General features: G+C 45.1%; 1 pseudogene; it reads right to left on the reverse strand.

Annotated features, from left to right (window-relative positions):
• Positions 1-469: 469 nt before the first annotated feature.
• LOC123486480 lies at positions 470-26,979 on the reverse strand (annotated as a pseudogene).
• Positions 26,980-72,089: the final 45,110 nt, after the last annotated feature.

A 72,089-nucleotide genomic window follows, 5' to 3' on the forward strand; every position in this document is an offset into this window, starting at 1 on the left:
AAGAGAGAGAGAGAAAGAGAGAGAGAGAGAGAGAGAGAGAGAGAGAGAGAGAGAGAGAGAGAGAGAGAGAGAGAGAGAGAGAGATGAGGAGAGGCGGAGTCAGTTAAGCGACAAAGGAAAAAAGTGAATAGAAACTACAAGAGCGTGTACTATGGTGCTTTGGAGAGCCAGATATACATCAAGGTGTTGATGCTGATATTTCTCTGTCAGAACTGAGTGGTCCCAGTCAGAAGACTATGATTATTGTATGGTTGAATCAGGTGTGCTTTGACTGAAGTGAATGACTACAACACAGGACATTCCATTAAGACTGGACACCCCCTGACTTAGATAGGTTCAGTGTTCCAGTGTCTCAGTACATTTATATCTGAAATACATGAGGCCAGAGACATCAGATTGTCAGTGCGAATGCCTGAAGCATATCTCTCATATGCCTTGGTTTTAGACAAGAAGGCCAGTGTTGTCACCGTTAGGTCAAAGGGTCGGAGCGCTGGGTGTGTGCGCTGGCGTTGGAAGCGGGCTCTGGGCTGGGTGGACGGAGCTTCCAAGACAACCCATGTCTCAGGATGGTCACCTTGCAGGAGGCATCTCCTACGAACGCCTGGGCTTCATCAGCTGTCATGCCCTTTTTGACATGACCCTGGGGAGGAGAGAGAGGTGGCTGGCTGTTAGCCTCTGGACAGCAGGGACATGCAATCATTTGTAATACCAGATATGATTACATCAATATTGATATAGATTATATCAATATCAATGCACTATAATTGTCTTTTCTCTTGCGGGGGACATCGTCACAAAGCAGAATAACATTTAAGCCACAATGGTTCACAGAAAGCGATAAGCGAGTATTTGCAAAAATAACCAGCTAACAACTAAACAGTCACCATGACAAACAATCCCATAAGAGTAGCGTTACTGGCTGACCCACTACGTGGCGATGATGATGGAGGTTTCATTTGATGATGTTCTTGGTCAGTTCTAAGTGCCAGAACAGCGAATTGGGGTGGTAGTCAAGGTCTTCAGTTCCTCTACTTCGTTGTCTAGCTGGAGCAAGGTCTTAAAGGACTGGAGTCTCATAGGACCTGTTGCGCTGGACTGTCAAACAGCAACACTGTCGCCGTTCTTATGTAGGGCATACTGGATGAACTGGAAGTGGGATGGAGGGCAGGAAGGAGGGAGGAGGGAGGGAGGTGGTGGAGTGGAAAGAGAGAGAAAAAAAAACAAGGACACAGAAAGAGAGATTCAAAAAGATAGTTTGAAATCCAAGTCAATTTCATTCCTGGCAGGACACTGTTTGTGTTTAATCTCACAGAGAAGTCTGTAGTCACAGACAAAGAACATTAAGGTCTCTGAGTCACTGTTGACATGCTAGCCACCTGCCATGGATAATACCACAGCAAAAGTACTGTACACTAGAGGGATTAGAATACACTACTGGCAGAGAGCAGAGAACTTGTTGAGATGGTATACTAACCTCAATGGGAATGGACTCTAGAATGGATACCATGTAGTGTATTGTATAATAAGAGTGGACTCTAGAATGGATACCATGTAGTGTATTGTATAATAGGAGTGGACTATAAAATGGATACCATATAGTGTGCTGCCTGTAAGTGGACTCTAGAATGGATACCATGTGGTGTGTTGTATAATAGGAGTGGACTCTAGAATGGATAACATGTAGTGTATTGTATAATAGGAGTGGACTATAAAATGGATACCATATAGTGTACTGTATAATAAAGTGGACTCTAGAATGGATACCATATATGATGTATTGTATAATAAAGTGGACTCTGGGAGGAATGGATACCATGTGATGTATTGTATAATATGAGTGGACTATAGAATGGATACCAGTGTATTGTATAATAGGAGTGGAATATGGAATGGATACTGTAGTGTATTATATAATAGGGTGGACTATAGAATGGATACCATGTAGTGTATTGTATAATAGGAGTGGACTCTAGAATGGATACCATGTAATTGTATTGTATAATAGGAGTGGACTCTAGAATGGATACCATGTAGTGTATTGTATAATAGGAGTGGACTCTAGAATGGTTACCATGTAGTGTATTGTATAATAGGAGTATGGACTATAGAATGGATACCATGTAGTGTATTGTATAATAGGAGTGGACTCTAGAATGGATACCGTAACAGTATATTGTATAATAGGAGTGGACTATAGAATGGATACCATGTAGTGTATTGTATAATAGGAGTGGACTCTAGAATGGATACCGTAGTGTACTGTATAATAGAAGTAGTGTGTACTAACCTCAATGGAGGGGCCTCTGAAAGAAGTCGTCAGCCCAGAAGGCAGCACCTTCATGGTAGCTCTCTGGATGAGGTCAAAACCACTGCCCCCACACACGATCATATCACTAGCACCAGATAATATATTCTTCAACACACAATCCCTACCACAACACTTTGTTGGCTGAGCTTCCCCACTATTGCCATCAAACCTCTGCCGCTTAGCAGGGCCTGCTTATCGCTGATGTTCAAATGTCCTAACTTTTCCCATGTCACCCGCTCCTCCACCTCCACTGACTTCCGTCCCAGCTCCACATCCCTACAAGACAGAAACACACAGACAGCAAGAGAACTGACCTTCCCTACCTTCAGGCTATGCTCCAAACCCTACACCCCAAACCTTAGAGTACTCCATTCTGCCACCTCTGGTCTCTTGTCCCTTCCACCCCCAACGGGAGAGCGGCTCCTGCCCAGTCCAAGCTCTTCTGTCCTGGCACCCCAATGGTGGAACCCAGGCCACCTGAGGCTGACAACGTCTACCAATATTCAAGCATGTGAACTAACACTTTCGCACTTGACTCCTTATTACTGGCTTTTTTTGCAGATATAGAGACTTTGAGGGGAAAATGTACTTACTCGACTGTGATATGTGGTTGTACCACCGCTATCTTAAGATGGCTGCACTAACTATGTGGCTCTGGATAAGAGCATCTGCTAAATGACTAAAATGTAATGCTCTGCCTCCACTGAAACACCCAGACGACACTATACTCAGGGTCATATTTAGTAAGCACAAAACAGGAAAACTTTTGAAATAATGTTTTGAAAGAGGAGACACTACCTGAATTTTTCCAATAAGAAACATTAATTTCATTATTACTTCAGAGCTGTTTTGCATTCAACCCAAGCCCAGTTTAAAAATAGGTGCTTTGATTTCAGCCCTCTCTGGAACATTGTGGCTGGACTTGCCATCACCATTGAAGCTGGTCTTGGGTTGTAGTCAGTGAGGTTGGCGTTCTCAGAGCACTGGAAGGGGACTGAGGGACGTCCTTGAGGTGTCTCCCCCTCACTAAGACTATCAGGGGCTCGATGGAACCTTCTGGCCCTTGTATACACCATGTCTCCGGGTGATGGCGGCAACTAAGGGGAGAAACAGGGACAGACGCATTATGGGGAAGGTCAAACAGGGAATTACCGTAGTGTTGAGGAGAGAAGTGCGTTCCAAAGGGAACAACAAGTCAAACTCAATATACGTATAGCTAATATATTTCAGAGGTTGGCCTTGAGAGAACAACCAGGTCCCAACACTTGGCTTAAAGCCTGTACAGACATGGCAACTGGGGGTTGGAAGACTGAAGTGTAAGCATCCCTTACACTTTACAGGTAATGAATCCCCCCACGGTGACAATAGCATCATCCTTGTTTGCCGTATTCAGGTGTTTCCCAGAGATAGTGTTTCCTCGGCCAGGGCCCTTCAGGGAACGGTCTCGGATGGGTCCTGGAAGAGAGTGAGAGATGGGCTGGGGACATCAGTGATAAGGTAACATACTTAGGTCCTGGGGGTTTTTTCTGACTGCATGACCTGACAAGGAAAAACTGCCTGTCCTGACCTTTTAACATACTGCTTTAGTGGTTATTTGTGATGCTTTCATCCAAAGTGTTTTCGGTTAACACATTGTATGTATACAGTGGGGGAAAAAAAGTATTTAGTCAGCCACCAATTGTGCAAGAGATTCCCACTTAAAAAAGATGAAGAGGGAGAGCCTGTAATTTTCATCATAGGTACAAAATCCCAACTATGACAGACAAAAATGAGAGAAAAAAATTTCTCCCAGAAAATCACACATTGTAGGATTCCCAATGAATTTATTTACAAATTGTGGTGGAAAATAAGTATTTGGTCAATAACAAAGGTTTCTCAATATCTTTGTTTATACCCTTTGTTGGCAATGACACAGGTCAAATCACGTTTTCTGTAAGTCTTCACAAGGTTTTCACACACTGTTGCTGGTATTTTGGCCCATTCCTCCATGCAGATCTCCCTCTAGAGCAGTGATGTTTCCAGGGCTGTGCTGGGCAAACACGGATTTACAACTCCTTCCAAAGATTTTCTATAGGGGTTGAGATCTGGAGACTGGCTAGAGCCACTCCAGGACAGCAATGCTTCTTTTACGAAGCCACTCGCTTGAGCCGCTTCGGTGTGTTTGGGATCATTGTCATGTGAAAGAAGCAGCCCACGTTTCATCTTCAACTGCGCTTGCTGATGGAAGGGAGGTTTCTCACTCAAAATCTCCGATACATGGCCCCATTCGACTTCTTTCCTTTACGACGGATCCAGTGCGTCCTGGTCCCTTTGCAGAAAAAAACAACCCCAAAAAAGCATGATGTTTCCACCCCCATTCACAGTAAGGTATAGGTGTTCTTTGGATGCAACACATTGCTGTCCCCTCCAAACACCCGTCAGTTGGAGTTTTTCAAAAAGTTCTATTTTGGTTTCATCTACCCATATGACATTCTCCCAATCCCTCTTCTGGATCATCCAAATGCACTCACCAGCAAACTTCAGACGAGGCCTGGACATGTGCTGGCTTAAGCAGGGGACCAGTCTGGCACTGCAGGATTTGAGTCCCCTTGGCGGCGGCTGGTGTGTTACTGATGTTAGGCTTTTTGTTACTTTTTTGAGGTCCCGGCCTCTGCAGGTCATTCACTAGGTCCCCGTGTGGTTCTGGGATTTTTGCTCACCGTTCTTGTGATCATTTTGTTTATTTGTGAGATCTTGCGTGGAGCCCCAGATCGAGGAGATTATCCAGTGGTCTTGTATGTCTTCCATTTCTATTAATTGCTCCCACAGTTGATTTCTTCAAGCCAAGCTGCTTACCCTATTGCAGATTCAGTCTTCCCAGCCCTGAGTGCAGGTCTACAATTTTGTTTCTCGAGGTGTCCTTTGACAGCTCTTTGGTCTTGGCCATAGTGGAGTTTGGAGTGTGACTGTTTTAGGTTGTGGACAGGTGTCTTTGCTCTTTTGTCAACAGTTCAAACCAGGTGTCATTAGCCATAAGTAAATTGGAGGACAGAGGAGCCTCTTAAAGAAGAAGTTACAGGTCTGTGAGAGCCAGAAATCTTGCTTGTTTGGTGGGTGACCAAATACGACATCCACAATAATTTGCAGCTAAATTCATAAAAAATCCTTCCAATGTGATTTTTCAGTTTTCTAAATTATCTGTCATAGTTGATGTGTACACCTATGATGAAAATTACAAGCCTATCTTTTTAAGTGGGAGAACATGCACAATTAGTGGCTGACTCATCACTTTTCCCCACTGTACATATACTGCACAATATACTGAATTGTCCCTTGACAAGCTCTGGTGTGCACAAACACCCATGCTCTAACAACCCACTGAGCCCATTGGGACCACCATTACACTCATGTCGCGCCCATTACGCCTCACTGCTTTATCATCACAACAGCAGCCGGCCAGATACTGAACACTTGGTACTTTATCATCACAACGCTAGCTACCCAGTGACCACAGTGCTCCTCATCACAACACACTACAAACTTAGTACTTTATGTCAAAACACTCTACTTTACGAACACTTAGTACTTTTTATCACCACAACACATACACAAACAGTTAGTACTGTTATCACTTTCTTACTAACTAACATGATACGTATCACCACATACATGCTACTGAACACGTAGTACTTTATCTCTTAACACAGCTACCCGACCACTTGTACTTTATCATCACAACACTCTACTGATTTTTTTCCAGTACTTTATCATCCCACAGCTACTAAACACCACTGATACTTTATCCACCATACAACACAGCTACTGAGCACTTGGTACTTGATCATCACAACACTGCTACACTGAACACTTAGTACTGTATCACCACAACTTATGCTGCTGAACACTTAGTATATCCACCACTAACAGCTCTACTGAACACTTGTACTGTATCATCACAACACAGCTACTGGACACTTAGTACTGTATCACCACACTAACATGCCACAGACACACTGAGTACTTTATCATCAAAATGCAGCACTGAACACTTAGTACTTTATCGTCAAACACACAGCTACTGAACATAGTGCTTTATCATCACAACACAGCTACTGAACACCACTTAGTAGCTTATCACCTAACCCAGCATCCTTATTGCTCTATCATCCCAACACACAGCTACTGAACAACATTGAGTACTTTACCATCACAACACAGCTACTGAACACTTGGTACTTTATCACCCACAACACAGCTACTGAACTACCATAGTGCTTTATCATCACCAACACAACTACTGAACACCACTTATTGCTATCATCCCAACACAGCTACTGAACACCATGTAGTACTATCCCATCCCAACACAGCTACCAGAACACCATTGATACTTTATCACATTACAACACTGTACTGAATTACCACTTGAAGTACTTTATCATCACAACACTGCTACTGAACGCAGTGGTCTCTGTAGCTCAGCTGATGAAAACCTGGCGCTTATGCGCCAAAGGTAGTGGGTTTGATCCCGGAACCACCCATACACAAAAATGTATGCATGCGCGTGTAAGTCGCTTTGGATAAAAAGCGTCTGCTAAATGGCAAATATTATTTATTATTATTACTTTATCATCCTGACAACACAGCTAATAAACACTTTGAGTACTTTATCATACCAACACAGCTATTGAACACTTAGTACTTTATCCTTCATAACACAGCATCAATAATTACTTTACCATCACAACACAGCTACTGAACAACACTTAAGTACTTTACCCCACAACACGGCTACTGAACACCGCTGTACTTTATCACCTTGCTTATCCTAAACACCCTTAGTACTTTATCATCCCAACACAGCTACTGAACACCATAAGTACTTTATCATCACAACACAATCACTGATACACCAAAAATACTTTATCACCCCGCAGCTACTGAACACTTGGTACTTTATCACCAAACAGCTACTGAACGCCAGTACTTTATCATCTACAACACAGCTACTGAAGTTACCGCTTAGTACTTTATCATCTCCTCCCGGCTACTGAACAACAGTACTGTTTGATGAGAAAGAAAATACTGGGAGCGACAGCCAGCCAGAGACAGCAGAGTGAGAGTGCGAGACGAGTGAGTGAACAGAGAAAAGCAAGAGAAAAAGCAGAGAACAGAGAGGCGGCGGTATGCGGCTATCGAAGGACAATATTAACAAAAAATGTTATGTACCCTAGAAAATCTGAAGCTGAGTCAAATCTATATTAAATCAAACTAGCTTTTCAAGCTATTACATTCTCCTTGGGGTCATTGTTTTGTGGCTGTAAACAAAGAAAATATCGAACCCCAAAATAAATAGGTACAAAAGAATATTTAACCTAAAGGAAAATGGACTCCCGGAATATGAATTTTTATTAAGTCCATACATACTATTTTCCCCATTAAATTCATATGTATCCTTTCAACAGATGCTATTCCCTGAATTTAAAGAGCATCTTCTAGAGAACTAAATACATTCATGAATGTGGAGATGCAAAAAACAGCAGAGTAAGACTAACATATTGGCCGTGATGGTACTGAGCAGGGAAGCTCCTAGCTCAGCCTTCAAGAGCAATGTACAATAGCAAACATTCAAATCACTCCTGCACAGTGCATAGGGCCTACTCTTGCAACAGTTGAATTAATGTTAGGTTTAGGGTTAAGAATGCCACACTGCAGCTGCCTATGAAACCTACCTAGGTGAAGGGACCTCTGAGCGTCCTCTCCCCCTGCCCCCTCCCACCTCTACCTCCACTTCCCCCTGGTTGATGGGAACCATTCGGAGGTCCACTTTGGAGTGCCCTGGATGCCGGCGATTTTACGCAATACTGAAAAAACAAAGAGCAGCTGGGGTAAGACAAAAAAGGTCCCGTTTCTCCACCACACACACAAGCAGACACCGAGCATTGAAATAGTTGTGTTCCAATTTCAATCTATTGGCCTCTTCTTCATTGGCTGGACAGAAAGAAGTACATTACAGGCAGAGGCCTTCTCAAACCTAGAATGAGTCCCAGTAAGCTAAATAATGTTTGAAAAAGGCGATCTAAAATAAGTATTTTCAAAACGACATTTGAGGTTGGGTTTAAATTGGGTTCTGAATGAAAGGGTGAAAATATGTACTTTCTGGACGTTTAAAATACATATTTTCCCAGACATTGAAAATATGTATTTTCAGATTGACGTGAAATCAGGTTCATTTTGGTTCTGAATTAAAGTTGAAAATCATCAGTTATAGCACATCTATGTTGCAGGGCCATCAAGGCTGGTAAGGCTGGACAAAATCTGAACAAAACATCGGATGTATCCTATGATTGTTTTAGATTTGGTCAGGCAGAACAAAGTGATGTCCGTGGTGTGAAATCAAGCGTCGGACTGCACAAAAAAAACGTCCTTACCGTATGCATGCGTCCGCTTGCAGAATGCCTACAGTGTTGCCGAAATTTTATTTTTATGAATGCCCATCTGACAGTGGGGAGAACAAGTATTTGATAAACTGCCTATTTTGCAAAGGTTTTCCTGCTTACTAAGCATGTAGAAGTCCGTAATTTTTATGTAGGTACATCTTCCAACTGTGGGAGACCGAATCTAAAACAAAAATCAGAAAATCACATTTGTATGATTTTTAAGTAATTAATGTACATTTTATTACATGACATAAATATTTGATACATCAAAAAGCAGAACTTAATATTTGGTACAGAAACCTTTGTTTGCAATTACACAGAGATCCTACTCTGTTTCCTGGTCTGTGGGACCAGGTTTGCACACACACTGCAGCAGATTTTGGCCCGTCCTCCGCCACAGACCTTCTCCAGATCCCTTCAGGTTGCGGAGCTGTCGCTGGGCTTATCTCACCCCCGGACTTTCCCAGCTCCCTCCAAGGTTTTTCTATTGGGTTCAGGTCACACGGAGACTGGCTAGGCCACTCCAGGACCTTGAGATGGTATCTTCACGGAGCCACTCCCTTGGTGCCCTGGCTGTGTGTTTAGTTCGTTGTCATGGGGGAAGACCACCACGACCTAATGCTCTTACTGAGGATGGAAGGAGGTTGTTGGCCAAAATCTCGCGATACATGGCCCCATCCATCCTCCCCCTCAATACGGATTGCAGTCTGTCCTGTCCCCCTTTTGCAGAAAAGCATCCCCAAAGAATTGATGTTTCCCTCCTCCATGCTTCACGAGTTGCAGGATGAGCGTTCTTAGAAGTTGTACTCAATCACTTTTCTTCCTCCCAAACACGGCGGGTGGAGTTTGGAGCAAAGCTCTATTTTTGTCTCATCAGACCCACATGACCTTCTCCATTCCTCCTCTGAGCATCATCCAGTTGGTCATTGGCAAACTTCAGGCGGGCCTGGACTGGCGCATGGCTTGAGCAGGGGACCTTCTGCGCTGCTCCAATTTTTTTAATCCATCCGGCGTAGTGTGTGTTGCTAATGGTTTTCCTTGGGACGTGGTCCCAGGGCTCTTCAGGTCATTGACCAGGTCCTGCGTGTAGTTCTGGGCTGATCCCTCACCTTCCTCTATGATCATTGATACCCCACGAGGTGAGATCTTGCATGGAGCCCCAGACCAAGGTGATTGGCCGTCATGTTAAACTTCTTCCATTTTCTGATAATTGCGCCAACTTAGTTGTTGCCTTCTCCCACCCCAAGCTGCTTGCCTACCTTAACCCATCCCAGCCTTGTGCAGGTCTAGAATTTTAGCCCTGATGTCCTTACACCAGCTCTCTGGTCTTGGCCATGCATTTGTGGAGAGGTTGGAGTCTGTTTGATTGATGTGTGGACAGGTGAATTTTATACAGGTAAAGTTCAAACAGGTACAGTTAATACAGGTAACTAGTGGAGAACAAGGGCTTCTTAAAGAAAAAACTAACACGTCTGTGAGAGACGAATTCTTACCTGGTTGGTAGGTGACCAAATACTTATGTCATGCAATAAAATGTCAAATTAATTACTTAAAAATCATACAATGTGATTTTTCTGGATTTTTGTTTTAGATTCCGTCTCTCACAGTTGAAATGTACCTATGATAAAAGTACAGACCTCTAGTGCTTTGCAAGTAGGAAAACCTGCGAAAATCGAAGCAGTGTATCAAATAACTTATTCTCCCCACTGTGTGTGGTAACTACCGTTTGTAAAACACCAAAACGACATCACAAACAGGACCAAAAAGAACATCTAAAAAGATGTGGCATTTTCGTGTTACTGGGGTGTAGCCCATCATGTCAATGCCACAATGGAATGTTATGAATGCCCATCCCATGGTAGCCCACCCGTGTGTAAAACAGGCCGTTACATTGTCTTTTTTGGTTCTGATTACTGTGACTAATCAATTTGGCTATTTAAGCCCTGAATATCAGCTACTCAACTTTATCAGGAGTTATCAGGATCCTATTTGCAAGGTGTTTACACAGCGGGAAATGAGAAGTATTTATTTTACACTATGATCAAATTGACAGATACAAACTTGAAACCACTGATCATGACAATGAGATGAAAAACTCCTGGACAACAGTTGTGATTGTCCACTCCATATTGTCCATTTGACTTTGACCTGTCCTGTTTTTAGGATATGTTGTTTGTTACCATGACAGCTCATTTTGTATTTGATTGGTTTCCATTTAGGTTCGGCTATTTGATCACTATTTGATCAGAGAAACCTGCATGATGTAAAAGTGTCCGTTTCATTACATTGTGCGCATACATTTTATCTCCAGCCTGTAGGCTACAGAAAAGGCCACATACTCTTTCTACCATATCCTATATCAGCTACATTATTTATGTTAGATTCATTTTTGACTGAACGTTAGTGGAGCGCTGCAGCAATGTCTCGTCTCTCAACAGCGCCCTGGAGAGGCGTGCTGGGAAAGGGCCAAGCAAAAATATTTTGTGACCCTGCCTTTGACAACGTGGACACTGTGTTTATTACAAAGGTGGCATCAGCGCTCACCTAAAAAGCCCATATACCACTGGTTGGAGAGAAATTGTCACTGATTTTGGGAAGAATTATGTTGAGGTTTTGTGTGTTGTTGTTGGTGTGTCTTGGTCAGTTTAGCTCAGAAAATGCTGCCCTTGTCAATCTGCCCGCCATAGGTGGACGCTTAATCCTGCCTAATGAGCAGGCCGGCCGTGATTACATGGATGTGACCCTGCCCCCCAACAATCACTGTACTATACCTATGTGGATACAGAGTATCTGTCCCCCTGGTGAACACAGTCCACTCCAGCCACCGTCACCTTAATGTCCTCCTTCTTTATGCCCAGGTTAGATTCCTAATGGTCACCGCTATCCCACCGTTCAGAGGCCCGAAACGGGGGATGATCTGGGGATTAGACGGAGGAGAGAGAGAGAGAAGGGATGATTTAGATGAGTGTGGTAGATTAGACTAGAATATAAATGGTCACTGCTATCAGTGTGTATATAGTAGCTAACAGTCATTACATTAGTAGTTCAGTGTGTATATAGTAGCTAACAGTCATTACAGTAGTAGTTCAGTGTGTATATAGTAGCTAACAGTCATTACAGTAGTAGTTCAGTGTGTATAGTAGTGAAACAGTCATTACAGTAGTAGTTCAGTGTGTGTATATAGTAGCTAACAGTCATTACAGTAGTAGTTCAGTGTGTATATAGTAGCTAACAGTCATTACAGTAGTAGTTCAGTGTGTATATAGTAGTGAACAATCATTACAGTAGTAGTTCAGTGTGTATATGGTAGTAGCTAACAAACATCACAGTAGTAGTTCAGTGTGTATATAGTAGCTAAACAGTCATTACAGTAGTAGTTCAGTTGTGTATATAGTAGCTAACAGTCACAGTAGTAGTTCAGTGTGTATATAGTAGTGAACAGTCATTACAGTAGAAGTTCAGTGTGTATATAGTAGCTAACAGTCATTACAGTAGTAGTTCAGTGTGTATATGGTACACAGTCATTACAGTAGTAGTACAGTGTGTATATAGTAGCTACAACAGTCATTACAGTAGTAGTACAAGTGTGTATATAGTAACAATCATATACAGAGTAGTTCAGTGTATTATAGCAACAGTCATTACAGTAGTAGTTCAGTGTATATAGTACATAAGAACAGTCATTACAGTAGTAGTTCAGTGTGTATATAGTAGCTAACAGTTAAGATACAGAGTAGTTCAGTGTGTATATAGTAGCTAACAGTAATTACAGTAGTAGTTCAGTGTGTATATAGTAGCGAACAGTCATTACAGTAGTAGTTCAGTGTGTATATAGTAGCTAACAAATAAGTAACAGTAGTAGTTCAGTGTGTATATAGTAGCTAACAGTCATTACAGTAGTAGTTCAGTGTGTATATAGTAGCTAACAGTCATTACAGTAGTAGTTCAGTGTGTATATAAAAGTGGTAGCGAACAGTCATCACAGTAGTAGTTCAGTGTGTACTATAGTAGTGAACAGTCATTACAGTAGTAGTTCAGTGTGTATATAGTAGCCAACAGTCATTACAGTAGTAGTTCAGTGTGTATATAGTAGCGAACTGTCATTACAGTAGTAGTTCAGAAGTGTGTATAGTAGCTAACAGTCATTACAGTAGTAGTTCAGTGTGTGTATATAGTAGCTAACAGTCATTACAGTAGTAGTTCAGTGTGTATATGTAGCTAACTGTCATTACAGTAGTAGTTCAGTGTGTATATAGTAGCTAACAGTCATTACAGTAGTAGTTCAGTGTGTATATAGTAGCTAACAGTCATTACAGTAGTAGTTCGTGTGTTATATAGTAGCGACAGTCATTACAGTAGTAGTTCAGTGTGTATATAGTAGTTAACAGTCATTACAGTAGTAGTTCAGTGTGTATATAGTAGCGAGAACAGTCATTATAGTAGTAGTTCAGTGAATGTATATAGTAGGGAGAAAGAGAGAGTGGGAGAGGAGAGGGAGAGAGGAGAGGAGAGGAGAGGAGGAGAGGAGAGGAGGAGAGGAATAGGAGTTGGGGGAGAGAAAGAGAGAGAGGGGAGGGAGCGAGGGGCAAGAAAGAGAAAGAGGGGACGAAAGAAGGGGAAAGAGAGAAAGAGATAGGGAGAGGGGGAAGCGAGAGAGGAGAGTGAGAGAGATGGGAGGAAAGAGGAAAGAGGAAAGAGAGCGGGAGGGAGAGCGAGAAAGAGAGAGCAAGTTGAGGGAGGACAGCAGTGTGAGAGAAGACAGTGACAGTTAGAGGAAAGAAGAAGACAAGAAGGAAAGAGTGCACCAGATCATAGAGAGAGACTGTTCTCACGTCAGTGATCTTGGGGTTGGGGCACGGCGCTGGTTCCTGGGACTGGCACAATTCCCTGTAGACACAGGACTTCATATTGGCACACCACACACAGTTGTATTTGGGGTCGGCGTTCTACACAGGCTGCAGTCCTCACGACCCAGAGAACAGTTATACAGCACCACTAAGAGATGGAGAGAGGAGGGGGAGGAGGAGGAGGAGGAGGTGGAGAGAGGAGAGGAGGAGGAGGTAGAATGGGAGAGAGGAGGTGAGAGAAGCAGAGGGGGGAGGAGGTTGAGGAGAGGAGGAGGTGAGAGAAGCAGAGGGGGGAGGAGGTTGAGGAGAAGTGGAGGGGGAGGTGAGAGAAGCAGAGGGGGGAGGAGGTTGGGGAGAGGAGGAGGGGGGAGGTGAGAGAAGCAGAGGGGGGAGGAGGTTGGGGGAGAGGAGGAGGGGGAGGTGAGAGAAGCAGAGGGGGGAGGAGGTTGGGGAGAGGAGGAGGGGGGAGGTGAGAGAAGCAGAGGGGGGGAGGAGGTTGGGAGAGAGGAGGGGGGGGAGGTGAGAGAAGCAGAGGGGGAGGAGGTTGAGGAGAAGTGGAGGGGAGGGTGGAGAGAAGCAGAGGGGGGAGGTGGGAGAGAAGCAGAGGGGGAAGAGGTTGAGGAGAGGAGGAGGGGGAGAGGGGAGGTGAGACAAGCAGAGGGGGGGAAGAGGTTGAGGAGAGGAGGAGGGGAGGTGAGAGAAGCAGAGGGGGGAGGAGGTTGAGGAGGGGAGAGGGGAGGTGAGAGAAGCAGAGGGGGGAGGAGGTTGAGGAGGGGGAGAGGGGAGGTGAGAGAAGCAGAGGGGGGAGGGGGTTGAGGAGGGGGAGAGGGGAGGTGAGAGAAGCAGAGGGGGGAGGGGGTTGAGGAGGGGGAGAGGGGAGGTGAGAGAAGCAGAGGGGGGAGGAGGTTGAGGAGGGGAAAGAGAACAAACATCAACTGAATACCAATAACCCACCAGTCTGTACAGGGTTCACATCCTATACAAATAAGCTTGACCTTTGTCCAAAAAATGTATAAATAATAATAATGAATGAATAATAAATATGTCTGATACTCCGGTTATCCAAAGCAGGTCCATTAAGGTGAAAGAGTTCAAATGGATTAACAGTTCCAGCGGAATAATCCTGGTTGTATTCAGACACTGACATAGTTGTTTGAAACACAGCATTGAACACGCAGTGCTGGAATCAACTCCAGTGTGTGTTAGAGGACCTGACTCACCCGTCAGAGTGCTGTCAATCTTCTTCTCTGTGTCTCTGTCTTTGATGTGGAAGGACACATTGACCTCCTGCTCCTTGTCGTAGGCAAACTAACACACAGGATATACACAACAGAGAAAACTGACATCTGAGGGCCAGAGACATGGCAAAACCCTCTCTTTCTCGCACTCACACACACACACCAGGGTTTCTGTTAGCTGGTTATCGCTGGCTTAAAAAATTAAATAAATAAAGGAAAAGCGATAAATAAAACTGGTGCCGGACAATTGTCTGGGAGAAGAACAGTGTTTTACTGCTAATTGCATTATTGAACTAATAACCGCACGTAGCCTACTGCCATGTGAGCATTGCTGTGCTTCTAACGGGGAAGCTAAACGTTCTGATCTGTTGCATCAGACTCATTTCTTAAAAATAAATAAATAAATAATAATGACGTAGCCTAGTGGTTGTATGAATTTGGGATCCATCGTCCCTCAACTGTCCCAGAGTCTGTTTGGAATAGGCTATTTCTTTCTTGCACAGAACCACAAGGACAACTTTTCTACTATGGGGATATTAGATTGACATAGGCTAGTGATTTTGCTGTTCGTTACTCGTCTTGTTGGCTGAAGAAAAGTAAATGTGGACAGTTATTCTAACATCTTTCCAAACTGCACATCGTTGCATCTTGAGTTGCATATTCTGTTAAGATGAATTACCATAATCAAAATGTGATTTCTGTCATTCTAAGCACCCTAATCAGGTTACGCATATGGGTCCGGTAAATTTCTCAAAAGGCTTAAATTCTAATGCTTCCCTGTCAAATGTCCTTCACCACATTTTCCCTAACGGAAAGCTGACATGCACGCATGCACACACAATCAACACACACAACAAGCTAGGGAATTTTCTGGGGAACTTTGGGTTTTTCTCTCCCCAAAATAGACTCCCCATCACGACTCCAAGACCATCATTAAGTTTGCGGTTAACGACTTACAACAGTGGTAGGCCTTGATCACCGATAACGATGAGAGACAGCCTATAGGGAGGAGGTCAGAGATCTGGCTCGTGTGGTGCGGCAGGGACAACAGCAACCTCTCCTCAACGTGACCAAGACAAAGGAGATGATTGTGGACTACAGGAAAAAAAGAGGGACTGAGCACGCCCCCATCTCTCATCGACAGGGCTGTAGTGGAACAGGTTGAGAGCTTCTAAGTTCCTTGGGTGTCCACATCACCAACGAACTATCATGGTCCCAAACACACCAAGACAGTCGTGAAGAGGGCAATGGCGACAAAGCCTATTCCCACACCTCAGACTGTAAAAAGATTTGGCATGGGTCCTCAGATCCTCAAAAATTCTACAGCTGCACCGATCCAGAGAGCATCCTGATTGGTTGCATCACCGCCTGGTAAGGGCAACTGCTTGGCCTTCTGACCGCAAGGCACTACAGAGGGATTAGTGCGTACGGCCCAGTACATCACTGGGGCAAAACCACTGCCATCCCAGGACCTCTATACCAGGCGGTGTCAGAGGAAGGTCCTCAAAATTGTCTAAAGACTCCAGCCACCCTAGTCATAGACTGTTCTCTCTCTGCTACCGCACGGCAGGTGGTACCGGAGTGCCAAGTCTAGGTCCAAAAGACCTCAACAGCTTCTACCCCAAAAAGCCAGAAGACTCCCTGAACAGCTAATCATGGCTACCCGGACTATTTGCACTGCCCCCCCACCCCATCCTTTACGCTGCTGCTACTCTGTTAAGAATTTGGCCCATGCATAGTCACTTTAACTCTACCCACATGTACATACACTAAACTACCTCAACTAGCCGGTGCCCCCCGTAGATATTGACTGCTCCCTCTGTATATAGCCTCCCTACTGTCACTTTATTTTACTTCTGCTCTTTTTTCTCAACACTTTTTGTTGTTGTTGTTTTTATTCTTACTTTTGTTTAAAATAAATGCACTGTTGGTTAGGAGGCGTAAGTAAAGCATTTCACTGTAATGTCTGACCCTGTTGTATTCCCGCGCATGTGACCAATAAAATTTGGATTTGATTTGATTTGTGTTTTTTATTAAACCCAATGACTTCCCCACAGTGGGTAGCAGTGCTGTGGTTCGCAGCTCAATATACTTTAACTCCCCTATTGGCAGCCTCAAACTCAGTATGAAAACAGATCAGTGGAGAGAGAGAGAGAGAGAGAGAGAGAGAGAGAGAGAGAGAGAGAGAGAGAGAGAGAGAGAGAGAGAGAGAGAGAGAGAGAGAGAGAGAGAGAGAGAGAGAGAGAGAGAGAGAGAGAGGGGGGGAAAGAAAGAGTTGGAACACTGGCTGGAGGCTTGAGGTGAATATCCTGCATTTCACAACACCAGCTTTGGGACTGAGGAAAAGACAGAACTTCTACTGCTCATGTGGCGCTGCTGTGATCTAAAACCTGTGTTTTCTCAACTAGAGAGGTGGATATTACTGACCTCATAACCCTTGAAGTTGAACTTTGACCCCTCATCAAAGGTGAACTCTTCCTCTGTGTGTTTCATGAGCTCCGTGCCTATCTTAAACGTGCGATCCTAAGACAGACAGGACAAGAGAGAGACAGACACACAGGACAAGAGAGAGACAGACACACAGGACAAGAGAGAGACAGACACACAGGACAAGAGAGAGACAGACACACAGGACAAGAGAGAGACAGACACACAGGACAAGAGAGAGACAGACACACAGGACAAGAGAGAGACAGACACACAGGACAAGAGAGAGACAGACACACAGGAAAAGAGAGAGACAGACACACAGGACAAGAGAGAGACAGACACACAGGACAAGAGAGAGACAGACACACAGGACAAGAGAGAGACAGACACACAGGACAAGAGAGAGACAGACACACAGGACAAGAGAGAGACAGACACACAGGAAAAGAGAGAGAGACAATGTTATCATCAATGATTGACATTGAGTAAATAGAGGTGTGTCTGAAATGTCACCCTATTCCCTACATAGTGCACTCAAATGGCACCCTATTCCCTACATAGTGCACTCAAATGGCACCCTATTCCCTACATAGTGCACTCAAATGGCACCCTATTCCCTACATAGTGCACTGTATAGGTAATAGGGTGTCACTTGGGACGAAGCCTAAGAGCTGTGTCTATCTCACCTTGTAAATGTCCAGGTTCTTCCCTTGGAAGCTGATGGGAGATGCGGTGGCCTACAGGATGAGCTGAGGATCTGGGTTCTCAAACTGAGGACAGCTATCAGCCTGGAGGGAGAACAGAAGGTGGTTATAGCTGGTTTAATCAGACAGGCAGACAGACAGGAAGAGCTTGCTAGTTGCCACCTATAAGGCAGAAAGTCTGTAACAGATACAAGATGGCTCAGAGCACAACAGCTCTTTATCAATTAATCTTCCCTCAATCCTCTCTTATCAAAGTATTGGACCTTCTTCTTGAGAAGGAGGCGGGGAGGAGGACGCGAGGAACTGTGGAAAGACTAAAGGAGAGATTGAGCCAAGATTTCAAGATCACTGAGACAGGCGCTTCCTCCTACTTGTTGGGCTTTGATGACGAGCTCTCTACAGCGTCATCGCTGTCACTGCAGGTGTGGTCTAGCCATTCCACTGGCACTGCCACTCACTGGTCACACACGCTATACACCTGGGGACAATCAGCCAATAGGAGGAAGAGTTAGGGAGTCAGAGTTTATATAGCCAATGAGCACAGAGATCCACAAAAGTGTTCAGTGTAAAATGACTGAACAGAGCACTGAGAATACCTGTCAGATTAACGGTTTGTTTCCATAAAGCAGTGGTCACCTACTGGTCGATCACCAAACATTTCTGAAAAGCCAACGACAAAGCCTTGCACTCCACTTATTTTATTAGTCTTGCACTTGATTCAGACGTGCTGGGCGCCCGGGTAGGCAAAGTGTTCCCATTTTGAACCATTTCATTTTGTCTTAAGGGACAAACTCCACCATCCTATGGCGGACCAGGAGAGCTTAAATCAAGTGTGCCTACTGTGCGGGTCAATCGGATAGCTGAATTTGTGAATGGAGGCAGAAATAATGTGGTGCGACTCGGGTTTCGCCATCAGGTGGAAGATGGTGTCCCTCTCTCTGGTCAGTCTTACCGGAGAAAAGGAGAGAGCAGGGACCATGAGAGTAGGGACCCTCTGCTGCGCTCTCCCTCCGCTGAGACTGACCATCATATGTAGGTACCATCAACTCAGTAAAATTAAATAATATAATTTAAATAGTATAATTTCAATTTATGCTCAGCTGTGCCTCGCAAACGATACAACTGATCTATTTTGTTATCAAAGCTCCAGTTTTGAAACATAATATGGTCTGAGAATAACAATATTGACAGGCCATGTTTTTAAAAAATCTGAGTGGTAGATCTCAGCTTGCTTTTTGACTCCAAAAGTGATCTTGCCTCAGAAAAGGTTGATGACCATAAAGGGTTCAACTGGCGCCACTTACGGTGTGTTCTCTGACTTCCTGACGGTGGCTGCACAGTTGTAGAACTTGTATTCACTGGACGTCACCTCGATGCTATCGTTGACCAGGATCCTCACTGGCACCGTCACAAAGTCTGAACAGAATATCACAGAATATCACAGTTCGCACAAAACAGTCCATTACCCTGAGAGGGAAAATGTTAGCCTGGTCACCTGACTGATTCTGTATTGAATAAAAACACTACATTGTTGCCTTGTTTTGGCAAGATAAAGACAAGTTGGTTAAAAAAGAAACAGACTGATATCCAGGCTTAAAAACAGTATTACAGTACCCATCTACTACCCCAGGGACCTAAGGACTGGGGTTAGGACTAGTATTCAGCTGGGATAGTATTCAGGAGGATTAGTATTCAGGAGGACTAGTATTCAGGAGGACTAGTATTCAGGAGGACTCACCCTGCTTGTCAGGTGTAGGGGGGATGTCCACAGGGTCAGGGAGAGTACAGGTGACCTTCTGATCAATCACCACAGCTCCACTACTGAACAAACCAAACCTGCACTCTATAACGTCAGAACGGCTGATCCTGGGGAGGGTGGGGATGTCGATTTCAACCTGGACAGGAGATAAACAGAGAGGTTTTTGAGAGTGGAAGAGAGGGAGGGAGGGAGAGAGAGAGAGAGAGAGTGACAGAGAAACAAGATAAACTCCCTCTTGAATACAATGAGGTCCATTGAGGAAATCATCTCAATGCCATTATTTTTGATTCACAGGAGTGGTTATGTGACAAAAACTCAAGTTGCTGGAGAGAACAGATGAAATGGGGTGAAACAAAGGGAAGTGACTGATATTCAGGTGTGCAGTTTAAATGTACACAGTTCATTAATCCAGAACTGCCCAAGAAAGCTAATTTTAGAGTGTGTGTGTGTGTGTGTGTGTGTGTGTGTGTGTGTGTGTGTGTGTGTGTGTGAAATGCACTGGAAGGGAGCAGAGCTTAGTGGAATTGACTAGAGTTAAACTCAGAACGAATGAATTCAGAATGAAGCAAACCCAGCACAACAGATGAGGGTACTTTCACACTGGAGAGGACAGCTGCCAATGACAGGGGAAACTCAAACCACTCAGACTCAGTACCTGCTGGGTCTTCATACAGCTGAGGTTGGGTGGGCAAGGCCTGGATCTGAACACACTGCTGGTTGGGCTCCACAGCCACCTGTTGTCATCAACCCCGGGACAGTCTCCCTTCCTGGTACACCTGGAGGAGAACAGACCAGTCACACCCTGGACCAGCTAACCCTGGACTACAGCTAACCCTGGACTACAGCTAACCCTGGACTACAGCTAACCCTGGACTACAGCTACCCCTAGACTACAGCTCTAACCCTAACCCGACTACAGCTATCTTACCTGGACTACAGCTAACCCTAACCCTGGACTACAGCTAACCCTGGACTACAGCTAACCTACTAGACTACAGCTAACCCTAATCCTAGACTACAGCTAACCTAGACTACAGCTAACCCTAACCTGAACTACACTAACACTAGACTACAGCTAACCCTAACACTAGACTACAGCTAACCCTAACACTAGACTACAGCTAACCCTAACACTAGACTACAGCTAACCCTAACACTAGACTACAGCTAACCCTAACACTAGACTACAGCTAACCCTAGACTACAGCTAACCCTAGACTACAGCTAACCCTAGACTACAGCTAACCCTAGACTACAGCTAACCCTAGACTACAGCTAACCCTACGCTAACCCTAGGACTACAGCTAACCCTACTACACTCCTGACTACAGCTAACCCTTACGGACTACAAAAGCAACCCTAACCCTGGACTACAGCTAACCCTACCCTGGACTACACTAATCCTAACCTAGACTACAGGCTAACCCTTACCCTGGACTACACCTAACCCTGGACTACAGCTAACCCTAACCCTGGACTACAGCTAACCCTAGACTACAGCTAACCCTGAACTACAGCTAACCCTTACCTGGACTACAGCTAACCCTAACCCTGGACTACAGCTAACCCTAGACTACAGCTGCTAACCTAACCTAGACTACAGCTAACCCTTACCTGGACTACACTAACCCCTGGACTACAGCTAACCCTAACCTGGACTACAGCTAACCCGTTGACTACAGTAACCCTGAACTACAGCTAACCTTACCCTGGACTACAGCTAACCCTAACCCTAGACTACAGCTAACCTAGACTACAGCTAACCCTATAACCCTGGACTACAGCTAACCCTACTACCCTTACCGACTACAGCTAACCCTAACCTGGACTACAGCTAACCCTAACCCTGGACTAACAGCTAACCCTAACCCTAGACTACAGCTAACCCTAACCCTAGACTACAGCTAACCCTAACCTAGACTACAGCTAACCCTAACCCTAGACTACAGCTAACCCTAACCTAGACTACAGCTAACCCTAACCCTAGACTACAGCTAACCCTAACCCTGGACTACAGCTAACCAGGGAGTCTGCTACCTGTATCCATGCCCGGTTCATAAATGATAGGAGCTAAAGAGAGAAAATAGTCCTGGACCATCTATAATAGGAGAAGGCAGTACTAAGCTCATAAGACATTTATAAGTTATATTTTATTATTCATTGAAAGATCAATGAACAGCAGGGAAATATTGCAGCTATAACCCAATGTTCCTTCAAATTTTGGGCACTGAGCAAATAGCTGTTCTATCATTCAGCCTACAGTAGCAGCCAATGTGGGGTGTTCAATGTAAGCCTACATTCCATGAGACTTTTGAAAACATGAGGGGAACCTGTTTATCCACTTTTCCTTCAGACAAGGAGGTGACTGAAAACGTTGTTGTGTTGTTTGATGCAAGAAACCACTTTACAAAATATAATGCATTATTATTCCAATACCATTATTACAGAGAATCAGACAAATTATGCTTTACCCTCTGCCTATTGTCAACTTAACTTATTCAAGCCTGTCACAAAATACAACACTGCCCCTTTAAGATAAAAATATCTTTACCTGACTTGCTTTTCAAAGATGTCTAGAAATGTATACGTTTTGTACTCTTGTAGGAAGCAATCACTCCCATATTGTTGACTACAAATGATCTATAACTGGGCTAATAACTCACTAACTAGCAAAGGATATGAACAAAATGTGCACACGTGGCTACATGCAGCTCTGATTGGTTATGGCGCACTGGTCTGTGTAGAGTAGGGGCTGAGTAGTGCCTGTCAACGCAATAGAATCCTACTCCGATGTGTTCTGCCTACAACAAAATCTCTTGCATAGTTCATTTTGTTTCTGTATGTTGCATTGAAAGCATTGATTCAATCACAATTCCCACAGTAAAGTGAAAAACTGATAGTGGTTAACTAAGGGGAAAACTCTAGAAAATTGAATGAAATTCAATCTCGTGCTTCTCTGCGCGGGCTGATATTTCTTCTGCGCGGCAGCTTAGAGGGAACATTGGCTATAACATAACTGGTACTGTACTCACTTGCCCTTCAGCACACACCACCCACAGTAGGGGTCTTTCTGTGACACGCAGGACTGGCAGTCTGACTTCAGGTGGCACGCCTGCACTGGCACCTTGGTGATCTATGAGAAAAACAATCATGGGTGATTCAAACATTGATATCGCACTAACCAAAATGCATGGAGTGCCTCACACCGATAAAAATCGACGCTATCGAATAAAGTTCTAGATATGTTCACGGCTCACCTTCTTCTCTGTGGTGATGTAGAGGTGTGTGAGGCTGGTGTCAAACAGCAGGTTCTTGTTGACCTTGTCACCGGTGTTCTCCCGGGCGCGGCCGTACACCTCTGGACTGGCCGACAGGTGCAGCTTCAGCACCTACGTTTCATTAGCAGAAAGAAGACAGAAAAGGTGGCCAGGTCGACGCAGAAGACATTAGTCAACTACTAAGGACAACCATATAAGTCAGAGCAGCCTATTGAATAACATTTCAGCAGGACGCGTTTCTGTTAAGCAGACGCTCTTATAGGGTAAGACCAACCACATATCACAGTCATTGCTTTCCTCAAGTAAAACTTTCTTCAAAAAAAGCAGCTATTAGCTAAATCAGTTAGAGTGCTAGTAAGAAAGACAAGTGCGAGTGTTAGTGTAAGAATGACCGTATTGCAATAGTAAGGTGTTAACTAGTAGTGACGGGTCGTCCGCCAACCAACGGCTCTTTTTGGTGAACGTCGAGAACTGAACTCAGAAAGAGCTGTTCATTTGGCTCCCCTGCTACTGCTGCAGTTTGAGCTCCAGACCACCATCATCTGGAGTTCAGTTAGAAAAACATTCTCTGAAGATTGCACCTCCTCAACCATCATCTGGAGTTCAGTTAGAAAAACATTCTCTGAAGATTGCACCTCCTCAACCATCATCTGGAGTTCAGTTAGAAAAACATTCTCTGAAGAAAACCTCATTGTGGTCCACACAAAAATTACATACATTTCAAGGGATTTAATTTGGCCAGGTAAACAATTTAATTGAACTCGCGTCACAATCTGACATAATGGTAGGCAACCCTTCAGCCTTTACATGAGACCTTTTTATATTTGTCATGGTTTTTCATCCATTTGTAAGGACTACTGAACAAAAGATCCACTGGGAGCCAAAAGATCCGGCTCACCGAAAAGACTGGGAATGCCCATCACTATTAGCTAGTACCTCTCCTAAAGCAGTCCCCAGGAAGGCAACGGTGTGCTCCGTTTCAGCGACGGCCTACAGCGGTCATCAGGCCCTTCTTGGTGAAGATGGGTTTGGCTGCCAGGGCGAACTCTGCCCTACTGGCAAGTGGGGAGGGCAGGAACTCAGCACCACACTTTTGGGAGATCACCAAGTCATTCTGTAGAGGGGAGGAATCAACGTCAGATACATTATTTCATTAGTAGGTAGATGTGATAATGTAACAGTTATTAGATCATATCTACATCCTCTTGTATAGTTAATTGTAGAAGAGCAACGACCATAACTTCAATGTAAACTAGAAAACCATCAATTGCTTCAAAACTGACCTGCTAGCTAACACCAGATACAATCTCCATCCTCTTACCAGAGGACATACAGTACAACTGCCCTTGACTGGATGTGCTGGTAAGGCTACAAACCTCCTTTTCAGTTTTACACAGCTCATCTGACTTGGAGGAGTACGGTGAGTAGACGGCAGACGTCCCGTTAATGTGTCCCTTGTTGCTGTAGCAGGCTCCTATGATCTCCACCAGTCTCTTGTTGATGGCCCTCAGTGGGTACATACACACTGCCGAGCTGGAGCTGTCATCGTCCGAGCTGAACACCACAAACAGAACCTGACAGCAATACAGAAGTCACTGTTCTTAACAGACTGTTCTGATGGTTCGGACTTGCCTGGTTAAATAATGGTGAAATGGAAAACTATAAAAAGTCATTTTCCTAAAGAAAATACCTGCTTCATCTGTCCAAACACATTTTTGTGGGATTCAATCTAATTCAAACAACTCTACTTGTCCCCTTCGAACAATTCTATTAGGGTTATTCAATTGAATTGGGCTATAGAATTGAACTGGATAGCGGATTAAGTTGAAATACATGCCTTATCCAGGGCTCCGACCGGTTCGTACTGGCCAGAGGAGCTCATATTTTTGGCCAGGGCTTCTCCTGGAGGGACACGTAGGCTGCCTGGACCTTGTTGTACCTGTTCCCCGCGCTGCAGTTCAGCCGGAGCTCTGTGTACGAGTAGTAGTTGTGGTCGTTCTCACACATCCTGGAGATAAAGGTGAAGTTCTTGGTTCCTGAATCCTGGGCGCCCAGGGTTCTGGAGAACAGGAAGTAGACAAAGCCTTCATCCTGGAAGAAGAAAGACATAAAAAGAGAGAGAGAGAAAGTGAAAAAAAAGGAGCGGAAAAGAGTAGAGATTAATTCATTCTATTCCCTTTCCAGTCTCTTGGTAACGCTGTAATCACAGACCGGCCCAAGGGGCGTTTCACACTGCTGTGTGTGCAAAGGCTTTTCTCCGACTTTCTTACCTTGAAGACGTGTTTGAAGTCGTGGAGGTAACGAGTGTGAAGGGGTTGGACTGGACGGCCGAGGCCTCGATGATACTGTCGAACAACACCCAGTCACCATGGTCCTGGAGGATACGGGTGCTGATCAGCTTGGTGCTGTCATGGCTGCCGTAGCCCTTAGCCACCTGAAGAGAACAGAGAGGGGCAAATACCAGATACCATGGTGACCAGGAAGTAAATACAACTATGTTTCAGCTTGGTGCAGTCATGGCTGCCATAACCTTTACACACCTAGGACAAGACGGAGGAACAGAACATGTGAAATTCACTTATCTAGTACCTTTACCATTTAAATCCCCATATAACATCAAAACATCACAACAAGGTTGCAGGACATTCATTGGAGTGGAGTTCCATTTGAGTCCCAGTGAATAGTGATAAATATGATACCATCTATGTCCCCATAGCTGATTAGAAGAACCCTGTGGTCCTCGAACTCAGTTGGTAGAGACCATCTATAGATCTCTACGTCACAATAGCAGATTAAAAACCAGAACAACCCTGTGGTCCCTCTGTAGCTCAGTTGGTAGAGCATGGCAATTGCTACGCCAGGATAGTGGGTTCAATTCCTGGGACCACCCATACGTAGAACATTTATACACGTCGCTTTGTATAAAAGTGTCTGCTAAATGACATATTATTATTACTGTGACATATCACGGTGTGGTTAGTCCACTTACCAGGAAGACGGTGAAGTTCTTACTGTTCTTGCTGTCTTGCTGACGTAGTAAGACATGACCCCTACTACAGACACACTCTCCTCAGCACTGGCCACGCACGTCCTCTCTCTCCTTTAGTATCGTTGAAGTACAGCAGCTGCTCTACATTAGACAGGCTCCTCAGAGAACAGATTCCTCTGTACAGACTCCCACACACTATCAAGGTGTCTTTGGATGGATGGATGAGGAGCAGTTTGTTATGGTTGTCGGTCTCCACCGCTTCCTGGCAGGAGCCCGTCACGGGCGGGGTACACTGGCGGTTGTCCAATCTGGGTCCTGTTTTGGTGTGGGCCTCGGTGTTCAGGGATTGGTTCAGTTGGTAGATGGCGTTGACCGTGCCCACGTACAGCCGACCGGTGGTTGGGTCCTGGACTACGTTGTTGATGAGGGTGTCGGAGGTGAACTCGTTGTGGGCGGAGCGAGGAGGGAGGAGAGACTGCGTAGCCAAGATGGCAGCCAGGACCCACTGCCACACCATCTCTGGAGGAGAGGGAGGAGGATGGGGAGAGAAAACTATTATTATGTTACTCTTTATGTCTCTTTGTAACTTGGTAGAGAGCGAAAGAGAGAGAGAGAGGAGGGAGAAGAAGAGGGAGGAGGAGGGTATGAGAGAGAGAGAGAGACTGAAGGAGATCGAGGAGAAAGGGGGAGAGAGAGAGAGATGAGGGAGTGAGGGAGGAGGGTAGGAGAGAGAGAGAGGAGGAAAAATACAGAGAAGGAGAAAATATAATTAGTTCCTAATCTTAATCATTCTATTCTATTAGTCTCTGTCTCTTTGTATTCACAGACAGGCCTGAGGGGACGTTTCAACAGCTGATAAAAAAGACATGAAATAAACATGAAGACATTAAGATTTACAACGTTTAATAACATCTCCTTCTAAAAAATGTTGTTTTTTTTAGCACAAAGTTATTCAGTTCTACTAAAGCGTTCCTACCTTCCACTTCTTCATTATTATTCATCCTCATCCTTCCCACTAAATATAAAGGAGGGAAAATCAATTCACTCGCTCCCCTAACTCCCCTCAGATGTTGAGATGTGGATCACTGAATTTGACACAGACTAAAATAACACTTTTTTTGTTCAAAAGAAAGAAGCGTATGCGCATTCACTTCGCGGGCAAGTTCCTCCTCTCCTCTCCTCTCCTCCCCTCATCCTTTCATCCCTGCCTGCAGTTTTGGGTAGTTGATGGCGGAAGTCAAATAGGCTTCAAAAGGATTCGAGAGAGGTTGAGAGGAGAGGAGGAGAGGTGGTGTGTGCCAAGGTAACAAAGGTGTCCTGTTGCATATGGGTACGCCCTCGGCACGTGGAGCAGAGAAACTCTTCTTGGTAAAAACCCTCACACAGTGATTCACAAACTTTTCCCCAAACCTTTTGGCTGGGTTGTTGTGAGACCTAACCAAACACGTTTGGATGCAACCTAAAAGGAACCCTTTCCGACACAGTCCTCCTGACCCAGTGAACTGGCCAATAGGGTCCTGACCCAGTGAACTGGCCAATAAGGTCCTGACCCAGTGAACTGGCCAATAGGGTCCTGACCCAGTGAACTGGCCAATAAGGTCCTGACCCAGTGAACTGGCCAATAGGGTCCTGACCCAGTGAACTGGCCAATAGGGTCCTGACCCAGTGAACTGGCCAATATGGTCCTGACCCAGTGAACTGGCCAATAAGGTCCTGACCCAGTGAACTGGCCAATAGGGTCCTGACCCAGTGAACTGGCCAATAAGGTCTTGACCCAGTGAACTAGCCAATAGGGTCCTGACCCAGTGAACTGGCCAATAAGGTCCTGACCAGTGAACTGGCCAATAGGGTCCTGACCCAGTGAACTGGCCAATAAGGTCCTGACCCGTGAACTGGCCAATAAGGTCCTGACCCAGTGAACTGGCCAATAAGGTCTGACCCAGTGAACTGGCCAATAAGGTCCTGACCCAGTGTAACTGGCCAATAAGGTCCTGACCCAGTGAACTGGCCAATAAGGGTCCTGACCCAGTGAACTGGCCAATAGGGTCCTGACCCAGTGAACTGGCCAATAAGGTCCTGACCCAGTGAACTGGCCAATAAGGTCCTGACCCAGTGAACTGGCCAATAAGGTCCTGACCCAGTGAACTGGCCAATAGGGTCCTGACCCAGTGAACTGGCCAATAAGGTTTCTGACCCAGTGAACTGGCCAATAGGGTCCTGACCCAGTGAAATGGCCAATAAGATCCTGACCCAGTGAACTGGCCAATAGGGTCCTGACCCAGTGAACTGGCCAAACCAACATTCTCAGTAGACAACATGTTAAATGAAGCGGCAGGTAGCTTAGTGGTTAAGAGTGTTGTGCCAGTAACCCGAAAGGTTGCTGGTTCTAATCCCCGAGCCGACTAGGTGAAAAATCTGTCGATGTGCCATTGAGCAAGGCACTTAACCTAATTGCTCATGTAAGTCGCTCTGGATAAGAGCGTCTGCTAAATGACTAAAATGTAAATGTAAATTCAGACCACAACAGTACCATGATCTCTGTAGCTCCTCTATTAGCATTTTCACATTTCATAAACCTCTTCATCTCTTCTGTTAGAAGGGATGAAAACGAGAGTAACTGGGACCAGGCTAAGACATCTGGGGCCAGAGTAAGTCAGTAATTGATACTTTACTTCAAACCGTTCCTGAAATACCTCTGTGGGAACAAAGTGATAATAGCTCAGTGAGTTCTGGGGTTTTTCAGGACACTGTTTAGCCCATGAGTAGAATGAAGTCACACTTACACACTGATTTAAGGTCAGTTGGTATTTTTCTTCCTAATGGAAGTTAAGGAAGGTATGTAAGTAAGCTGATCTTAGACCTGTGCCTAAGGGCAACTTTTACGTAGAGCTATCTGACACTGAGTGACAGCTAACCGCGTGTGTGTGTGTGTGTGTGTGTGTGTGTGTGTGTGTTTGATTGACAGCTCAGAATCTCCCACTGATCTCAGTCTTCATTAACCTCTAGTAGAAAGAGGAGGGAAGGGAAGCGCTTCTAAGGTACACAATAGTAAATGTTGGTAGACAGAAGGTGCTCTTTGGTCAGAAGGGGTGGATTAGTCATCAAAAAGAAAAGGGAGGACAAGGCACTCTTCATATAATTATAAAGGCATTTTAATTAATTATATGAAGAGGTTTTGGTCCTCCTTTCTTTTGATAACTTCATTAACCTCTGTCTAGCCTGTTAGAAACACACACCGTACTAGCTCTGACTCAGTCTGGAAGAAAAAGTCCTTCTAAAAGCGCCATACATGGTGCTAGAGCTCAGATGACATTGATGATCTACAAAGTATGAATCAGTGCATAACAAAATATTTAATGAGGACAGAACAGAGGGGCAGAGTGAGAATCATTCTAACAGAAACTGTGACTCAGGCTCTGCCCTCCGGTCTCTCCCTCCTGACAAACGCCCGAAGTAAAGTAAGCTCTCTGAGAAACCATTATGGAGGAAATCATAGAGCTAGGACACCACAGTGGCAGCTCTCACTGGGACCTTGTTATGATGAAATAGTAGAGCTAGACACCAACAGTGGCAGCTCTCACTGGGACTTTGTTATGATGAAATAGTAGAGCTAGGACACCACAGTGGCAGCTCTCACTGGGACCTTGTTATGATGAAATAGTAGAGCTAGACACCACAGCGGCAGCTCTCACTGAGACCTTGTTATGATGAAATAGTAGAGCTAGGGACACCACAGCGGCAGCTCTCACTGGGACCTTGTTATGATGAAATAGTAGAGCTAGACACCACAGTGGCAGCTCTCACTGGGACCTTGTTATGATGAAATAGTAGAGCTAGACACCACAGCGGCAGCTCTCACTGGGACTTTGTTATGATGAAATAGTAGAGCTAGACACCACAGCGGCAGCTCTCACTGGGACTTTGTTATGATGAAATAGTAGAGCTAGACACCACAGTCGGCAGTCTCACTGGGACTTTGTTATGATGAAATAGTAGAGCTAGACACCACAGTGGCAGCTCTCACTGGGACTTTGTTATGATGAAATAGTAGAGCTAGACACCACAGCGGCAGCTCTCACTGGGACTTTGTTATGATGAAATAGTAAGAGCTAGACACCACAGTGGCAGCTCTCACTGAGACTTGTTATGATGAAATAAGTTGAGCTAGACACCACAGTGGCAGCTCTCCACTGGACTTTATTATGATGAAATATTAGGCTAGACACCACAGTGGCAGCTCTCACTGCAGAACTTTGTTATGAGTGAAATAGTGAGCTAGACACCACAGCGGCAGCTCTCACTGGGACCTTGTTATGATGAAATAGTAGAGGCTAGACACCACAGTGGCAGCTCTCACTGGGACTTTGTTATGATGAAATAGTAGGGCTAGACACCACAGTGGCAGCTCTCACTGGGTTTGTTATGATGAAATAGTAGAGGCTAGACACCACAGCGGCAGCTCTCACTGAGACTTGTTATGATGAAATAGTAGAGCTAGACACCACAGTGGCAGCTCTCACTGGGACTTTGTTATGATGAAATAGTAGAGCTAGACACCACAGCTTAGCAGCTCTCACTGGGACTTTGTTATGATGAAATAGTAGAGCTAGACACCACAGTGGCAGCTCTCACTGGGACTTTGTTATGATGAAATAGTAGAGCTAGACACCACAGCGGCAGCTCTCACTGGACTTTGTTATGATGAAATAGTAGAGCTAGACACCACAGCGGCAGCTCTCACTGGGACTTTGTTATGATGAAATAGTAGAGCTAGACACCACAGCGGCAGCTCTCACTGGGACTTTGTTATGATGAAATAGTAGAGCTAGACACCACAGCGGCAGCTCTCACTGGGACTTTGTTATGATGAAATAGTAGAGCTAGACACCCCACAGCGGCAGCTCTCACTGGGACTTTGTTATGATGAAATAGTAGGCTAGACACCACAGCGGCAGCTCTCACTGGGACTTTGTTATGATGAAATAGTAGAGCTAGACACCACAGCGGCAGCTCTCACTGGGACTTATGATTGTTGGAGTCCAGTTCCAGATTAGAGCTGGGTAACTGTCCCATGAAATCCACTCTGTAAGAAAGAACTCCCTGTTCCACACACACCATCCCTGCATCCCATCCCTGCCTCACGTCATCAGTGCTATGGGGAGATGTCTCCTAAGATGCCTGCACAGCATTGCGTGTGTCACATGATGGGGCTGCATTAGTTATTGTCAGCGTGTGCGGCGCTTTGCTGCGTGACGACTGTTACTCATCAGTGTGTGTTCCTTCATCAGCACAAGGCTGACCATTTGATTCCTCTTTCAACTCTCTCTCTCTCCCTCTTCCTCTCCTCCCCCCACACACAACTCCAGAAGAACACACACAGCATAAATATTTGAGTCATAATATAAGTCATAGAAACCATGTGATGTGGTTTCTCATATTGCAACATGATCATCTGACTGCCTGGGGTGATTGGCGTTGTGGGTTTGAGAGATTCGTGCCTGTGGTTTCTTGTGTGTGTCTGCGTGCTCACAATGTGTGTGTATGTGTGCGCATGCGCACACGCCAACAAAGCTGTGTGTCTTCAACATACATTGTGTGTTCAATGTGTGTGTGTGTGTGTGTCCATGTGCCTCTGTGTCAGTGTTATCTATGATTTACTACTGTGTAAAGCTATTCTATATACTCCTCTGGGCTGAGGTTATTAGCCCCGTTGCCATGCCGTTAGCCTCCTAATGTCCTGTAATGTGTGAGAGACAGCTGCTTCCAATCAAACACACACACAAAGGTTAAAGTGATTACGCTTCCTGTAAAGAAACCAGTTCGGTCCGGTTTCACACCACCTTATAGGGTCGTTCCGTCTCAAAAAGCCCAAGAAAGAGGATATCGACACACACACCATCTCAGATTGTTTGATTAGCATTCCTGCAACATTATTTTGTTGAAATATAATTTAATCGCCAAATTGGCCATTTTAATTTATAGGATTCATACAGTGAGGGAAAAAAGTATTTGATCCCCTGCTGATTTTGTACGTTTGCCCACTGACAAAGACATGATCAGTCTATCATTTTAATGGTAGGTTTATTTGAACAGTGAGAGACAGAATAACAACAAAAAAATCCAGAAAAACACATGTCAAAAATTTTATGAATTGATTTGCATTTTAATGAGGGAAATAAATATTTGACCCCTCTGCAAAACATGCCTTAGTACTTGGTGGCAAAACCCTTGTTGGCAATCACAGAGGTCAGACGTTTCTTGTAGTTGGCCACCAGGTTTGCACACATCTCAGGAGGGATTTTGTCCCACTCCTCTTTGCAGATCTTCTCCAAGTCATTAAGGTTTCGAGGCTGACGTTTGGCAACTCGAGCCTTCAGCTCCCTCCACAGATGGGATTAAGGTCTGAAGACTGGCTAAGCCACTCCAGGACCTTAATGTGCTTCTTCTTGAGCCACTCCTTTGTTGCCTTCACCGTGTGTTTTGGGTCATTGTCATGCTGGAATACCCATCCACAACCCATTTTCAATACCCTGGCTGAGGGAAGGAGGTTCTCACCCAAGATTTGACGGTACATGGCCCCGTCCATCGTCCCTTTGATGCGGTGAAGTTGTCCTGTCCCCTTGGCAGAAAAACACCCCCAAAGCATAATGTTTCCACCTCCATGTTTGACCGGTGGGGTGATGTTCTTGGGGTCATAGGCAGCATTCCTCCTCCTCCAAACACTGAGAGTTGGTTGATGCCAAAGAGCTCCATTTTGGTCTGACCACAACACTTTCACCCAGTTCTCCTCTGAATCATTCAGATGTTCATTGGCAAACTTCAGACGGGCATGTAAATGTGCTTTCTGCCGAGCGGGGGGGACCTTGCCGGGCGCTGCAGGATTTCAGTCCCTTCACGACGTAGTGTGTTACCAATTGTTTTCTTGGTGACTATGGTCCCAGCTGCCTTGAGATGCATTGACAAGATCCTCCCGTGTAGTTCTGGGCTGATTCCTCACCGTTCTCATGATCGATTGCAACTCCACAAGGTGAGATCTTGCATGGAGCCCCAGGCCGAGGGAGATTGACAGTTATTTTGTGTTTCTTCCATTTGCAATAACGCACCAACTGTTGTCACCTTCTCACCAAGCTGCTTGGCGATGGTCTTGTAGCCCATTCCAGCCTTGTGTAGGTCTACAATCTTGTCCCTGACATCCTTGGAGAGCTCTTTGGTCTTGGCCATGGTGGAGAGTTTGGAATCTGATTGATTGATTCTGTGGACAGGTGTCTTTTATACAGGTAACAAGCTGAGATTAGGAGCACTCCCTTAAGAGTGTGCTCCTAATCTCAGCTCGTTGCCTGTATAAAAGATCACCTGGAGCCAGAAATCTTTTCTGATTGAGAGGGGGTCAAATACTTATTTCCCTCATTAAAATGCAAATCAATTTATAACATTTTAAAATGCGTTTTATTCTGGATTTTTTGTTGTTATTCTGTCTCTCACTGTTCAAATAAACTACCATTAAAATTATAGACTGATCATTTCTTTGTCAGTGGGCAAACGTACAAAATCAGCAGGGATCAAATACTTTTCCCCTCACTGTATAATCTTCAATAAATATAGTACCTAACATCCGATTTTAATAAACTTTTTTTCTAACAATGAGTTAGACATAAGGAAACATTGGAATGGTCAAAAGCCACCCACAGACCAACACTCCAATCCAATCCAATCCAATCCCACCCCCAACAACCACTATACAGTATCAGTTCTCTCTGTCTGACCAATAGTATAGAGCTGCGGCTCTGAGTATTGTTTCTTCATCCTATGTAATGTATTTCCAGTGAATTTGATGATAATTTTTTGCCCTGTTCAGAGAAATTAGTCATTGAAGCTTTTAGTCGTATGTCCCATCCTACATTATATTTCCAACAAAATAATGTTGCAGGAAAGCTAATCTTATCCGTTTCTAACAGAAAACGATTTCAGAACAATCTGAGATGTTGGTGTCATGGCTTGCTGAAATAACATGGAATGACCTGTCTGTCTGTCTGTCCTGGTACCACCCTTTCATCACTCACAGCCCTCTGCGATAATCACTAAACAATTCCCAGATCCATTCCCAATGGAGCCAGATCAGGATTCCCAGTCAGGGTTGTGTAGAGGAGAGGTTAGCCTAAGCAGGGAATGTTAGGGTCTGTTCCCAGTATCCCCTTTGATCTCAATCCATATGGAGCCTACACCAGGATAATCACATTCTATAAGAGAGCCTACTGGAGGGATGGAGCTCTGGATTAAGACAGGCGACCATGTCTATGTCGATACCTAGCAGTCGCTGCCTTTATCCTGGGTACTGACGACACCAAGCCCCCCTGCCTCCATGTAGGATTGTAAAAACAAGGTTTGATAATGAACATTTTTGTCGACTGCAGTTTCTCTGAATAGCATCATTCATACCGGTAGCTCAGACAATGGATGTAGCTATTTAAAGCTGGAACTACCCCCGATGGTTAGCTGAAGAGCACAGCATCACTCATTATCTCTCCAACCTCTGTCTGATACAAGACAAACATATCTACCGCAAGTCATTTGTACATGTTACACTAGGGTGTAAACAGTACACATATGAGTACCGAAACCGTTCGCTAGGGACCTTGGTTCAGTCTGCACTGTGAACTCAATTAATACAAAAATTAATGAAAAAAAATTTAAACACTAGCAGCTGTGCCAACGCTGCGTTGTAGGCCTCTTGAATAAATCGGAGCTGAAAAAAACATTTCAGGCTATTCCGTTAAAACAAGCTAGAGCACGTTGAAATCAAAATTCTAATCTTAATTGGCACATTTCAAACTGTCCTTTTTGTGGAAGGCGAGCCGGGAACTAGTTCTGTATGATGGAGAGCAGTGTGGTCGATACACCAGGAGGATGCTCCGTCATCGTTTAAATCTTCAGTTTGGGGAACATTTTGGCTCCCCAGCGGATTACAACTGAAATGGACAGAGAGTATGTCACCACTGCTCAATGAGAATAGCCTATGCAGCTGTCAACACCTCAAACAGGTAGCACATTTACTCCGAGCGTCACCCCAGTATTCCTACCAGCGGAGCAAGAAGGAAATGAAACAAAAAAAAACAGCTTTGTCTCCCCTCTGCATTCAAGCAGCCCTTTGCAGCTGATTCTGACCGAGCCAAAGAAATGACAAAGTTGTAGCTCAGTTGGTAGAGCATGGCGCTTTGCAACGCCAGGGTTGTAGGTTCGTTTCCCACGGGGGGCCAGTATGAAAAATTTATGCACTCACTAACTGTAAGTCTCTCTGGATAAAAGCGTCTGCTAAATGACCTAAAATGTAAAATGTAAATGATAGATGTATTTATAGTTGTGAGGAAATAAACATTCTCTGTGGTTGAGAAATAAGGGGTTTCAGTGACTTTCGGGAAATAACTTTCGAGCCACGTTTGAACTTCGCCTCTCGCACCCATTTCAGCCAATAGGTATTACCCGGTCTATATAAGTAAGAAAAGCTGGTTGTCAATGAATTGGCCAACGCACTGTGCTGTCGTACTACAGACAGATGGACCTCCAGGGCCACAGAGAGGCTACGGGTTAAGTGACAGACCATCACATTACGTACCCGCAGAGGGGAGATGGTGGCTTCACAGAGACGCCCTTATTAGTCTCACAATTGCGCATGGTTTTCTCTTTGTAAGAAAAACATTATAGGTAACTATACAATGTCTAGCTCATGTACAGCTGGTAGAGCACGGCGCTTGTATCAAGGTAGTTCCCGGACCACATACACACAAAAAATGTATATCAAGCATAGACTGTAAGTCGCTTGATAAAAGCGTCCTGATAAATGTAAGCATTATTATTTATTATTATATTATGTTCACAACATTTATACCATATTCAAACAATGTCTAAATGTTTGTTCACACATTATACCATAGTCCTAAACAATGTCTAAGTAATGTTTAATATTGATTTCCACACATATTGCACTTTAATTAAGTGTTTGTTGATGAGTAATCGAGAATGTTTTGATTTAAGAGAATCCAAAGCATGAAAGTTCCTGATGGTGCTGTCATCCGGGTATTATATGAGTCATGATCAGGATAGGAATCCAGGAATACCAACTTTGGATTTTCTAAAACTCAAAAAATAACTGCAGTAACTGTTGGCATTAAATTTTACACTGTGCCAAACCAGACTCCAAACACCGAATTTGTAACACAAACCGTGGGTTTGGTGAACCGTGATCATGTCAAAACTTGCATAAACACAAAACACAATGCAGATTAAAAGGCTGTGTTAGTGCAAATGTAATTTCTCTGGTGTATTGCTTTCTGTCGCTCCACGGCAGATGCTTAATAACTTTGCACTTTGGGAGCAAATAACCCCTTCTATTAACCCAGCCCACTGTGTATTTGTGTGTGTGTGTGTGTGTGTGTGTGTGTGTTAAATAACTCGGCACTCAGAGGTGTGATATTACTGCCACAGCCAGCCAAACGTGTAGATTGAACTTTAATCTATTCATTGTGTGCAGAGTTCATAATTCTGTTCCAGTGAGCCCCTAAAGATGTTAGTAGAGAAACAAGACAGAGAGAGAGGTAGACCGAGAGAGAGGGAAAGAGAGAGGTAGAGAGAGAGGGAGAGGAGGTAGAGAGAGGGAAAGAGAGAGGGGAGAGAGGTAGAGAGAGGTAGAGAGAGAGGGAAAAAGAGAGAAGTGAGAGAGGAGGTAAGAGAGAGGGAGAGAGAGAGGGAAAGAGAGAGGGAAAAGAGAGAGGTAGAGAGAGGGTGAGGAAAGAGAGAGGGAGAGAGAGGAAGAGAGAGAGTAGACGGAGAGAGGGCAGAGGCTGGGAGGTCAGAAACACACACACTGAACTAATCCTACAGTATGCTAACAGGCCATGAGAACCACAAATGTGCCTAAACACATACCATACACACTCCTAGTGATAAGAGTGACCTTAGTCACAGAGAACAGCCTGAGAAAGGCAGTGTGATCATGGATATGAATGCAATCTGATTCCATAACCAGAATATTTGTGAGAATCGTCAAGGTTGAGAACCATGGACAGAGAGTGTGTGTGTCTGTGTTTGCAGTAGTCCTAATGCGAGAGAGAAGCGAGAGGAGGAAAGGGAGTGAGAGAGATGATGGAGAGAACGAGAGAGAAAGAGCGAGAAAGAGAGGGTACAGAGAGAAAAAAGGAAGACAGAGAGAAAGAGAGAGAGGCACAGAGAGAGAGAGAGAGAGAGGGTGACACAGAGAGAAAGAGAGAGAGAGGTACACAGAGAGAAAGAGAGAGAGAGAGAGGGTACACAGAGAGAGGAGAGAGAGAGAGAGGGTACACAGAGAAGAGAGAGAGAGAGAGAGGGTCACAGAGAGAAAAAGAGAGAGAGAGAGAGAGAGGGTAAGAAGGAGAGAAAGAGAGGGCACAGAGAGAGAGAGAGAGAGAGAGAGAGAGAGAGAGAGAGAAAAGAGAGGGTACACAGAGAGAGAGAGAGAGAGAGAGAGAGAGAGAGAGAAGAGAGAGATGAGAGAGAGAGAGAGAGAGAGAGAGAGAGAGAGAGAGTACAGCGACCACAAAGAATTCGAAAAACAAACCTAATTTTGATAAACTCCCTTATCTACTGGGTGAAAAACCACAGTGTGCCATCACAGCTGCAAGATTTGTGACCTGTTGCCACGCGTATAACCAGTGAAGAACAAACACCATTGTAAATACAACCCTATTATGTTTATTTATTTTCCCCATTTGTACTTTAACTATTTGGCACATTGTTACAAACACTGTATATATACATAATTTGACATTTTGGAAATGGGGTCTTTATCTTTTAGAAACTTCTGAGTGTAATAGTTTAATAAGTTATATTTATTGTTTATTTCACTTTTTGTTTACTATCTACTTCACTTGCTTTGGCAATTTAAAAGCAGCACACGTTCCCATGCCAATAAAAAGCCCTTAAATTGAAATTGAATTAAATTAAAATTGAATTGAGAGAGAGAAAGAGATAGAGAGAGTTCGAGCGAGAGAGGAGGGTACAGAGAGATAAGAGGAGAGTACAGAGAGAGCAGAAGAGAGGCACAGGAAAGAGAGAGAGAGGGTAGACAGAGAGAAAGAGCGAGAGAGAGGATAACAGAGAGAGAGTTCTGACAGCACTAACGAACAAGGCTATCTATGTTTTCGCCATTTGAGTGGATTGGTCCTCTGCTCCCCAGTAGGCCAGCAAGACAGGGAGAAATATAACTCTCATTCCTCTGCTCCCCAAGTAGCCTTTACAGGGAGAAATATAACTCTCATTCCTCTGCTCCCCATGGCCCAGCACAGGGAGAAATATAACTCTCATTCCTCTGCTCCCCAGGTTGCAAGCGGAGAATATAACTCTCATTTCTGCTCCCCCATGTAACACACAGTGGAGAAATATAACTCTCATTCCTCCTGCTCCCCCAAGTACCCAGCACAGGGAGAAATAAAGCCTTCTATTCCTCTGCTCCCGGGCCAGCCCAGCACAGGAGAAATATAACTCATTCCCTCTGCTCCCCCATGTAGCCCACACCGGGAGAATATAACTCATTTCTGCTCCCCAGGTTGCCCAGCACAGGGATAAATATAATCTGATTCCTCTGTTTAGGTTGCCCAGCACAGGAGAAATATAAAACTCATTCCTCTAGAGATAAAATGATTGTACTTCCAACTATCCTGTAGGGGATTCAATAGAGATAACTAGCCATCTGTCTCAACAGACAGAGAGCACGCAGCGATACCATACCTCTGGAACACAGCTGTACTGTAGATAGACAGTCTAGAACTGGGAGGGCTGGAACAGACTGAGAAACAAGAGGGAAAAAATAATGGCGGAGGAGTGAGGGTGAAGAAAAGAAACAAGAGAGGAGAAGAAGAGAGAGAGAAGAGAGAGAGAGGAGGAAGACAAGAGGAGAGGAGAGAGAAGAGAGGAGGAGACAAGAGGGAGAGAGAAGAGAGAAGGAAAAAGACAAGAGAGGAGAGAGGAGAGAAGAGAGGAAAGAGAAGAGAGGAGGAGAGGAAGAGGAGAGAGAAGAGAGGAGGAGAGAGGAAAGAAAGAGAAGAGAGGAGAGAGAGAAGAGGGGAAAAGAGAAGAGAGGAGGAGAGAGAGAGGAGGAAAGAGGGAAAGAGAGAAGAGGAGACAGGATGAATGAAAGAAAAGTGTGTCCCTACTGAACATTTCTCTTGCTACCCTTGAGACACCGGCAGAGAGCTAAGACAAATAGCAGTCTCTGCCTCAGGCTGTGTTAGACCAGACCCAGAGTAACACGTCTGATACTTTCTCTAATTGATCTCACTTCAAAATCCCCAGATCATCCGGCAGACACCATGATTTAAATCAGCAATTGGCTGTAATTATCTGTATCCTTTTACCAGAGGGCTAATACACACCAAGATATGCACAACTCAAAGCAGGCGAGAGAGGGAGAGGTGTGTGTGTGTGTGTGTGCGCGCACAAACGTAGGAGAGACAGAAAGTCAGAGAGTGAGCGTGAGCATAGACTTAGATAGACATGGCATCATTGTATCTGTCCCCTTATGACGTCTGTAGTGATAATGGCACGTAGCGCCACTGAGGCCATCTCCCATTTGGAAGTAGTCCATTTTCTTCTTCTACTACTACTTCTTCTATCCAGTTGGTAAACAAACTGAAAGGGTGCATATACTGCCACCTGGAGTGTGTTGTTTGAACAGGTATAAAAGCCAAGGTTGGCGTGAGGGAATGTTTGCGCAGCGGGTATAATTCACATTTGATCCTTCTGGTGACCTGGAGAGAGTAGCTGCATGTAACCCTTAACCAATAGAAATCCCACCCAGTTGACTAAACCCGGCTACTCCTTTAACCAATAGGAAGTCCCATCCAGTTGACTATTCGCTTAACCAATAGGAACCATCCAGTTGACTACTCCAACCAATAGGAAGTCCCATCCAGTTGACTACTCCAACCAAGAAGTCCCATCCAGTTGACTACTCCTTAACCAATAGGAAGTCCTAATTCAGTTGACTACTCCTTAACCAATAGGATGTCCCACCCAGTTGACTCCTTTAACCAATAGGAAGTCTCACTCCTAGTTTACCACTCTTTAACTAATAGGAAGTCCTCACCGAGTTTACTTATCTCTATTAAATTAGCTGTAAAACTGCAACTGCGGGCCCTCTCATGATGAGTTCAGATATTCTGTGGCCCTCACCCCCCTCAAGTTGCCCATCCCTGCACTAAACCAACCCTCTACTGCGTAGCCTATCAGACACTACACCATGGTTCCCAACTGGCGACCCGCGGGCCGAATTTGGTGTAGTGTCTGTGTGTTACGTTTTCTGAGCAAAAAAACAACAGAAAAATGTTCTGGTTGGAGATAAAATACTGTAAAAAAACAGGGAGAAGTTATTTTAATTCTATTTACTTTTGGAAATCTGTTCCCAGGGTAATCCCACACATAACAGACACGTGATCGTATACAAATGTAAGAAAGGTTTGAAATAGAGGCAGGTAGCTTAGTGGTTAAGAGCGTTTGTGCCAGTAACCGAAGCCTGGTTCTAACCCGAAACTTCGACTAGGTAGAGTAATTCGATAGCCCTTAAGCAAGGCACTTAACCCTAATTGCTCCTGTATGTCGCTCTGATAAGAGCGTCAAATGACGTAAATGTAAATGATTATGTTTTAGTCAAATATTATATCTGTTTGGGCTTCTTTCGGTCAATTTGCAGTCTACTAATTATTTGTAATTATGTTCCGGCCCCCCGACCGTCCGCTCAAGAAGAAAGCTTACGGCTGAATCTAAGGTTGATGATCCCTGCACTGCGCTAACCAGGTGCTAGCCTATCAGACACTGCGCTAACCAGGTGCTAGCCTATCAGACACTCGCTAACCAGGTGCTAGCCTATCAGACACTGCGCTAACCAGGGTGCTAGCCTATCAGACACTGCACTAACCAGGTGCTAGCCTATCAGACACTGCGCTAACCAGGTGCTAGCCTATCAGACACTGCTCTGGCAACAGGTGCTAGCCTATCAGACACTGCGCTAACCAGGTGCTAGCCTATCAGACACTGCGCTAACCAGGTGCTAGCCTATCAGACACTGCACTAACCAGGTGCTAGCCTATGTCAGACACTGCACTAACCAGGTGCTAGCCTATCAGACACTGCGCTAACCAGGTGCTAGCCTATCAGACACTGCACTAACCAGGTGCTAGCCTATCAGACACTGCTCTAACCAGGTGCTACCTATCAGACACTGCATTAACCAGGTGCTAACATTTTCAGACACTGCTCTAACCAGGTGCTAGCCTATCAGACACTGCATTAACCAGGTGCTAGCCTATCAGACACTGCGCTAACCAGGTGCTAGCCTATCAGACACTAACCACTGGCCAGTGTTGATAGAGTGCAAAGGCCTCCAGTCTATAGTAGGGCTGGGATGATACCGGCATCACCACATGCTCTCCTTAGTATCGTAGCAATGAAACAAAACACCAAGCGGATTTAACTTCTTTGGGAAAACAGCCCTAATGTTGGAAACAAACATCATTATGTTGTCATCCAGAGTCACATTTATTTATTTTCCAAGCTTGTGCACACAATATGTTACATACAAGGCAGGTTTTAAAGGGACCAAGAGTTCGGTCTGCTTCGTGTTTTCATTTTGCCATGGAAAATATTGCGATACTGGTATCATCACAGCCCTAGTCTACAGCAGGCAATGCTTATCATCACAGCCCTAGTCTACGGCAGGCAATGCTTATCATCACAGCCCTAGTCTACAGCAGGCAATGCTTATCATCACAGCCCTAGTCTACAGCAGGCAATGCTTATCATCACAGCCTAGTCTACAGCAGGCAATGCTTATCATCACAGCTCTAGTCTACAGCAGGCAATGCTTATCATCACAACTCCTAGTCTAGGCAGCAGGCAATGCTTATCATCACAGCCCTAGTCTCAGCAGGCAATGCTTATCATCCACAGCCCTAGTCAGCAGGCATTGCTTATCATCACAGCCCTAGTCTACAGCAGTGGCAATGCTTTATCATCACAGCCCTAGTCTACAGGCAGGTAATGCTTATCATCACAGCCTTAGTCTACAGCAGGCGGTGCCGTTATCATCACAGCCAGTCTACAGCTGCAGGCAATGCTTATCGTCACAGCCCTAGTCTACAGCATGGCAACCCTTATCATCACAGCCCTAGTCTACAGCAGGCAATGCTTATCATCAGCAGCTCCTGTCTGCAGCAGGCAATGCTGCGATCATCAGAGCCCTAGTCTACAGCAGGCAATGCTTATCATCACAGCCCTAGGCTACAGCAGTGGCAATGCTATCATCACAGCCCTAAGCAGCAGGCAATGCTTATCATCACAGCCCTAGTCCTGTACAGGTGCAGGCAACTGGTTTGTGGGCTTATCATCACAGCCCAGTCTAAATCGGAAGGCAATGCTTATCATCACAGCCCTATGGTGGTGTTGCTTGTACAGCAGGCAATGCTTGATCATCACAGCCCTAGTCTCAGCAGGCATTGCTTATCATCACAGTCCTATTCTACAGCAGGCAATGCTTATCATCACAGCCCTAGGCTACAGGCAATGCTTATCATCACAGCCCTAAGTCTACAGTAGGCAATGCTTATCATCACAGCCTTAGCTAGCAGAAGGCGTTATCATCACAGCCCTAGGCTACATAGGCAATGGGCTTATATAACAGCCCTAGTCTACAGCAGGCAATGCTTATCATCACAGCCCTAGTCTTACAGAAGGCAATGCTTTTATCATCACAACCCTAGGTTCTACAGCAGGCAATGCCTATCATCACAGCCCTAGTCTACAGCAGGCAACATGCTTATCATCCACAGCCCTAGTCTTCAGCAGGAGCAATGCTTTTCATCACAGCCTAGTCTACAGCAGGCAATGCTTATCATCACAGCTCCTAGTCTTCACAGCAGGCAATGTCTTATCATCACAGCCCCTAGTCTACAGCAGGCAATGCTTATCATCACAGCTCCTAGGCTACAGCAGGCAATGCTTATCATCACAGACCTAGTCTACAGCAGGCAATGCTTATCATCACAGCCCTAGTCTACAGCAGGCAATGCTTATCATCACAGCCCTAGTCTACAGAAGGCAATGCTTATCATCACAGCCCTAGTCTACAGCAGGCAATGCTTATCATCACAGCCCTAGTCTACAGCAGGCAATGCTGATCATCACAGCCCTAGTCTACAGGCAATGCTATCCTCACAGCCCTAGCGTCTACAGTAGGCAGGCAATGCTTATCATCACAGCCCTAGTCTACAGCAGCGCAATGCTTATCATCACAGCCCTAGTCTACAGCAGCGCAATGCTTATCATCACAGCCCTAGTCTACAGCAGGCAATGCTTATCATCACAGCCTAGTCTACAGGCAGGCAATGCTTATCATCACAACCCTAGTCTACAGCAGGCAATGCTTATCATCACAGCCCTAGTCTACAGCAGGCAATGCTTATCATCACAGCCCTAAGGCTACAGCAGGCAATGCTTATCATCCCACAGCCCTAGTCTACAGCAGGCAATGCTTATCATCACAGCCCTAGTCTACAGCAGGCAATGCTTGACAAAAATTGGACTGTACCTGAGTCTGTGGGTTTCACAATTGAGATCAATGGTGCACTAAAAAACCATGTGAAGCTTGGGCCTAATGACCTAACAGACACACACACACACACACACACACACACACACACACAAACACACACACACACACACACACACAGTACCATAGTGTGGTGAGGTGGCCAGTGGCTGGTGCCGACCATGACCCACATTCCCCAGGCTTGTGGCCCTCGTCTAACAAGAGGAAACCGGGGATTATACTGGGGATTAGTTCATACCTCCACCAGCCACACACACCACCCCGTCTCTATTGACTGTTAGCATCATTTTGATGAGGATTATGATAATTACAACAACCATAATCAAAATCCCACTAATATGCTGCTCTCTGTGTGCTTATTTCCAGATCTGGGATGTGGTACACACACACACACACACACATGCAGGCAACACACACACACACATTAAAGTCAATGCTGGCTCACTGACAAGCTGCAGGAATTGGTATTAATCATGTCTACACACCATACACAAATCACAAAGACAACAACCCATTATGTTCATGTATTGACTGAAAATCTAGAAAGAACAAATTGTCAGAGAAATGAGCCTGAACCAAACAGACAGTGTCTGAAGGAGAGCAGAGAGGGTGTTAAGAGTGTCAATGGATGACATCAGAAACATGGCAGCGCTCTCCTCCAGGGGTAAGAGAGTAGAAAGAGAGTGAGGTGAGGGAAGAGGGAGGGAGAGTGTGAGAGAGAAGAGAGAGAGAGAGAGAGAGAGAGAGAGAGAGAGAGAGAGAGAGAGAGAGAGAGAGAGAGAGAGAGAGAGAGAGAGAGAGAGAGAGAGAGAGAGAGAGAGAGAGAGAGAGAGGAGAGAGAGAGAGAGAGAGAGAGAGAGAGAGAGAGAGAGAGAGAGAGACAACAGTGTTTCATCTCTGAGTTCCACTCGCTGCCAGGCATCCAAAGGGTTTCAGTCACTCTCCCCATCCTGCCTGGTGCCTGGCAGGGTGAGATAGGGCTCTCTGTAGACGGGCTGGGTGGGGTGGGGCCGGGAGAGGGATGACTCTCACCGTTTCATCATCCAGCCTTCCCCCTCAGTCTCTCTCTCACACACACCTACACCCCACTTGAGGCACCGCAACATAACCGTTACTGGATGTGTCTTGGTCACAGCCAAATGACTGAGACATGTCTTTACATGAAATAGAACCTAGACTAGAACCAGCTAGAACCAGTTCTTCTCCTCTTTCCTGCTCTCTTAACTCCAATGTGGAGGCTCTGTAGTAATGGAGGAAATCAGCTTTAAAATCTCCTCTCACCTGCTGCTGGTTAGACAGTAAGTCAACACCAGACTACGTCCCAAATGGAACCTGTTCCCTACATAGTGCACTACTTTTGAAAAGAGCCCTATAAGCCCTGGTCAAAAGTAGTGCACTATGTGGGGAATAGGGCGTCATTTGAGACTCAACCTGAGACAAACCCCCAGTGTTCCTACCCACTGTGGTTCATTCATTCATTCTGAATGACATTCATTCCCCCCACACACCAGCCAACCCACACCACCACCCCGACATGTCACACAATCACAAAAGGTCTCCCAACCAGTGCATCGGTCAAGAAAACGGACACATTGAATTCCAGTCATTATGTGAGTGGTAATGTATAGACTATGATGATAAGTCTGTGTAGACATTGAAAAGGGTTGTCTAAATGGGGGCGAATCACTATGTCTCACACAGACAATTCAGCTGAGGCCTTTGCACGGCTATAGGACTACTGAGGTAATACGGGGATAGCTAGCTCATGTGACTCACACATTGTGATGTTCTCTCTGCTGGTTTAGGTTTGGTTCTCAGAGTTAATCTCCATCACAATATAAACCCTGATCAAATCCCTCCACTGTAAGAGGAGGAGGAGTGCTGGAATTACAGTGTGTGTGAGGGAGAAAGAGATTATAGTGTATGCTGGTCTATTCTTTGTGTGTGTGTGTGTGTGTATTTGTGTAGTCTTTGTAGGGATGTGTATGTGTGTGTAATCTTCGTAGGATGTGTGTATGTATGTGTGTGTACACATCCATGGTGATCTGTCCTGTGGGCGTGTCGTGTTCTGTCCTGTGGGCGTGTTCTGTCCTGTGGGAGTGTGTGTAGTGAGGGATGGAGGCAGTACAAAACAGGAAAGCTGGTCCAGACAGGTTATCATAGAGAAGGTTATCATAGAGAAGGTTATCATAGAGAAGGTTATCAGACAGGTTATCATAGAGAATGTTATCAGACAGGTTATCATAGAGGGTTATCAGACAGGTTATCATAGAGAAGGATATGATAGAGAAGGTTATCAGACAGGTTATCATAGAGAATGTTATCAGACAGGTTATCATAGAGGGTTATCAGACAGGTTATCATAGAGAAGGTTTTCAGACAGGTTATCATAGAGAAGGTTATCAGACAGGTTATCATAGAGAAGGTTATCATAGAGAAGGTCATCATAGAGAAGGTCATCATAGAGAAGGTTATCAGACAGGTTATCATAGATAAGGTTATCAGACATGTTATCATAGAGAAGGTTATCATGAGAAGGTCATCACAGAGAAGGGGTTATCAGTATCATAGAGAAGTTTATCAGACAGGTTATCATTGAGAAGGTTATCAGACTGATAAAGCTACGGGTCCAGACTCCAGAGAGGACTTCACTCTACCTTCCATTCTCTCAGAGATCAAGAGAAAACACAGGAAATGATCCCGGGCTCATATCTCCATAGTTTAAATTTCTCACAATCCAAATCCCTTTCATGGCGTTCCCAAACACAGCCATACTACTGCTGCTGAACTGATGGGCAGCCAGCAACCGTCTGGGTCTCATGCACTGATAACATACACTGTGTGTGTGTGTGATGCATTGATAACTCAATGGGAGGTTTACAGTCCATTTCAGTTCACAGGAAACTGGGAATGAAAGGCCATTCTCTGCTGAGGGGAACGGTCCTGTAGTGGGGCTCATATTACAACACAGGAATGGCTGCGCCAGTGCCAAAAACAGAAACAAATATCAGTCTCTCTTTCACTCTCCTTCCCCCTCTATCTACCTCAATGACTCTCTCCCTGTCCTCTCTCTCTCTCTACACCTTCCTCTGTACAGCTCTTTACCTCTCTCTCTACAGCTTCCTCTGTACAGCTCTTTACCTCTCTCTCTCTACAGCTTCCTCTGTACAGTTCTTTACCTCTCTCTCTCTCACCTTCCTCTGTACAGCTCTTTACCTCTCATCTCTACACCTTCCTCTGTACAGCTCTTTACCTCTCTCTCTCTACACCTTCCTCTGTACAGCTCTTTACCTCTCTCTCTCTACAGCTTCCTCTGTACAGTTCTTTACCTCTCTCTCTCTACACCTTCCTATGTACAGTTCTTTACCTCTCTCTCTCTACACCTTCCTCTGTACAGTTCTTTACCTCTCTCTCTCTACACCTTCCTCTGTACAGCTCTCTACCTCTCTCTCTCTACACCTTCCTCTGTACAGCTCTTCTCTCTCTCTCTCTACACCTTCCTCTGTACAGCTCTCTACCTCTCTCTCTACAGCTTCCTCTGTACAGCTCTCTACTCTCTCTCTCTACACCTTCCTCTGTACAGCTCTTTACCTCTCTCTCTCTACACCTTCCTCTGTACAGTTCTTTACCTCTCTCTCTCTACACTTCCTCTGTTCAGCCTTCACTCCTCTCTCTCTACAGCTTCCTCTGTTCAGCTCTCTACCTCTCTCTCTACACCTTCCTCTGCAGTTTGCCTCTCTCTCTCTACCATTCTTTCTCTCTACACCTTCCTCTGTACAGCTCTTTACCTCTCTCTCTCTCTCTACACCTTCTCTGTACAGTTCTTTACCTCTCTCTCTCTCTCTCTACACCTTCCTCTGCAGCTCTCTCTCTCTCTCTCTCTCTCCAGCTTCCTCTGCATTCCCTCTCTCTCTACCTTCCTCTGTACAGCTTCTTACCTCTCTCTCTCTCTCTACACCTTCCTCTGTACAGTTCTTTACCTCTCTCTCTACACCTTCCTCTGTACAACTCTCTCTCTCTACACCTTCCTCTGTACAGCTCTTTACCTCTCTCTCTCTACTCTACACCTTCCTCTGTACAGTTCTTTACCTCTCTCTCTCTACACCTTCTCTGTACAGCTCACAGCTTCCTCTGTACCTCTCTCTCTACACCTTCCTCTGTACAGCTCTTTACCTCTCTCTCTACACCTTCCTCTGTACAGCTTTACTACCTCTCTCTCTACACCTTCCTCTGTACAGCTCTTTACCTCTCTCTCTCTACACCTTCCTCTGTACAGTCTTACTCTTTCCTCTCTCTCTCTACACCTTCCTCTGTACAGCTCTTTACCTCTCTCTCTACACCTTCCTCTGTACAGCTCTGTACCTCTCTCTCTACACCTTCCTCTGTACAGCTCTTTACCTCTCTCTCTACACCTTCCTCTGTACAGCTCTTTACCTCTCTCTCTACACCTTCCTCTGTACAGCTCTTTACCTCTCTCTCTACACCTTCCTCTGTGCAGCTCTGTACCTCTCTCTCACACCTTCCTCTGTACAGCTCTTTCCACTCTCTCTCTCTCTCTCTCTCTACAGCTTCCTCTGTACAGCTCTCTCGCTCGCTCTCTCTGCCCCTCTCTTTCTACACCGCAAATAGTAGAGTAATGAAAACTGCCTTTTAATTTCATTCAGCAATCATCCTTATCCTTCATTCCAATAACCATAACCAGCTGGGTTCATTCAGCAGACTATTAGCAGATTTACTTGAATCAATTATGATGACTGTAATGGTGTTCTACAACATCCATTAGTATTCAGTCAACCACAGTCCAATCCAATCCATCTAATTCATGTAAAACATACAAGCTATCTGACCCATACGTTACTCGTCTCCAATGCACTCCATTCATGCCATCCTACAGTATGTCGGATTGTTCAGAACAAAATGTCCATATTACACACATCATTCTATAAATGGAGATGAATAAATCAAGCTTAGAGTGGAAAGTAAAACTGATGCCAAATCTACGTCTTTAAGTCTCGCTTTTAAGATTCAAGGAATGACTGAGAAAGATCCATCCAGTCAACTGATGGCAGGCAGGCAGGGAGGGAGATTCCCCTGTAGCCCACTGGACACTCCTATAGCGACCTCAATCTGACACTTCAGAGAGAGATCAGCACTTTGAGCCAGTCTCTCTGAGGAGGATGTTTGGAGGAGTACAGTGGTGGAAAGTACCCAATTGTCATACTCTGAGTAAAAGTAAAGATACTACTTAAGTAGTACTTTAAAGTATGTTCACATATGTACTTTACACCACTGGAGGAGTAGAAGTTCTTTCTCCTATAGAGGCCCAGTAGTTTAACTTTTAGTCAGAGACAGCAGCTAGATGTTCATCTCCTGCTGACTGGGCCTTCATATGTTCATCTCTCAGAGAGATCTAGACTTATTACCATCTCTCCAGCTTCCTTCTACATCACTCCATCCCAGTCTATCTACTGTATCCCTCTATATGAGCCCTCTCTCTCTCTCCCCTCACCACAGTCTTACCCGGTCCAAACGCTCCATCCTGTTATCTGTTCTGGAACATTCTGATAAAGAGTGGCTACTTTCTGCTTCACTGGTCTGGCCCCTCCACTCTTCTTCAAAGTGTGTTTTCTCTCTGAACCCCTCTCTCTCTCCATCTGTCTCTCAGACACTCAGAAAGAGCCTATGGACCGGGGTTTCAGAGAGATAACACAAAGATTCCTGTCGCACACACACACACACACACACACACACACACACACACAGAGAGAGAGAGAGAAAGTCACTCAACATCTAATCTGTCGGCACCATTAAATGATGACTGGGGCAGTAAACAGTGAGGCACTTTCTTGTGAAGTTGGGAAAAAAAGAACACCCAAGCTTTACAATTCCTTTCCACCACAGTTAACATTGACACAGCATCTTCCTTAGGCCAGCAATAACAGCTGACATACAGAGGAAAACATTCCATCTTGCATTTACAGGGTCAAGAGTCCAGAGATAGAGCATGAGGGATTAATACTGTCACAGTTTTGACATTTGATTCCAACTGACAAGCCGATGACACAAGACAACAAACTGACTGTTCCATTGACCTCAGCATCTTAGTGTGACAGCATAGAAGAGCCTGTTGTCTGTCACACTGGACTGGACACAACAGAGCCTGAATGTTGTCTGTCACACTGGACTGGACACAACAGAGCCTGAATGTTGTCTGTCACACTGGACTGAACACAACAGAGCCTGAATGTTGTCTGTCACACTGGACTGAACACAACAGAGCCTGAATGTTGTCTGGACTGAACACAACAGAGCCTGAATGTTGTCTGTCACACTGGACTGAACACAACAGAGCCTGAATGTTGTCTGGACTAAACACAACAGAGCCTGAATGTTGTCTGGACTGAACACAACAGAGCCTGAATGTAGTCTGGCACATGGACTGAACACAACAGAGATACATAACCCTTATGAGAGGATTGCGCCATGTAGTGTTATTGACAAAACAATATGGCTGCTGTGTGAGCTAGTGTGAGGTGTGGAAGCTAGTGTGAGGTGTAGCTAGTATGAGGTGTAGCTAGTGTGAGGTGTAGCTAGTGTGAGGTGTGAGCTAGTGTGAGGTGTAGCTAGTGTGAGGTGTAGCTAGTATGAGGTGTAGCTAGTGTGAGGTGTAGCTAGTATGAGGTGTAGCTAGTGTGAGGTGTTAAGCAGTATGAGGTGTAGCTAGTGTGAGGTGTAGCTAGTGTGAGGTGTAGCTAGGTGTGAGGTGTAGCTAGTGTGAGGGTGTAGCTAGTGTGAGGTGTAGCTAGTGTGAGGTGTAGCTAGTGTGAGGTGTAGCTAGTGTGAGGTGTAGCTAGTGTGAGGTGTAGCTAGTGTGAGGTGTAGCTAGTGTGAGGTGTAGGTCTACCAGTTCCTGTGTTATATGAGGACAGACTGGTCAATAAAGCTAGTGTGAGGTGTAGGTCCATTAGTTACTGGGGTAGTTTTGTGAGTTTTGCTAGGTTTACTAGTTATGGTGTCATACAAGGATAAACAGAGAAGAGGAGGAGAAGACATTTACTGACAAGAGTTTTGAGAGCCTCTTAAACGTTCCTTCCTAGACTTCCTACAGCCATGGTCAGCACATTGTTTTCCCTCCTCAGGGGTCACAACCCTAGAATCCCTCTCTCACGACCCCATGACCTTACAGCCTCTCCATCTCACTGCTGAGTGTCAGGAAGAGGACAGAGTGTTTACCTAACGCACCAATCACAGCTCCCGTTACAGGGATGATGGATAACCAGTAGGATGAGTGTGTACTCACGGGCCAGAGTACTCAGAGGTAATATTAAGTTACGATCAGACAACTCAATCAGTCAGTCATTTCAGACAACCCTCTAAAACCAACAGGACTACAATGGATGGGAGACCTGATATAACCAATGCCAAGCAACATCACCATAAAGTAACCTAAATATACACTGAGTGGACAAAACATTAGGAACACCTACTCTTTCCATGACATGGACTGACCAGGTGAATCCAGGTGAAATCTATGATCCCTTATTGATGTTACTTGTTAAATCCACTTCAAATCAGTGTAGATAAAGGGGTGGAGACAGGTTAAGGAAGGATTTTTAAGCCTTGAAACAATTGAGACATGGATTGTGTATGTGTGCCATTCAGAGAGTGAATGGGCAAGACAAAAGATTTAAGTGCCTTTGAACGGGATATGGTAGTAGGCGCCAGGTGCACCGGTTTGTGTGAAGAACTGCAATGTTGCTGGGTTTTTCACGCTCAACAGTTTCCTTGTGCATCAAGAATGGTCCACCACCCAAAGGAGAACCAGCCAAGCATTGGAGTCAACATGGGCCAGCAACCCAGTGGAACGCTTTCGGCACCTTGTAGAGTCTATGCCCTGAAGAATTGAGGCTGTTCTGGGGGCAAATGGGGAGAGGGTGCAACTCAATATTATTCCTTATACCCAGTCTCAGCCTTATCTAAGACACATTATCTCCTATCTTGCAACCTAACACAAACACATACTATATACTATATATATGGATATATGGACTATATATAGTAACAGTATCCTCCTCCAGGGCCTCAGGTACTACACTGCTCCTCCTCATCTAATCCTCATTCCTGCTGTGACCATCCCCTCCTATTCTCTCTCCACCCCCTCTATATATCTCTCCCCGTCCCCCTCTTATATCTCTCTCCCCATCCTCCCCCCCTCTTATAGCTCTCCCCATCCCCTCTTATAGCTCTCTCCCATCCCCCTCTTATAGCTCTCTCTCCATCCCCTCCTATCTCTCTCTCCATCCCCCCTCTTATCTCTCTTCCATCCCCCTCCTATCTCTCTCTCTCCATCCCCCTCTATCTCTCTCTCTCCATCCCCCTCTTATCTCTCTCCCCATCCCCCTCTTATCTCTCTCCATCCCCCTCTTATCTCCCTCTCTCCATCCCCCTCTTATCTCTCTCTCTCCATCCCCCTCTTATCTCTCTCTCCATCCCCCTCTTATCTATCTCTCCATCCCCCTCTTATCTCTCTCTCTCCATCCCCCTCTTATAGCTCTCTCCCAGTCCCCCTCTTATCTCTCTCTCCCATCCCCCTCTTATAGCTCTCTCCCAGTCCCCCTCTTATCTCTCTCTCTCCATCCCCCTCTTAATCTCTCTCCCAATCCCCCTCTTATCTCTCTCTCCCCATCCCCCTCTTATCTCTCTCCATCCCCCTCTTATCTCTCTCCATCCCCCCTCTTATCTCTCTCTCCATCCCCCTCTTATCTCTCTCCCCATCCCCCTCTTATATCTCTCTCTCCATCCCCCTCTTATCTCTCTCTCCATCCCCCTCTTATCTCTCTCCATCCCCTCTTATCTCTCTCATCCAACCCTCTTATATCTCTCTCTCCATCCCCCCTCTTATCTCTCTCTCTCTCCATCCCCCTCTTCTCTCTCTCTCTCTCCATCCCCCTTTTATAGCTCTCTTACACTCTCCATCTCTTGCTCTCTACTGATCAGATGACTCTCCACCTCTCTCCTGATGGTATTCCCTGATGGGATATCAGTCCTGGATGGAATGATACAGTCCTCCTCCAAAACAACCACACCCTAACCCTCTACTACCTACTGCTGTCATAGCAACTCCTGCTACCAAAACACCCTCAACCATCGACCCTACACGCTACCTACTGCCACGGCAACAAGCACCATTTCCTCTCAGCTGGATAACAGATGGAGCAGTGGACTGCTGCTGCCATTCAGTACCATTACAGCTGACTTAGTGTGGACTGGACTGCCATCATTATAGGTGAGTGAGTCAGACCACACATCCATCATGACAACAGCTCTCCCAGGAGGAAAGGTAACTAATTCCTAGACCAGCAGGAGAGATGGATGGGATGGGGGGGGTGGAGCGGGAGAGCGAGACAGAGAGGGGTGGAGAGAAAGAGAGTATAGTGCATCTCCCCCCAACAATAGTAACCTTTTCTGTAATTGAATTCTGACCACCTCAGTCTCCCCCTCTCCCCCTCTAACTTTGTGGGACGATCAGATATGGTGCCTGGAGAAATGACCCATTATTCTCCCCGGCAGAGGGTCAATATTCTCAGATAGGGTTATTTATTAGCTTGTAGTGTTTTATAGTTACACTAAGCAGCCTAAGCTCTGATATATCCCCCAGCTTTGTCCTCTGCAGGGATTATGAATCAAAAAGTGGACCACGACGACGATAACTTTGGGTGCTCTGCTTTGGCACACACACACAAAAAGAGATGCACGCACACACACACACACACACACACAGACAGATAAACATGTGACGCGGTGGTTTCTTCTGGCTCTACAGGAAGGCCAGCGAGGGTGTGTGTGACAGAGTGACACAGAGAGGACACCATGTCCCAGAGATCTGACACAGTGGCAGTTCACTGTCACACACACACAGTCCCTCCTCCACAGCGCTGTACGGACTGGGTGTGTGTCTTTGGTCCGTCCACTGACAGGCCAGACAGATACACTATATATAAACAAAAGTATGTGGACACCCCTTCAAATTAGTGGATTTGGCTATTTCAGCCACACACGTTGCTGACAGGTGTATATAATCGAGCACACAGCCATGCAATCTCCATAGACAAACATTGGCAGTATAATGGCCTTACTGAAGAGCTCAGTGACTTAACGTGGCACCGTCATAGGGATGCCACCTTTCCCAACAATTCAGTTCGTCAAATTTCTGCCCTGCTAGAGCTGCCCCGGTCAACTGTGAGTGCTGTTATTGTGAAGTGGAAACGTCTAGGAGCAACAACGACTCAGCCGCGAAGTGGTAGGCCACAAGCTCACAGAAGGGGACCGCCGAGTGCTGAAGCGCGTAAAAAATAGTCTGTCCTCGGTTGCAACACTCACTACTGAGTTTCCATGGGTTTCCATGGCCGAGCTGCCGCACACAAGCCTAAGATCACTATGAGCAATGCCAAGCGTCAGCTGGAGTGGTGTAAAGCTCGCCGCCATTGGATTCTGGAGCAGTGGAAACGCTTTCTCTGGAGTGATGAATCACATTTCACCCTCTGGCAGTCCGACGGATGAATCTGGGTTTGGCGGATGCAAGGAGAATGCTACCTGCCCCAATGCATAGTGCCAACTGTAAAGTTTGGTGGAGGAGGAAAATGGTCTGGGGCTGTTTTTCATGGTTGGGGCTAGGCCCCTTAGTTCCAGTGAAGGGAAATCTTAATGCTACAGCATACAATGACATTCTAGACAATTCTGTGCGTCTAACTTTGTGGCAACAGTTTGGGGAAGGCCCTTTCCTGTTTCAGCATGACAATGCCCCTGTGCACAAAGCGAGGTCCACACAGAAATGGTTTGTCGAGATTGGTGGGGAAGTGCACAAAGCGAGCCCTTACCTCAACCCTATCGAACACCTTTGGGATGAATTGGAACGCCGACTGCTAGCCAGGCCCAATCGTCCAACATCAGTGCCCGACCTCACTAAATGCTTGTGGCTGAATGGAAGAAAATCCCCGGAGCAATGTTCCAACATCTAATGGAAAGCCTTCCCAGAAAAGTGTCACTTTCTTTCCATCCTCCTCTCTCTCTCTCTGTGCTGGGACTAGGGGACAGCCAGGGACATGCTAGCGTAGCTGTTTAAATGTGATAATGACTTTAAATACACAACAATGGAAGTCATCATGTCCAACCCGCTTCTAAAACATGACTCACGCGTTCCACAGCGCATGGAGAGAGAATTCCCCACCATATTGTAGAGAGTCTTTCTATCCTGGCCTCCCTGCAAACCAAAACCACACATCACAGTGAGACAACTCAGCCACAGACAGAGAAGCCCCTCAGAGCCCTACTGGGCTGTTAAAATGGCTTACAGTAGGGTTCTATACATCAGATGTGTGTGTGTGTGTGAGTGAGTGAGAGAGACCATAGAAAGAGCCTGTGTGTCTCAATAAAGATCTGTCCCCTAGCCACTGAGGACACTGTGTTGTGGAACCTTTATTAAACCCACAATACGTAGTCGTTCCTCTCTCTCTCTCCTGCTCTTTGTTAAGTCTCTGTGTTATTAGAGTGTAAACAGGACCAGCAGCTCAGCTGGGAAATGCCATTTACTCAGTCTTCAATACCTGGCAGACCCACGTTACTGCATTTACACACATCTTTATCATTTAACACTCCTCTCTATAGATTTATGACCGTAATCCAGGCTGCTAAATCACACCTGCTTACATGATTGACAAGGACTATTAATCAATCCCAGAGCCTGAAGCAGTGGACCTGAATCCATCACCGGTCTGCTGGGAAATAGGGAAAGTTTGAAGAATGGATAATATATTTAAAGAGAAGTATTTCTCAGCCGGCTGTTTTAAGAAGAGAAAACAAATAGTTTGTGAAAGAGACAGCCTGCCTCCACCACTCTGCTAGGCCTGCCTCCACCACCCTGCTAGGCCTGCCTCCACCACCCTGCTAGGCCTGCCTCCACCACCCTGCTAGGCCTGCCTCCACCACCCTGCTACCACCGCTAGGCCTGCCTCCACCACCCTGCTAGGCCTGCCTCCACCACCCTGCTAGGCCTGCCTCCACCACCCTGCTAGGCCTGCCTCCACCACCCTGCTAGGCCTGCCTCCACCACCCTGCTAGGCCTGCCTCCACCACCCTGCTAGGCCTGCCTCCACCACTCTGCTAGGCCTGCCTCCACCACCCTGCTAGGCCTGCCTCCACCACCCTGCTAGGCCTGCCTCCACCACCCTGCTAGGCCTGCCTCCACCACTCTGCTAGGCCTGCCTCCACCACTCTGCTAGGCCTGCCTCCACCACTCTGCTAGGTCTGCCTACACCACTCTGCTAGGCCTGCCTCCACCACTTTGCTAGGCCTGCCTCCACCACTCTGCTAGGCCTGCCTCCACCACTCTGCTAGGCCTGCCTCCACCACTCTGCTAGGTCTGCCTCCACCACTCTGCTAGGTCTGCCTCCACCACTCTGCTAGGCCTGCCTCCACCACTCTGCTAGGCCTGCCTCCACCACTCTGCTAGGTCTGCCTCCACCACTCTGCTAGGTCTGCCTCCACCACTATGCTAGGCCTGCCTCCACCACTATGCTAGGCCTGCCTCCACCACTCTGCTAGGCCTGCCTCCACCACTCTGCTAGCGCACCTCTGCTAGGCCTGCCTCCACCACTGCTAGGCCTGCCTCCCCACTGAAACAGGAGCTGAGCATAAACACTCCTCTCTGCTCTTCCATCCCCCTCTCCTTTCTCTATCCCCTCTCTTCTATCCCTCTCCTTGTCTCTCTATCCCCCTCTCCTCTAACCCCCTCTCCTCTACTCCCATCTCCATCTCCTCAACCCCCCTCTCCTCTACTCCCATCTCCTCAACCCCCTCTCCTCTACTCCCACCTCTCCTCCTCAACCCCCTCGCCTCTCCTCTACTCCCCCCTCTCCTCTCCTCTACCCCCTCTCCTCTCTCTCCCCCTCTCCTCTTCTCCTCTCCTCAACCCCCTCTCCTCTACCCTCTTCACTCGCTCCTTCCATCCCCTCTCCATCATTCTAAAGGAGTCTATTTTTAATCTGTCCTTCAATCATCATTTCATTTAAAGGATCAGGTTTATTAGTTTATGAAAAGTGATCCGGCCGCAATAGGCATTAACTGATGCCAATATAAATGCAATTTCACAGTGGGGAGGGATGATGCAATGTGATGTGGGGAAAGTATTGAGATGTGTGTGTGTGTGTGTGTGTGTGTCAGAATGCGCGTATCGGGGTGTGTGTGTGTGTGTCTACGTGCCCGTGTGCGTGCATGCCTGCAAGCTCTTGTATGTGAGCGACTGAGCGTGCATGCGAGAAAGAATGTGTGTGTTGTTTCAGCGGGAGGTGTGTCAGTCTCGTATTTCATTGTGGTCCTTGTCTGAGAAACATTCTTCAGGCTGAATAGACGACTAAGAGCCCAATAGCACACTTGATCACACTAATGACAAGGGAGGGAGGGGTCGGAAAGAGAGACAGACTGGGTCCCAAATGGCACCCCATCCCCTATATAGCGTACTTCTTTTGACCAGGGCTCATAGGGCTTTGGTCAAAAGCAGTGGGACCCATCCCTGGACTGAGAAAGCAAAGCAGACTTACAGAAAGGAGAGAGAACGAAGACTAGGCTTCCCCTGGAGAAACCAACCAACCAACCAACCACTAACCACAACCCCACCAACCAACCAACCACTAACCACAACCCCACCAACCAACCAACCACAACCCCACCCACCCAACATTTACATTTTACATTTTAGTCATTTAGCAGACGCTCTTATCCAGAGAGACTTACAATTAGTGAGTGCTTACATTATTATGATTGTTTTATTTTTTTTTAATTATTTTTCATACCCCCCACCAACCACAACCCCACCCACCCAACCACAACCCCACCCACCCAACCACAACCCCACCCACCCAACCACAACCCCACCCAACCAACCAACCAACCCCACCCAACCAACCAACCCCACCCAACCCCACCCAACCAACCAACCAACCCCACCCAACCAACCACTACTACTTCTCTTTTCCTTCCACTCCCTCATTCCCCTGGCTGAACACACCCTCTTCATTTCACATTCAGCACCTTTTCTCTCCATCTCTTCTCTTCTCTTCTCCTCTCACTCTCTTTCTGCTGCAACACAAAACCCCTGTAATCCTGCTGGTCCAGGCTGGGCTCAGCTTGAACAGAGAAGAAGAGAGGGAGGACAGAGGAGAGAGAGAAGGGGAAAGCAGGGGGAGGAAGGGGAGAAAAGGGAAAGAGAGAGAGAGGAGGAGGAGGAGAGGGAAGAGAGTTGGAGAGGGGAGTTCATATAGAGACAGTAAAAGGCTTGCCGAAAGAACAACAGGTCAGTTGAGGACAGGGCAGAGAAACAGACCTTTTATCAGGCACTAACTAGACCAGCGGTTCTCAAACTTCAGCCTATTTTAATACCGTGACCCACTCAAGCTTTTTAACGAAGGCAGTCATTGTAGACTCAACCCAGTCAAGTGGGCACCAAGCAATTACCTTGGAAACACTGATGATTACGATCACTACATTACCTCACCATCACTTCAGTAACTTTCCATGAGCACTTCAACAATTCTTCTTACCATTGACTGCAGTAAAATGGTGAGAAGATTGGATTATGATTCAACCATTGGGCCAGTAGCAAGTAGGCCAGACGTGTTCTGACATGTTTCTGAAGCCTGATCCCTCACTCTCTCGCCCAATCTCAGCTGGTGTCAGAAAACCTCCTCTCTTGTGTGGTGTGTGTGGGGATAGAGGAAGTAACTATTTTCTCTATCACAAAAGCCAAACTGGTGCGTCTGCTAATCTCTTAGGGATGAGCATATTCTCTTCACAAATCTTTCCATAATCATCGGGGAGAATCGCATAATGCAGTGGGCCCCACTAGAGAGAGAGGCTGCTCTGTCTCTGTGCTCCACTGCTATCTCAGCCACATTTAACACAGCTTAAAATGGAATGTTGATTTGGGGGAGGGGAGAAAGAAATCGAAAGAGAGAAAGAAAGTGAGAGAGAAACAGAAAGAGAGACAGAAAGAGAGAGACAGAAACCATCTCTACCCTGCCTGCTTGGAGAGTTCCAGATAAAGAGCCTGGCGTTCAGACAGTAATAAAGGAATGCTGATAATAATTAGTGGTGTGAAATGATTGCTTATTCAGCCTGGAGCCCCTTTGTAACGGGTTCTTACCTAAGGGAATACAAAAGACAGACTTCTCACACACACACACACACACACACACACCACACACACACACACACAGCCTCGTTGGAGGTTCTAACCTGGAGGAATACTAAGAGGTCTACTCATGACACTGGATCTCAGATGTGTTTAAACGCCAGAGTCAAATTTCATTAGCCAACACATCACTCAGGGACAGAGAGAGAGGTTCTCATGTGTGCCACACACTCATATGCATGGGACATACAAATGCATGCTCACACACAAACACACACACACACACAACTATACACACACACACACACACACACAACTATACACACACACAACTATACACACACACACACTCCCTACACTAAGGATAAGCCTCTGGTACCTGTGGAATATTATTTCTGTGGTATTCAGGTACTCATCATCTCTCTGTCTGAGTCAGTCATGTATTCAGGCTGTTATTCAATACCAGTCATCCTACTCCCTTTGGGTACATGTGCCTGTGTGTGCCTTGTGTGCCTGTGTGTGCCTGTGTGTGTGTGCTGTGCGTGTGTGTGTGTGTGTGTACCTGCTCTGTGACCCTGGGACAGAGGAGTATTGTGTTTGACACATGGTAGAGACACCCAGCCCAGAGCTTTACTGAGCAGAGTGATCATTACACAGTCACTAGTGTCAGGAGGCCACAGGGCTGGGCCAGCGGGACGCTCCCAGACTAGCACAGTGTGTGTGTAGCCAGCTCCCAGAACCAGGCCCCAGCACGTATTCTCCCAGCGATGAGAACCAGATGTTGATGTCTCACATCACACTGCCAATACGCACACTTTGACAATACAAACAACATCAGTAGAAGGACGATATACCGATGTTTCCACCCATACACAGCATACGGATGCATACACACACACACACACACACACACACACACACACAACACACACACACTGTGCTAACTATTGGACATGTGTGGAGTGAAAAGAACCCGCCAGAGAGAGACTGAACCTTGACATAAAGGAAACCCTCTGAGTCTGAGCTTTCACAGATATATTCTTTATTTTCTCCCTCTCTTCTGTTAGAAACATCAGGAAGCATGGAGGGACTGAAACTGTTCATATAAATGATATATATCTGGACTGTTTTATTCGTTTCCTCTCCTCCTCTTCTTTCACTCACTTTTCTCCCTCTCTCTTTCTAGTTGGAGGCAGCAGTGACTTGCAGCTCCTAAATAAAGAATCCCAATACATTCCAGAGAGGAAGAACCCCCAGGGAACTGGCAGAGACTTCACAACTACAGTCTCCCTCATATTAACTATCCACACTGACAACTACAGTCTCCATCATATTAACTATCCACACTGACAACTACAGTCTCCATCATATTAACTATCCACACTGACAACTACAGTCTCCATCATATTAACTATCCACACTGACAACTACAGTCTCCATCATATTAACTATCCACACTGACAACTAGAGTCTCCATCATATTAACTATCCACACTGACAACTACAGTCTCCATCATATTAACTATCCACACTGGACAACTACAGTCTCATCATAAGTTAACTATCCACACTGACAACTTCTAGTCTCCTCATATTAACTATCCACACTGACAACTACAGTCTCCTCATATTAACATATCCACACTGACAACTACAGTCTCTCTCATATTAACTATCAACACTGACAACTACAGTCTCCCTCATATTAACTATCCACACTGACAACTACCAGTCTCCCTCATATTAACTATCCACACTGACAACTACATTCTCCCTCATATTAACTATCCACACTGACAACTACAGTCTCCATCATATTAACTATCCACACTGACAACTACAGTCTCCATCATATTAACTATCCACACTGACAACCTACAGTCTCCATCATATTAACTATCCACACTGACAAACTACGAGTCTCCCTCATATTAACTATTCACACTGACAACTACAGTCTCCCTCATATTAACTATCCACACCGACAACTACAGTCTCCCTCATATTAACTATCCACACTGACAACTACAGTCTCCTTCATATTAACTATCCACACTGACAACTACAGTCTCCATCATAGTTAACTATCCACACTGACAACCAAAGTCTCATCATATTAACTATCTCACACGACAACTACAGTCTCCTCATATTAACTATCCACACTGACAACTACAGTCTCCCTCATATTAACTATCCACACTGACAACTACAGTCTCCCTCATATTAACTATCCACACTGACAACTACAGTCTCCCTCATATTAACTATCCACACTGACAACTAACAGTCTCCTCCTCATATTAACTATCACACTGACAACTACAGTCTCCCTCTATTAACTATCCACACTGACAACTACAGTCTCCTCATATTAACTATCCACACTGACAACTACAGTCTCCTCATATTAACTATCCACACTGACAACTAAAATCTCCATCATATTAACTATCCACACTGACAACTACAGTCTCCCTCATATTAACTATCCACACCAACTACAGTCTCCCTACAGTATTAACTATCCACACTGACAACTACCAGTCTCCATCATATTAACTATCCACACTGACCCACTTTACAGTCTCCCTCATATTAACTATCCCCACACTGACAACTACAGTCTCCTCATATTAACTATCCACACTGACAACTACAGTCTCCCTCATATTAACTATCCACACTGACAACTACAGTCTCCTCATATTAACCTATCCACACTGGCAACTACAGTCTCCCTCATATTAACTATCACCACTGACAACTACAGTCTCCTCATATTAACTATCCCACTGACAACTACAGTCTCCATCATATTAACTATCCACACACTGACAACTACAGTCTCCCTCATATTAACTATCCCCACTGGACAACTACAGTCTCCCTCATATTAACTATCCACACTGACAACTACAGTCTCCCTCTATTAACTATCCACACTGACAACTACAGTCTCTCCTCATATTAACTTATCCACTCTGACAACTACAGTCTCCCTCATAATTAACTATCCACACTGACAACTACAGTCTCCCCTCATATAACTATCCACACTGACAACTACAGTCTCCCTCATTAACTTATCCACACTGACAACTACAGTCTCCCTCATATTAACTATCCACACTGACAACTACAGTCTCCATCATATTAACTATCCACACTGACAACTACAGTCTCTCCCTCATATTAACTATCCACACTGACAACTACAGTCTCCATCATTATTAACTATCCACACTGACAACTACAGTCTCCATCATATTAACTATCCACACTGACAACTACAGTATCCCTCATATTAACTATCCACACTGACAACTACAGTCTCCATCATATTAACTATCCACACTGACAACTACAGTCTCCCTCATATTAACTATCCACACTGACAACTACAGTCTCCATCATATTAACTATCCACACTGACAACTACAGTCTCCCTCATATTAACTATCCACACTGACAACTACAGTCTCCATCATATTAACTATCCACACTGACAACTACAGTCTCCCTCATATTAACTATCCACACTGACAACTACAGTCTCCCTCATATTAACTATTCACATTGACAACTACAGTCTCCCTCATATTAAACTATCCACACTGACAGCTACAGTCTCCCTCCATATTAACTATCCACACTGACAACTACAAGTCTCCCTCCCTATAGATTCCTAACTATCCACACTGACAACTACAGTCTCCATCATATTAACTATCCACACTGACAACTACAGTCTCCATCATATTAACTATCCACACTGACCAACTACAGTCTCCATCATATTAACTATCCACACTGACAACTACAGTCTCCATCCATATTAACTATCCACACTGACAACTACGCAGTCTCCATCATATTAACTATCCACACTGACAACTTACAGTCTCTCCTCATATAATTTAACTATCCACACTGACAACTCAGGCTCCCTCTGTTAACTATCCACACTGACACAACTACAGTCTCCTCATATTTCAGTACTCCACACTGACAACTACAGTCTCCCTCATTTATTAACTATCCACACTGACAACTACAGTCTCCCTCATATTAACTATCCACACTGACAACTACAGTCTCCCTCATATTAACTATCCACACTGACAACTACAGTCTCCATCATATTAACTATCCACACTGACAACTACAGTCTCCATCATATTAACTATCCACACTGACAACTACAGTCTCCATCATATTAACTATCCACACTGACAACTACAGTCTCCATCATATTAACTATCCACACTGACAACTACAGTCTCCATCATATTAACTATCCACACTGACAACTACAGTCTCCATCATATTAACTATCCACACTGACAACTACAGTCTCCCATCATATTAACTATCCACACTGACAACTACAGTCTCCCTCATATTAACTATCCACACTGACAACTACAGTCTCCATCATATTAACTATCCACACTGACAACTACAGTCTCCCTCATATTAACTATCCACACTGACAACTCACAGTCTCCATCATATTAACTATCCACACTGACAACTACAGTCTCTCCCTCATATTAACTATCCACACTGACAACTACAGTCTCCATCATATTAACTATCACACTGACAACTACAGTCTCCATCATATTAACTATCCACACTGACAACTACAGTCTCCCTCATATTAACTTATCCACACTGACAACTACAGTCTCCCTCATATTAACTATCCACACTGACAACTACAGTCTCCATCATTATTAACTATCACACTGACAACTACAGTCTCCATCATATTAACTATCCACACTGACAACTACAGTCTCCATCATATTAACTATCCACACTGACAACTACAGTCTCCATCATATTAACTATCCACACTGACAACTACAGTCTCCATCATATTAACTATCCACACTGACAACTACAGTCTCCATCATATTAACTATCCACACTGACAACTACAGTCTCCATCATATTAACTATCCACACTGACAACTACAGTCTCCATCATATTAACTATCCACACTGACAACTACAGTCTCCATCATATTAACTATCCACACTGACAACTACAGTCTCCATCATATTAACTATCCACACTGACAACTACAGTCTCCATCATATTAACTATCCACACTGACAACTACAGTCTCCCTCATATTAACTATCCACACCGACAACTACAGTCTCCATCATATTAACTATCCACACTGACAACTACAGTCTCCATCATATTAACTATCCACACTGACAACTACAGTCTCCCTCATATTAACTATCCACACTGACAACTACAGTCTCCATCATATTAACTATCCACACTGACAACTACAGTCTCCATCATATTAACTATCCACACTGACAACTACAGTCTCCATCATATTAACTATCCACACTGACAACTACAGTCTCCATCATATTAACTATCCACACTGACAACTACAGTCTCCATCATATTAACTATCCACACTGACAACTACAGTCTCCATCATATTAACTATCCACACTGACAACTACAGTCTCCCTCATATTAACTATCCACACTGACAACTACAGTCTCCCTCATATTAACTATCCACACTGACAACTACAGTCTCCCTCATATTAACCTCCCCACTGGCAACTACAGTCTCCATCATATTAACTATCCACCCACTGACAACTACAGTCTCCCTATATTAACTATCCACACTGACAACACAGTCTCCATCATATTAACTATCCACACTGACAACTACAGTCTCCATCATATTAACTATCCACACTGACAACTACAGTCTCCATCATATTAACTATCCACACTGACAACTCACAGTCTCCATCATATTAACTATCCACACTGACAACTACAGTCTCCATCATATTAACTATCCACACTGACAACTACAGTCTCCATCATATTAACTATCCACACTGACAACTACAGTCTCCCTCATATTAACTATCCACACTGACAACTACAGTCTCCATCATATTAACTATCCACACTGACAACTACAGTCTCCCTCATATTAACTATCCACACTGACAACTACAGTCTCCCTCATATTAACTATCCACACTGACAACTACAGTCTCCATCATATTAACTATCCACACTGACAACTACAGTCTCCATCATATTAACTATCCACACTGACAACTACAGTCTCCATCATATTAACTATCCACACTGACAACTACAGTCTCCATCATATTAACTATCCACACTGACAACTACAGTCTCCATCATATTAACTATCCACACTGACAACTACAGTCTCCCTCATATTAACTATCCACACTGACAACTACAGTCTCCATCATATTAACTATCCACACTGACAACTACAGTCTCCATCATATTAACTATCCACACTGACAACTACAGTCTCCCTCATATTAACTATCCACACTGACAACTACAGTCTCCATCATATTAACTATCCACACTGACAACTACAGTCTCCATCATATTAACTATCCACACTGACAACTACAGTCTCCATCATATTAACTATCCACACCGACAACTACAGTCTCCCTCATATTAACTATCCACACTGACAACTACAGTCTCCATCATATTAACTATCCACACTGACAACTACAGTCTCCATCATGTTAACTATCCACACTGACAACTACAGTCTCCATCATATTAACTATCCACACTGACAACTACAGTCTCCATCATATTAACTATCCACACTGACAACTACAGTCTCCATCATATTAACTATCCACACTGACAACTACAGTCTCCATCATATTAACTATCCACACTGACAACTACAGTCTCCCTCATATTAACTATCCACACTGACAACTACAGTCTCCCTCATATTAACTATCCACACTGACAACTACAGTCTCCATCATATTAACTATCCACACTGACAACTACAGTCTCCCATCATATTAACTATCCACACTGACAACTACAGTCTCCATCATATTAACTATCCACACGGACAACTACAGTCTCCATCATATTAACTATCCACACTGACAACTACAGTCTCCATCATATTAACTATCCACACTGACAACTACAGTCTCCATCATATTAACTATCCACACTGACAACTACAGTCTCCATCATATTAACTATCCACACTGACAACTACAGTCTCCATCATATTAACTATCCACACTGACAACTACAGTCTCCATCATATTAACTATCCACACTGACAACTACAGTCTCCATCATATTAACTATCCACACTGACAACTACAGTCTCCATCATATTAACTATCCACACTGACAACTACAGTCTCCATCATATTAACTATCCACACGGACAACTACAGTCTCCCTCATATTAACTATCCACACTGACAACTACAGTCTCCATCATATTAACTATCCACACTGACAACTACAGTCTCCATCATATTAACTATCCACACTGACAACTACAGTCTCCATCATATTAACTATCCACACTGACAACTACAGTCTCCATCATATTAACTATCCACACTGACAACTACAGTCTCCATCATATTAACTATCCACACTGACAACTACAGTCTCCATCATATTAACTATCCACACTGACAACTACAGTCTCCATCATATTAACTATCCACACTGACAACTACAGTTACCCTCCATCATATTAACTATCCACACTGACAACTACAGTCTCCATCATATTAACTATCCACACTGACAACTACAGTCTCCATCATATTAACTATCCACACTGACAACTACAGTCTCCATCATATTAACTATCCACACTGACAACTACAGTCTCCATCATATTAACTATCCACACTGACAACTACAGTCTCCTCATATTAACTATCCACACTTGACAACTACAGTCTCCCTCATATTAACTATCCACACGACAACTACAGTCTCCCTCATATTAACTATCCACACTGACAACTACAGTCTCCCTCATATTAACTATCCACACTGACAACTACAGTCTCCCTCATATTAACTATCCACACTGACAACTACAGTCTCCATCATATTAACTATCCACACTGACAACTACAGTCTCCATCATATTAACTATCCACACTGACAACTACAGTCTCCATCATATTAACTATCCACACTGACAACTACAGTCTCCATCATATTAACTATCCACACTGACAACTACAGTCTCCATCATATTAACTATCCACACTGACAACTACAGTCTCCATCATATTAACTATCCACACTGACAACTACAGTCTCCATCATATTAACTATCCACACTGACAACTACAGTCTCCATCATATTAACTATCCACACTGACAACTACAGTCTCCATCATATTAACTATCCACACTGACAACTACAGTCTCCATCATATTAACTATCCATACTGACAACTACAGTCTCCATCATATTAACTATCCACACTGACAACTACAGTCTCCATCATATTAACTATCCACACGACAACTACAGTCTCCATCATATTAACTATCCACACTGACAACTACAGTCTCCATCATATTAACTATCCACACTGACAACTACAGTCTCCATCATATTAACTATCCACACTGACAACTACAGTCTCCATCATATTAACTATCCACACTGACAACTACAGTCTCCACCATATTAACTATCCACACTGACAACTACAGTCTCCATCATATTAACTATCCACACTGACAACTACAGTCTCCATCATATTAACTATCCACACTGACAACTACAGTCTCCATCATATTAACTATCCACACTGACAACTACAGTCTCCATCATATTAACTATCCACACTGACAACTACAGTCTCCATCATATTAACTATCCACACTGACAACTACAGTCTCCATCATATTAACTATCCACACTGACAACTACAGTCTCCATCATATTAACTATCCACACTGACAACTACAGTCTCCATCATATTAACTATCCATACTGACAACTACAGTCTCCCTCATATTAACTATCCATACTGACAACTACAGTCTCCCTCATATTAACTATCCATACTGACAACTACAGTCTCCATCATATTAACTATCCACACTGACAACTACAGTCTCCATCATATTAACTATCCACACTGACAACTACAGTCTCCCTCATATTAACTATCCACACTGACAACTACAGTCTCCATCATATTAACTATCCACACTGACAACTACAGTCTCCATCATATTAACTATCCACACTGACAACTACAGTCTCCATCATATTAACTATCCACACTGACAACTACAGTCTCCATCATATTAACTATCCACACTGACAACTACAGTCTCCATCATATTAACTATCCACACGACAACTACAGTCTCCATCATATTAACTATCCACACTGACAACTACAGTCTCCATCATATTAACTATCCACACTGACAACTACAGTCTCCCTCATATTAACTATCCACACTGACAACTACAGTCTCCCTCATTAACTATCCATACTGACAACTACAGTCTCCCTCATATTAACTAAATAGTCTCCTCATATTAACTATCCACACTGACAACTACAGTCTCCCTCATATTAACCATTCACCACTGCCAACAGGCTGTAAATAAAAGACTTGTAGAGGTCAAGCTGCCTATTCATTCTCTCCATACCTGATAGAAGAATGGATGAAACGGTCATACACACTCGTGGACACACAGCACATATGGATGGATTGTGGACACACACAGAGTCTTGGCTGGTGTTGAAGGTTGAAGGATGGGGGAGTAGAATGGAAGCAGTCAGAACCACAGAGCTAGGCCTCAGAGGGTGACACATCCCTGGGACACAGCCCAAAGAGCTCAGCCTCTCTCCTGTGGAGCTGGCTGGGGAGAAGACCCTACACACACAGCTAAGTCAAATCATTACCGTGCGTACATCCAGCAGCAGTCCAGATGTGTGTGTGTGTGAGAGAGAGAAAGAAAGGAGAAAGAAAAAAGAGAGAAAGGAGAGACAGAGAGACAGAGAGAGACAAGAGAAGAGAGAGAGACAGAGAGACAGAGAGAGAGAGACAAGAGGGAGAGACAGAGAGAGAGACAGAGAAGAGAGAAAGACAGAGAGAAAAGAGGAGAGAAAAGACAGAGAGAGAGAGAGAGAGAGAGACAGAGAGACAGAGAGACAGAGAGAGAGCGCTACTGGTGAAAACTAACTCATGACTAACACATACAACCCTTCACACAGTCCCAGCAGGAATGCGTCTGTTACTGTCCCTTTAAAAACATGCATTCAATAGAGTGCATTCTAAATATCTGACTAATGTACACATTCTACACACAGTCCCATCTGGGTAGCATGAAAAAGTCCCATACTTCCCCATTAGTGTGTGTGTGTGTGTGTGTGTGTGTGTGTGTGTGTGTGTGTGTGTGTGTGTGTGTGTGTGTGTGTGTGTGTGTGTGTGTGTGTGTGGGGTGTTGTATGTTGGTGGTGAGGGTCGCGGCGTGGGCGTCGTGCGGCGTCGGTGCGTGGGCGGGCGGTGGCACCGTGAAACGGGGTATGTCGGCAACCCAGAAAGACCCCCAGAATACCCCCTGACCTAGGTCATAAAAGCACCGTGTTCACAGGCCCCCAGCAGACCTGTCTGTAGAGCTGTCATGTAACTCTTAGTCACAGTAAAGACATGTTGTCTTTAAACAAACAGAGCCTTGAGGCCCCTGGAGGCCCTAGTGGAGCCCTGGTCTCGTCGAGCTTCCGGCCCCCCTGCCGGAGTCAGCTGCTGGGCTTCCTGTGCCGAGCGGGGGCCTTTGGAGCTCAGTCGGCGGTTCAGAATAATTTAGGATTCTATCCACCCTCTCTAGGGGACGAGTGTGTTGTCACAGGTGGGTTGAACTTGAAACTGATTACACACACACACACACACACACACACACACACACGACAAAGTACGCTTCAGGAGGCCAGGTGGGACACGAGTTGGTCTGTGTGCATTCGTGTGTGTGGGTTCACTTCGTGTGTGTGTGTGTGTGTGTGTGTGTTCTCTGTAGCTCAGCTGGTAGAGCACAGCGCTTGTAACGCCAAGGTAGTGGGTTCGATCCCCGGGACCACCCATACACAAAAAAAAATAATGTATGCACGCATGACTGTATGTCGCTTGGGAAAAACGCCCGGAAATGGCATATTATTATTATTATTATTCTCCTACAATAGTCCTACAACAGAGAGAAATCCATTAAAAAGTCCTGACAATGCAGAAGTCCAGCAAAATGGGGAAAACTAAACAGAACAGGCCTTATCAGCTGTGGTTTGTAGAGCCAGACACCCAGCAGAGCTGGGAGGTAAAGCCATTGGGCTTTATGAATATTATGTTTTCCTTTTCGCCCAACGAGAGAATGACAAGAACAAGCTCCCATGAAAGGATGTGAAAACGGGTGACATATGGAATGAGCACTTTTCAAACACAAATCAAAACATGCCATGAGGGAGGGAGGGAGGGAGGGAGGGGGAGGGGGGAGGGAGGGAGGGAGGGGAGGGAGGGAGGGGGGAGGGGGGAGGGAGGGAAAGAGGGAGAGAGAAATAGGGGCAGCTCCATAAAAAGCCAAGAGTTAAAACTGCCAATATGGCTGGCTCTCTACCCCTTAGGTCCTTAGAAACACACCACACACAGGAAACCCGTGGGCAGAGGCTTTGGCAGCTCAAACCCAGCTCTGTACCCAAATGAACCGTGCTCCCATGGTAACCCAAGCCCATGGCCTAACCGTCTTCTCTGAGTGCCGTGCCGTGATGTGCCGCACCACGCTTTAATGCAAAGACACACGTTGCTTCAGCTAAGGTATGTGAAGGGAAAGGAGCGCAGAGAGAAACTAAGGCCTGAGAGACAGAGGTAGGAAGAAGAATGCTAACCGATGAGCAGCCATTTCCATTTCACAGTGACAGAGCGAGAGACTCTGCGAGAGAGAGAGGGTATAAGAAACTCTGGCTTGTGCCAACAGAGACAAGCTGTCACAGCGGCCTGATTAACTGTATGGTGTAGTCAGTCAGCGAACTGTCTGATTACCTTTCAGACGCTCTCTAGGCATCAATCTGAAGATCACATTTTTAACTGTGCAGACTCACAGAATTTTCAATTGGAAGATTAAAGCTGGCCCAAAGTAAGCCACCCCAGAAATAAGCCAAGAATAAAAGGAATGAAAAATGTGTTTATTTGCATAAACAGTCGGATCAAGGAAAATAGCATTTCATGTGTCACATTTCAGCGATTTCAGGTTTGAGTATTTTGACTGTCTGTTAACCTAGTTAAGCTAGTACAGAGTTTGTTCCATTGAGAGAGGGAATAATAAACAATGAGAGAGAGAGAGAGACGAGAGAGAGAGAGAGAGAGAAGTTAACGAAAGAGAACGACAGAGGAGAGACAAAAAGAGAGAGAACGAAAGAGGAGGGAGAGAAAGAGAGAGGAGGGCGAAATAGGAGAGAGAGAAAGAGAGAGAGAGGAGAAAAGGGCTGGGAGCTTCCAGCTAAGCCCTAGAACCTCCATTCATCCCGCCTGCCTAGCTAGAACCAGAAGATAAATAAATAAACACTAACGGCATCCGTGAGAAAGATGCTCCTTGTTTTAATATGGCTCTTATTTCCTGCAATCAATCAAAAACAGCTATTTTAATCCCGAGATTCAGACTTGAGTCTGAATAGAGCGCACTACCCAAACCTCAATCATGTGGAGAGAAAGAGGGATTGAGAAAAGAGAGAGGGAGGAGAGAGGGCGGTAAAAGTCAAACTGATTATGTGTTTGGTCTGACCAGAGAGAGGATAATGAAGTGAAGCTTTGACCCCTAGTGACCTCTTGACCTGTAGGTTACCCTGGCGATGAGATGGTCTTTTGTGTTGCCGTGGCAGCCTGCAGCTGGTCTGTTGGTTGCTATGAAGTAGCAGAGGTTGAAGTTCGTTCCATTTCAATTTGGTCGATTCACGAATTTCAGGAAGTGAATTAAAATTCCAATTTAAGAAATTAAAACATCAACTAATATCCTGGAGGCATTAAAATGTAATTGACCCTCAACCTCTGCTCAGTACACTGCTGTAATTAGTTCTCAGAGTGAGGTAAACTTTGTTCGGAAACACGTCTCGCACCGTCTCTACCCTGCTGGTGTCCCAACAGTAGTCCAGATTGTCTCCTCATTCTATCTCAATGAGCCATATGTGCTGCAGCACTGTGTTTCAGTGTAGGCCCATATGTTGGGCTACAGCAGGCAGGTGGTCTGCAGTCAGCCCCAGAGAAGACCACAGAGCTCTATACACCACCTCACCTCATTCAGTCAAACTTGGTTCCAACTGTAGTGTCCACCAGATGGGTCCCAGACAACTGGTCCACTGCCTAGTTATCAAAGTGCAATATGTCCATCAAGAACTCTCATCCATTAAATCCCCTAAGAAAGACATAATCTCCC

Source organism: Coregonus clupeaformis, unplaced genomic scaffold, assembly GCF_020615455.1.
Source record: "Coregonus clupeaformis isolate EN_2021a unplaced genomic scaffold, ASM2061545v1 scaf1234, whole genome shotgun sequence".
Classification (NCBI taxonomy): Eukaryota; Metazoa; Chordata; class Actinopteri; order Salmoniformes; family Salmonidae; genus Coregonus; species Coregonus clupeaformis.